We start from the raw sequence: 72,089 nt of genomic DNA on the forward strand, positions 1-72,089 counted from the left end.
CTGAAATGTCTCTTCGAAGCTCTATGGCGAGCTGGAATGAAGGTGTACCTTGATAACACATATTTAAAGGCCACAGGCGGCTGATCAAAAACCCAAACACCTTTACAAACAGGGTTTTTCTCGGAAAACGTGTGAATGAAAAATAATCAAAACAATACAGGTGATGTAATGGCTACAGCTGGGGGAGTTGGATTCAGTGAGGGCAGATGGAGTGCTTTTATTCAGAAAAACACTGTAGGAAACTTCAGAACACTAAAATGATAATTCCTCGCTAGGTTTTATGACTTAAAGGCTTCCATTTGGAAAAAAACAAGTGTTAGAGAATGGCTCAAGGTGGCAAACTGACGCTCTTTCCACTGTTGAGATGATGCAGAGAGACATTAAGGTAGAGATCAGGTGGGGGTGACTCAGAGAAAGAGAGCGATAACTGCCTGTTTGTTATTGCCTGTTGCTTGACTGATGCAGAGTGCATTAACAGGAGTGGGTGCTGGATGACAACATCAGCATCACAGACACAAGTGGGTGGTTGGGGAATTGTGGGCATTAAAAAATGTGTGACATTCGTTAGCCAGTGGCTTAATACGTAACAAATATACTGCATTTCTGCTCTCTTCACTTGCTCTCTTCCTTGAGTGCCAAATCATAATAAGACATTTTAGAAAATTATTTTTTGCTCAAGCACTTACTTAACAGAGCTCATTGGGTGGTAGAGATTCTGGTTCTTTGTGTCTACAGGGATTAGATCAATGTGCTTTGTAAGTGTACTAGTGCTTGTGGTTTATTTAAAGAAGATTTCTTGAAAGTTTTTTTTTTTAAATAAATATGAATATATAACTCCAAAATCATTCCACAAACCAAAATCTGTATTGCATGTATCGTATGGCTGCTGTTTAATAGGAAGGTTGAAACCAAACATACTCAATGACTTACTAACCAACTAACTAACTAACAACTTGACATTATCCCTCTAGTTTTTTGTGTCTTATCCACCAAATCCAACTGTTTGGCCATTTACTATAAATTATCAACTCCTTGATTACATGTCTGTCACAGATATTGATTATTAAGCTTCCTAGTGGGCCGTCAAATGTACAAGTTTCATTCAGTGGGACTTTTGAAGATAAACAAAAAAAAAAACTGAAATAAAAAGAAATACAATTGCTAAACACACTGACACAAAATCACTGCTATGGTATTTGATAGATCCCAAACTTCGTTCCCTGAGGAACATCCCTCCATCCGAGAGAATGTTGCAGGACAATATGTTTAAATTGCTCACCAAAATTGCTTCCCCAAAAACTCGAATTAGTTTCAAAGCAGTCACAGATTTAGATTGAAGTGAAAGCAGCTCTGACAAAGCCACCAGATGACAGTCTCCCACTTTCCTTTATTGTGCTGGCGGGGAAGAGACGGCTCACTAGGTCTAAGATAATAAAATCTGATGACGCACATGCTTGGCATTGGGACACCTCAGCACATTCTCTCTAGTTTAGCCTTTCTCTTTCCATATTTGTGTTTTCCCTTGGAAGATGGAAAGAAGAGACACACTCCCTTACAATTTGACTTGTCTCTGAAAGGAGAAAGTGTATGAGCACATAACCTACTTGTGTGTGGAATAAGTGACAGACCAGTTGGATGTATGTGTGCAGAAAACAAGGTGGAGATTGTATCCCAGGGAGAGACTGTGATCGTGGTTTCATGAGTCACTCCTTTGTGCTCTGATGATGTGGTTGTAACTGTGCAGAGAACAAGCTGAGAGTCAATAATGTACTGTCATATCATCACATCCTTGTGCGGGCACTGCTGCAACCTGTGTGCTTATATGTGTTCATGTCATAGTGTGCGTTTGATAGAGAGAGTGTCTCTCACTCTCTCTATCAAACGCACACTATGACATAGGTAGAGAAAAAAAAGAAAGGATGAACCAAAAGATGAAAAAAAATGATCAACTCACCCTGCCGGCTCTTTGTTTTGGTCTTGAATAATCAGTGTTACCTCCACAAGCCTCGCTGGTGTCACTACCAGATGTGAGTGAATAACATCTGGCACTAATGTGTGTTGGTGCTGTGTTGTGTATTGACAAAAAACAAAATCAACAACAGCACCACCTTGTGTTTCCCAGGCTAGTTTTTCTGCCAGCGAGTGAGCATTGACACAAATAAGATGCATTAAATGTATTATCTGAGGCCGTCTCGTTGATTGCTGCGAGACCTTAGGGCTGCACACACTGTTACTACTCACTCACACACAGTGGTTGAGTTGGGTGGGTTTATTGACATATGATCTCAATTGAGTTCCTGTTGTGTTGTGACACACAAGCAAACCTCCGTAAGAAAAGGAAAACTGATGGAGAGAAGAACAAGAGGAAGAAAATAGTTTAGCACTTCAGGGCTGCAGCTAATGATTGTTTTTCTTGATGGTTTTTCCAATGATAAAGCAACAATTTAGTCTTCCTTTGTCAAATCAACAGATGGAAACTCAAAGATATTCCATTTACAATAATATATATATCAGAAAAAACTGTGTGTGTTTGCCATGTTGGCTTAATAATTGACTATCATGAATATTCGATTATCAAAATTGTTGTTAGACATTTTTGATTCAATTTAACTTATGAAGAAATGTATACTGTAAATGTTTTCGACAAAAGAGCACTTTTGATGTAGAGAAGAGAGAGAAATTTGAGAGAGGAGGCAAATAGGTTCATATACTTCTCATTGTCAGAATATTTGGACACAGTCTTATTGTTTTTTCCCATATGGTGCTTTGGCCACATACTGTATTGACTCATTCCTTTTTCCTCTCTGCCTGTCTGACATCTCTCTCCGCCCCTCTCTTCTCTCACAGTACTTGATGTTTGGCAGGTGCTGTGTCTCATGTGCAGCTCTGCAATTGGAAATATTTTCTCTTAATTCAATAAACAGCTGCTGAAAAGTGGAAAAGTACCATCTCTATCATTTTTCTTTGAGTTAGGCATAAGAAAAATCTAAATTAAGCAGTGTAATGCAAAGGTAAGCAGATAACAATGTGTCAAATGTCAATGTGAAAACAATGTGGAAGGGGTCACTCTAAAAAGCCTGCAGATAATTATCAACCGGAGCTTTGTAGTGAGTTTCAGCTCATTGTTTAGCTGTCCAAAAACGTAACTGTTTTGATACAGTGTTAATGCTCTCATGGAGTTGTTTCGTACAAAAAAACAAACAGTGTACACTACCTGCTCAGCACCAAACAGCAGAACGACACAGTTAGCGACTAGCTGGTGACCATAGTAGAGCATCTGTTAGCTAAATGGCCAAATGTTTCCCTCAGGAGCTTGTAGACACCAAAAACAGATTTAGAAGAGGTTGCATATTGAAATTACATTCTCCAGACTCAACCTGATTAACAATGTCATGAAGCGGCTGGATGTGTAAATAAGCTGTTTGCTAAGAAGTTCAACATATCATCTTGAAAGGTTATGGTAACAACGTGTTCTGCTGCCCCCAAGTGGCCCAAAAAAAACCCAGATATTGCATTTTAAATTTACATTCATGTAGAAAAAAACTATGAATCTCACTCTTCACGGTTCACTAGCTTTTGATGCTGAAGCCAAGAAAAATTAGCTCAAACTCAGCCTTTAAGCCACTTTTTCAGAAACCTAACTTTGTCACATAACTTTTTTCTTAGTTCTCATTGTCTTGTGTCGAAAGCCAGCAAGTTTTATCTTTCTCTCACTGATCAGTGCAAACTTTTCTCTTACTTTACAGATATTGGCTGCATTACCCAGAGTTCTTGAGAAACGCAGGGTCTTGCAAATTTCCCCGCTGCGGGACTAATAAAGGATTATCTTATCTTATCTTATCTTATCTTGTGTTTCAGCAGACGTAGCTCAGGGGACATGTGATACAGCTGTGCCCTGGAAAAGACATCCTGCTCAAACTTTGTCAGCACACACTACTGCTTACATAATGATAAAGTTAATGGATGACATAAACAGGCACTCATACTGAAGCTCATATTCTGTTATTAAATCTTTCAAAAAAAGAAGAAGGACGTGAAGAGAGAGCTCTTGTTAACAGGCAGACGTGTTTGTTTGGTCCAACTTCATGTTTTTCTCTTTTTTAGTGTGGCTGCAGCTTTTCTCGCTAACAAGGATATTCATACTGTGACCCTGGGCATGACGCCAATGGAAATAAGGATGTCCAGTACATGGACATTCCACAAATATGAAGACACTGAACTTTATAATAGAAATATTTTAGTTTTGAACAGGAAACCAGATTTTTTAAACTGGAAAGCAGCAAACATGCCACAAGTTTTAAATAACAAAATTCAAGGGAAGGCCAGATAGAGGAATACCACCCAGTAACAGTTCAGTGTAGCATAGCTTGTTTTCAGTCAGTGTCTCTCTACTGTCACAACAAACCCAGGGAACCTACAGCAAAGACTTGTTCAGATCACTAAATGATAACTGCAGGAGAGTTGGGTTAAATATATGAATAATCTCAATTTCAGGTTTTGGCATTGCATCCTGGCATATCAATTTGATTAATATACTGTGAATGCTGTGCACCACTTCACGTATTAGAAAAGATTGACATGAATGTAGAAACAGCCTCAGGTCTACTAAGGGAACATTTACATGTATGTAAATGGCTATAGAGGATCAAAGTTGAGTTGTGTGTAAGCAACTACTTGCTTTATTTCAGGCTTTTCCTCTCTCTGGTCTCTTCCGTGAAGTCTTCCCCCAAGAGAAAAGTTTTCACGAGGAGGATGACCTACTTTGAGTTCTGTTCTTGATAAATAATAAAACTCTCTTTACTCTTACTGTAATGGTTTACTCCACGGCATGTGCTATGATTTTTGCTATTTGTTCTTGAAATAAGCAGGAAGACGTCCTTATTCACTATAACAGTCAGCTTCATTCAGAAGATGCAGTACCTCTGAGAAGAAATCACAGCTTTGGGTTAGAAATCTTAACTTAGATTAGATGGATACATTTTAAGTTAAAGCTGAATACTTTGAGATTTTAAAGGCATATATCAACATTTTTCTTTCATGTGGAGAGTGAATGAGAAGGTCAATATCAGTCTTCATTCTAGGTGTTAAAGGAATAGCTTACCATTTTGGGAAATGCTTGTTCACTGTCTTGCAGAGAGTTGGATTATAAAATTGATAACACACTCACATCCGAAAACTAAATATGATAAATAAATAAAGATGAAGGAGGCTGTTAGCTTAGCTTAGCATTAAGACTGGCTCTATTGTAAAACCACTTCCCATGGCTGCTAAGATAATTCCTGCTGAGCATGCTCTTTAATAATTCTGACCTTATTTCCCACCTTGTTTCCTTCCTTTCACAAAAGAGCACTTAATTGATAAGAAAGAAATAGGATGTGCATCTTATTATGTAAAACCAAGTTACACTGCATCCGTCAGTTATCAAACAGATTGAATTTGCAGTTGAAATGGGTATTCAAGCAGGGGAATCTCATTGTAGCCAAACCATATATGCATTTGAAATAAAGAGATTCCATCATCCCTTTCACTGACATCATCCTAACCAGGCTGCATGACATCATCCACTTGGTATGTAAACCCCCCACTCCTCGAGGATTTTTTTTTTCTCGTGTGCAGAATCTGATTAATTATTTATGAGTGGCTTCCCTGTTTGATGTTGGGAGACACTGTGGGGACGGGAAGCTGTTTGTTAGATGATGTCAATTCATGATGTGTTTTGCTTTTGCAGTGTAAAAAGCTTAACTCATCTAATGATGACACAGTAGTTTGACCATATTGGCTCTGTTACCATAACTTCATCATATTTGAACTGTCATGTTGGATGTAAAAGCTCTTATCATTAAAGACATTTATAAAAAATAAATAAACATGTTCCCTAAATTAAATTCAACAAATATTAAGTGTTTATATGGATGTGATGACATTTTCTGAAACCTACAAAAAGGGTATTTGAATAGTCTGGGAATGATAACTGACATGGTAACACATAACAGTATTTACCCTTTATTTGTATCCTGGGGTCATTGACCAGATGGGGAGATCAATCATTGATACTTTTAAGATTTTGATTAATGATTTACTTGTTTATTTATCTTTTGCACCACACAAACATCTTCACATGACATAGAGTCATGTCATTCCTGCACACAGGTTGGGATGATGTCATTGGAGGAAATGATGTCATCTTATTTTAAATGCATTCTGGTGGTGAGGCTGCTGCAGGGTGTGGTGGGTGTGTGTGAGGGTTGTGTTGCCCCTGCACATGATCTCTTTCAGATCACAATCTGATCAGTGAACCTTTGCTTTTACCTGATTTGTATATCATGAGTAGCAGTCTTTGGATCCCATATGACACTGACACTAGCTGACAATAACATGACTATAATTGGCTAAAGTAACAAATTGCTGTTTGACAGCAGAACAAATGATATATCTTTCATCTGCTGTCTTCTTTACCAATGTTCTCTGCTCCTCTGGAGAGTTTTGGATGTGTGTGAAACCAGATGCTTCAAATCCCACTCACTGCAGCATTCAATGACAGAGCAATACCGGGCTGCTCTAAATAATGAACAAAATCCATCTCCATAAAGATCAGTGGGCTATGAGAGTAGTAAAGATCCTCCATCATGACGCAGATCAAGGAAATCCATTTGCAAAAGAACCTCTTCCTCTATACATGCCCAAATGTATGCAAGCACACAATGACGCATCCCTTCTACGTCATAAAGTTTAACACTGACTGCAGGCAGTTTCTCACTCCGTCGCTCACACACACACTCAGAAACACACACACAAAACCTGTACTACTATACTTGTGAGGTCCATGTATTGCATTATGCCCTGCAAGCGTACCCTAACTTGAAACATAACTGCTCAATGCCTAATAAACTCTGGTCATAAGTCTAACCTTGGCATCCTAACGGCTTTGTGTTCAGCTCTGTTGGCACCCATCAAAAAGGTCCTAGGTTCAAATCTGCAGACCAGCTGTGTCCTATGGTGAGTTTGTATGTGTTCTGTCTGGGTTTTCCTGCAGATGGTCGGGTCTTCTATTGCAGTCCAAAAGGCATGCAGGTTAGATGAATATGAAACTCTGAATTGCCCATACGAGTGCCATTGTGTGTCTTTATACATTAGGCCTGTTATGGACTGGCATACCTATCGAGAGTCCCCCTGCTTCTCAGCCACTGTGCATAGTAATTAGATGGATGGATACTTCCAAACTTGAGCCTGAATTTAAGTCTAGCCCTAAAATAAGTGGTTACCCATGTGGGAGTGGAGTTTTGTCCCCACAATGTAGTGATTACATACTCAATAGTACTACAGTGCTGCACTTGTGAGGAAATTGTACTGAGTGCATTCATTGCCTGAGGGATTACCTGGGACTAGTCATAATCTCCCCTAAAAACTCTGAACTTTAAACTCTGAAAATTCACCAAACATTTATCAATCTCATTATTTATCACCTATCACAGTGCGTATTTGTGCAGACCCGAGTTCTGTGTACACAAACTCAGACAGCTTTTGACAAAAACAAGACGCCAGATATGTCGGGAACATTCATTGAACCTTTTTGTATTGATTGTTAGAGAAGAAAAACTGTGAAAAATAGTGGGACAGTGGTAAACAAGCATTTGTAAATGTAGTGATTTTCCCTTATATATAAATGTGCTTTGGTCAAATTTGGTTCTGCAATCATTAGTTATAAAAGTAAATATATATAATACCGTATTTGGACAGTTCGAGCATTGAATTTGTTATATTTTTGGTAATTTTTACTCTTAGGGAATCTATATATAATTGTAGTTGAAAGTGTAAATCTGTGCAATCATTATCATGAATTCAATGCAGTTTGCACCATTAATTAATATTAAACCGGTGGGAAACACTGATAAGCTTTAAGCACAATGAGCAGCTGTGTTTTCCATTGACATTAGCCATCTAAAATGCAATGTTCTCTGTTCCTGTAGGACTGTATGCTCAGCATCTACAAATAAAATCTAACACCTGGAAGACAAAATTTGAGAAATATTTGGTCACCAGGCATCATTACTGTAATAAGGACATTTTGTATTTTCAACTGGTGTGCTGTGGGAGTTAAGCGTTTTGGAAATGTATCAACATGACACACAAATGTCAGGCCACATCTTCAGGACAACATCATTCACTATTCACTCTTCTATGGGGAGTTCCCTGTATAGTTAATAGTGCAACAGACATACTTTCCATTCAAATACTGGATCGACTGAAATGTGTGTTTGCATTTGGAAAAGTAGGTTGACTTAGTGGTTTGGCCAGGGATTCATGTCTGGATGGAGATATCTTTTTTTTCCAGGACCAAAACAGTGAGCTCTTTGGAGCATTTAAAAAAAACAAGACAGAAGTAGAGTTTCAGCAGAAGCCGGCATGAGATGCACCTCTGTTTGCTCCATTTCACTCCAATCTGTTGAGTCTGTTTCATACGAATACAAGACATGTTTGACTGACATGATGTGGAACATCTGTGATGCTGAAGTGTAGTCTGTGGTATCCAGGGGAAGCCATAGATGTGGGTGAGCTTAAAGCATTAAGTATCACGTTGTACCTCTTGTTACCAGTAGACTGCTTATCATCACATACAGCTGATGGCAAATCCCAATACTATGGTAGACTGAAAGATAAGTAGACTTTTTTTTATTATTAATCTCCAACACGTGATTTACCCTTTAGGAACATGTATTATTAAAAAATACCCAATGTCAAATCTTCAAGTACCATTGGCAATTTTAGAGCGTGCCTGTCTGTAAGATTACCTTTTCTAGCTCTGTCTTATGCCATAGGAATGATAAACACCTATAAAAATGAAGGACATATTGATCTGTTTAGAGACAAAGTCTGAAATGTGGTGACATGCAGACTAACTTAAAAAAAGCCCAACATATAATATATATTTATGCTGCTTCATAATCATGAATCAAGAGGTTATGTTCCACAGAAAAATTTGGCATGTGTTCATATCAACATTTTTGGCTGCTCCAGTGATGACAGAACAAGCGTGGGATGTTGTAGAGATACCAGTGTGCATGCATCCACTCGCCCAGTGTTTGCTGGGATAGGCTATGTGACCCTGCACGAGCAATAGTGGAGATGAATGAATGAATGAATGGATAAACTTAACCTTAAATCTAAATCTTTAATACAATTGTATGAAAAGGATTTTCTGTCCCCACAAGAGAGTTCTCACTATGTGATGAATACATAGTACATAAACAAAACAATACAGAAAATGTATTCAAAAAAAAAATCAAGGAATAAATAAGTGAGTAAAAAGTAAACAGAAAAGCTTTGGAATGAAAGTTTTAACCTGATCAAAGGGTTGTTCCAACAAATGCTGCTACTGTGTAGGCCTACTACGTCATTTTAAGTGTTAGGATTACCGGAGGTGTTCCTGAACACATCACAGTGGGCAGGACGCAATGTGTGTGTAGAAGCCTCTCCCTCCTCCTCCTCCTCCTCCTCCTCCTCTCAGTGTCAGTGCTGTCTACGGTCCAGGCTTGTTCAGACTCTTTTCTTTACGCCCGGAGGTTCAGTCTGTAGCTACGTCAAGGAAACAGCAGCAGCGTGTGTGAGAGAGAAAAGCGATTCAGTTTGTGGAAAGCTTCATCACTGTTGTTATTTTTGTTGTTGTTGTTGTTGTTGTTGGTCTCAGACTCAATCATGGACAGCGGACTCTGACTGACACGCACAGATCTTCCTCACCGGGGATTTAAACTCACCTGGATGAACTCTGAGTCGGACCAAAGACAACCAGGACACAAAACCAGAATAAACTGCCAGGAGCAATGTAAGATCACAGTTTCATTACTAGCCTACTAATTCTCACTTTCTACACATATGAGGTGTTTGTGGTCGGGCTACCATCCGCTATTGTGACCTTTTAAACTTTTCCATCTGTCTTCACACAGATGTGGCAAATTACTCACCATCTTCTGTCAAACTGTTTCACTTCTAATATTGACTTTGTGGTTTTTTTTAGGCTCCACTAAGGATGCACTTTACATACATACATAGATAGATAGATAGATAGATAGATAGATAGATAGATAGATAGATAGATAGATAGATAGATCTAGTTCTTGATTCAATTTTTATCTTAATTGAAAAACTCGTCAGGAATAGAAAAGCCACTTTAAATGGATATTTGTCCCGAAACAGAGAAGAGAAACACTTACTAATATAATATGCTGCTGCTGGTGCTGCAAGATTGGGGAAAACAAGCCCTGGCGCGTCTGATTTGCAGAGCAGCTTGATAAGGGCTGGGGGTGAGTCAGACCCGTATAAACAGTTGGCCAGAGCTGAGGGGCAGAGCTTCCTTTTGTGCTTGTGAAAAATAGTTTCAGGTGTTTTATCTTGATCCAAGCCTGATTGTTTCCAAATAAATAAAGGAAGCAGCAGCAAAGAGAGCACTACTGGACATCAGCAGTGAGAACTCAAGTGCTTTTTAATAGTACAGCAAATGTTGCAATAAGTTACTTTAAAAACAAAATAACAAGGTATTAATTCATTTAATGATACAGGCTGCTCATATGTTATTGAATGTTTGGCTGCTGTCCCAAATTATTATAATAATGATAATATAAAAGAACGTGTCTGGTCCTCTTACAAGATGTCTTGAGCATGGACTTCATCCGTCCCTTTCCTCTGCCGTCTTGTTCATTCATCTCACCTCACTTCTTTGGAGCAACCAGTGGCTTACTCAGGGCACTTTATTACAGTAAGTTCTGTATTTGTTTATGAATATAAATACGTTGCGTCATGATTATTATTGTGCACCAGCAAAAAAATAAAGTGTATCTGGTAATCCAACAGTTGACTCTTTGAAATGTTAAATTGTAACTAAACCACATTGTTATGATCAGACAGTGAATGTAAAAGTGTAAATATAAAAAAAAGTTTGAGTCATACTTGCTATTGGCTTTGACATTTTGATGGTCCTCACTAAGCTTGGGTGACAAGATGATAAATACTATGGCATGACATGAATTTGATACTGTTTATACTGTGACATCTATCCAATTAATATCTCTGAGTAGATCTAACCTGTGTAGGCGGTGGAGCAAATCACTTATTTTATTCCTGGCAATCTTGGATTTTTTAATTATTTTTTTGGCATCAATGTGAAAATGTAACATGATTTGTCAAGAATTGAATTTATGGAAATTTATACATTCCTATCTGATTATTTTATCTATGAACAGTTTCTCTATAAGTTGATATCATGATATATAATCACATATTACTCATTGTCCTTCCCAAATTTTCCCTCAGTTGATCATAGAGGCTTATCTTATATTAATAAAGCACTGGTTTGGATAGCGCTCAGACTAAATGTTTTTTTGGGCTAATAAAGGATTCAGGATGCTGCTTCTTTCCATTGAACATAATATTTTTTTCAAATGCAGGAGGGTTTGTTTTGAACACCTGATGGTGATGGCAGGTGTGTGCTGCACACACAAATGTTTAAAAACATGAGATCCTATTTTTTCCCAATGTCTCTCATCATGCTGATGAAGCTGCTTAGCATGCCACGATTAATTGATTCAGTGCGCCTCGTATTTGTTTATTTGGATTGCACAACCTCTGTTCCACTCTGTTATGTGTGCTAGATACACACACCAGACTGTACTCACTTCTAAAAATTTACAAGATTAAGTACACATTTACAGATAGATTGGCAATTGATCACCTTATACACTAAACACAAACTCCCTGGCACAAACACGGCGTCAAAGCGCTGTTTTTCACAGCATGCTGTGCTGGTCTTGGTCTAGCATATCAATGATTTAATAGATTTTCTCACTGGCTTGTTTGAAGTTACACTGTATTCATTTTTTGCCTTGCCGCTCACATTTTGCTTCACGAGGAGCAGGGGAGAGCTTTATAATGAGGAGCAGTGTCAATCAACATAAAACAAAACATGAATTAATTAGAGGAGCAATTTCTGAGAAGAAATAGTTACACTTCCATTGGGGAAATTTGTCTAGAAAGATCGGAAGGGTGGAAGAGAAAATTGATAAAACATAGCAGCATCGTGTTGTCCAACTGTTTTGTTGTCATTCTAAGGTTGTGTGATGATGACCTGAGAATAAAGTCCTTCCTTCTGCTTTGTGCTAGAATATGCTTTCTACATGAGTAAAAAGCAGCTCTGGAGTATTTTATCAGTGAAGGTTTCTCAATTCAGACCTCTGATTAGTCATTTTTGCTTGTTTTCCATTTCTTTTACAGCCACTAGTCTCTACCTGCCATTATCCGCCCAGTAGTGACCCCCAGTGTGTTTGCACATTCCCAGTCACCTGATTCCCATTCACTAATTTTCTTCCCTGCATATATACTAGCCTTCTCAATCTTTAACCAGATCATCTAATACACAACCCAGTCTCAACAGCCTGTTGCCTGATGCCAAACTCTGTCTTAGCCTTCTTACCAAGTACACTATTGACTACTTTTTTAACTGTTTTGAAGGATTTCATGGAAACAAATGAATGAGTAAATCACTTATTGGAGTTTTAAATTGAATGTTGGAGCAGCTAATAACAGCACAGACAGATGAAAACATGGCAAAGCGTCTTTTGTAAGTTATCTGGAAATCCTTATAACAAAAACAGATTGGTAGAGAAAGACAGGGATCGTCACACAATGAACGATAAAACCTCCTGAAAAAAAGAGATGTAGCCTAATGTGTTGTATCTAATCGATATCCACTTGTCTGTAATTAATAGTGTTAAATAACATCCAGTTTAAGATCGATCCAAATCAGCCCATTTGGTGTCAATGAAAGGGTAAAGGAGCCTGTTTGACAAGAAGTTTTGGATGAAAAAGGTACCAGACGTGACTTTACTGGGACAGTACTGTGTACCAGTAGAGACACAGCACACACCTTTTTCCCTGATGAGTCATTACATCTGTGGAGAAGTCGGTCCACCAGTTCTTCAACTGTTCGTTGCACTGGGTTGTTCAAAGTTGCGCTCATACACCTCCCACTGCTCTTTCATACTGGTTCTGTTGAAATCAGATTTTATCATCGTAATCCATTATTCTTGTTTATTAAGGCAAGGCCTGTTTTTAAGTATTTTATGTCATGCATAACCTGTAGAGATTACTGAAGAAAAAAATTTAAGATATTGGTATACCTTTCCGAAACACTGAAACCTTTAGTACCTCATTTACCCCTGCTTCATGTTGATTCAACAACCCTAAATCAACCTCTACTATCCTAGATACCTCTCTCGCTCAATTCATGTCTTCATCTGTGTCTCTTTTCTCTCTCATCTTGCTACTTTTTTTGTTTTTACATTGCAAAATCAAGGTTTTTCCTTCTCTCTGTCCATCCTTTAATTACTTGTCCCCTCTCTGTATCTCTACAGGGTTCGGTCTGTAATGTTGACAGTCTTGATGCATATCCTCCTGCTTTCTCATGGTGAGTTAAACCTCCAACTCAACAGTTGTGAACACTCAGTTTGTAGGGCCAGTAGTACCAGTTTCTTTTTTTTTGAATATTCATGTACAGCCTTTTCACATTTCCAGTTACCAGATTAATTTACCTCAGAAAGGTTCAGCTCAAAAACAGTTATGGAAGGATATAATGAAGAATACTATAGGTTATTACGTTATTCATGCAACTCCCTAATGGTTTTGCCAAGGGGGGCCTTGGATATATTTGAATCCCTAACTAAAATCTAAAGCAGTGTGCTTGCCACATCAGTGTGAGGAGGTAATGTTTGGTTTCAGGCTTTGGTACTGGCAGAGATTCTGACAATTTAATTATAGATGTAATTCTGGATGTTAATAATGTGTACGAGGAGATTGGCATTCTTAGATGGAGCTGGTTTAAATCCTGAAATCCCTATTGCTTTTATCCAATTATTGGTGGTAATTTCAGATTAATTTCCACTTGTAGCTGACATTTCTGTTCAAGTAGTACTCAGGTAACACTGGTCACGATGTTTAAGTCTAGATAATCTCCAGATACAACACAGGACGCAGCAGCCTCATACCAGTGTTGACACAGTATTCTTATTTCCCGTGTGGAGCTCATGTGCTGTCAAAATGAAAACCACCGTACAGTCTTCTTTGACAGTAGAGTATGTTATTCTCTACCAGTCCTCAAACCTACGTACTGAGTTTCACCTGAGCTATGTCACTATGACATCAGGTGGTGAACACTAACAAGGTCTTTGTGCTTCTCTCATGACTCTGTTTTGCATTTGCAAGACACAAACACAGGTTGTCCTTAAAACTGTTCTGGCTGATGCAGTATGTCTGGAAAAGAGGTTATATTGCACAATTTTTGGGGGAACATAAAAAAATAAAACACTATAAAAGTGTTACAAAACAGCTTTCACCCAAACCTAACCTTATTTCCTTCCTCACCAATACTGCCTGTTCATCGCTTTATTTAATGAAATCTTATGAATGAGTTATGTTTGATCAATGACTTTTTATTATAACAATGGAAATGGAGAGCCTTAATATTGCAACATTGGCTAGTAAAGATCAGGTGCAGTAATGTCTACATGAGCAGAGAATTTAGTTGCTCTCCTTTGTTTGTTGCAATCAGAGCTTCTCTGTGATTTATTTATATGCAATACATTGCTTAGTACAAATTTAAATCATAACCTGTATATTACAATCTCAAAATATTTTTATTTGCAAAAAGAAACAATTCAGACTCAACCTTTTTTGCCTATATATATATATATATATATATATATATATATATATATATATATAGATAGATAGATAGATAGATAGATAGATAGATAGATACAATGCAGTAGCCAGTCGTTTCATTGAGAAATAAAAAAAAAAAAAAAACAACACATATTGTAATTTGACTTGTCTGATGCAGAAAATAAAATACAAACTTAGAATATGGATAAGACTCTGAATATTAATGTGGTTTCTATCCATGTGTCGCACCTGAGTTAACGTTCTTGCCCCTCTGTGAGCAGGTGCTCAGTGTTCGGAGCCTGAGGAGGGAGCCTCTCTCCATTCTGGTGCCCTGGACCTCCCATGGCAGGATGAGCTGTGCTGTGACTCACCTTCAACCCGACGCACTGCGGAGGGAGACGACACACACGCTCCGGGGACAAACTGCTCTGAATCACACCACCAACACTACCCACTCTGCAGCTTCAGGGGCTCGTCAACTGAATCACACCCTCATAAGTCCTCTGGCGGTAAGAGTTCATTCAACACTGGTATCCAAAATGTTTCTTAATAAAGAAAATGTTTATTTCAGGCTAGTCGGTTGCTCCTGTCCCTGTTGAAAGAGTCAGTGCACATGAAGTCATGTATTTCACACCATGTCTATATTTTCAGATGTTGACATCAAACATGAGCCCATTAATATCAGACGTTGCTAACCAGGTTTTGGAGTGGCATATATAATCATCAGGCTTCCTAACAACCATTCGATAATGGGTTTTCTCTAACTGCAGCAATGCGGCTGTGAAATACCACTGAGGCTCCTATCATTTTTTCACTTCGTGAGCCGTAACATCCGGCAATTATCTTGACTTACATGCAGTGTGGTGCCTCCAGTGTTTTACTCAAGGGCTGTGTTCCCTTACATCAGTGGTACATGTCTCTAAAAAGACAATTATTGAAGTGGCATTAATTTGTTTTTAATAGTAAACATTGAGGTTGCAGGTTAGTGAGGCCAACTTGTACCAAAGTCACAAAACCTTTTGCTTTTAGACTCAAAGATCTTTTTGTTGAGATAATCTGTAATGAAGAATGCAAATGCTTCCCATAAGAAAAAAAAAAAGTGCTCTATGGGGTCATTCATAGACATGCAGCGCTTTTAATGATATTCAAACCATTTTAATTCACAAGAAACCTCTCAAACTAATATAGTAGGATTTTGAAGTCTAATATACTGAAGCTGGTGCTTTCTACAATTAAAGTATCCAGCAGCGTCATTGTTAGAGAGCCTCATGATTCTTCCTGTAGTGTCATCACTTGGCATTAATATAGATGCCTGTAAAGCTCACCCGGACAGGCTCATTACCCTTTAACGGCTTTTCAGCTGGCATCCCTCCTCCCATCAGGGTGAGTGACCATGTGAGTCTTGTGCTGTCAAGTCACAAGATAGTCTGGCTCACAAGGATTCACATTTATCAGAACAACAGAAACAAACCAGCCGTTTCTTACTTTTTTCTACACTACAACACTGTTTTCTAGCAAGAAGAGAGAATACGCAGGTCATTGAGTTTAAAGAGCAAGTGTGTGGGACCAGTTCAAGTGAATCATAATTATAAAATGCTCTCTTGGTATTTTCAGTGTGGGGGGGAAGGTTAGGCAATATTGAGACATGAGGTAGGGTCAGAGGATTTGTTTGGCATGCACAGTGTTGTTTTCATCAATCTTTGAGGCGCTGAGATTCATTCATATCACTGGTGATTAGCACAGACCTTTCAGCATTAAGTCTTTGCAGTTATGATTTGTAGCCAAAGACCTAAGCTGTGCCTCCTGACTGCTCTTGAGAGTCTGAAAGGGTGATTCAGCTCCGAGGTCACTAGTCGTTTTGTTCTTTCCCGTCTTCTTGTTAGTCATACCTATTTTATTCCAAAAAAATAAAAATTGTTGCTTTCAGCATCAAAAATACCTTCAAGATGCGTGTGGGTTTGCAGCAGGCAGAGATTGAACAAAAAAAAGACCTCTTGAGTACACCATGTGGCCAGGACCAGTTCTGTTGTAGATAATTAGTCTAACATGCAAAAATGTCTAACATAAATAATAAACTTTCCCCTTTATATACAGAAATATTTACACCTTTTTTGTGAACTTAATTACCTGAAATCCTAAAGACTTTTTCCCCAACCTGACTAAGTTCCCGCATGCAGCTTTCATATTTCACTCTTCTCAGAATACGAAGCTAGGCCGTTTTCTGAGAATCCTTCATTTGAAGGTCACAGTCCGCTGATGTAAATGACACGGGGAGCTGACGCTGATCTTGCTACTAACATGTAATGATTTCCTCTCAGGCACCTGTTCGGGCATACTGTGCAGAATTGATGAAAACTGGGAAAATTTAACATGTGACCTTCAGCCTCTCTTTCCACCATCAACAACGTCAGAATCTGGTCTCATGGCAGTCAGTCTACAGCGCCTAGTGTGAGTATTAAGTCAAGAGCTGTATATCTTGTAACGGGTGGTGTGTGGACCTAAGTGCAGTACGACCAGGAGACAGAGTAAAGCTCAGGAGCTTTATTCAAAGCAGAACAAACAGCAGACAGACAGGCAGGAGATAACTCACGGGGTATATTCCACTCTAGTGAGTGCTGATCCGGCAGACAAAAACCAAAAGGAGCGAAGGCTAATCTCGTGGTCGGGGACAGAAGGCTGAGTCGGTTAACCGGGGCAGAGGCAAGGTAGGAATACCGTGGTCTGGGACAGAAGGCTGAGTCAGTTACCGGGGCAGAGGCAAGGCGGAGAAGTCCAAACAAGCGGGGTCGGCAACGTGAAATCAGTCCGGGGAATAATGCTGGAAGGTCTGGCATAATGTGGAGAACGATCTGGCAGTGAGCGTGTGTGAGACTGGGGTTTAAATACTGCAGGGTGTAGGTGCAGCAGAGTGAGCAGGTGAGAGTGATTGTGCTGATGAGGTGGGTGTGGCAGACAGGTGCACTGCATGAGGCTGATTAGGTGAGTGAGGGAGAGTGTGGTGAGAGAGAGGGGGCTGGGCTGTGAGCTGAGAGAAATAGTGCAGGAAGAGTGAACAGGCGTGACTGTGACACATCTGTTAACTTGGAATAGCAGAGGGGAAAGCTGGAGGGCAAGGTGATATTTCAATCATGTAACACAATCTACATGAGAAGATAAAGTTGCCCAGTTGTAATGGAATTATAGTGTATAGTTTGTTCAAAGACTTCTCGTCCATGCTAATGAGATAATGTCATATCATTTTGGACATTCATTGATATTTAGCTTTGATCACATATTTTAAATTATTATTATAATTATTTATACTTTGCATTGAGATAACAGAGCAACTCAAGTATGTTTCTATTTATTTCTCAGGTCACAGAAAGACGACACAGAGGTATATGACGGAAATTCTGCACCTGATAATCCCGTTGTCTGTGCAGCGAAGGATTCCTTCATGTGTTCAATCGCTCTTGGTGCTGCAACAAACTTTGTCACCATGGTAACCATCAGCATATCCGACGCCATTGCTCCGCCTGTTCTCCTCAGGATTCCTGACCGACCTGGTATGAAAAGGATTTGTTTGTCTCATGCTTTGGTTTCTATTTCTTCACTCTTCAGTTGTATCTTTTTCCATCCTGTCGAGGTTACACTGTCATTAGTAAAACCTTAATTATTGAAATTTGCTTTTTCTGCTCTTGAAATTTAACTGCCATATTTCTTTCTATAAAAATGCAATGTTTGAATGAAGTATCATGATTTTAGATAGCTTTTATAACATTGTTGAATTGAAGTTAAAATAGTTTGAGTTGTTTGCTTGTATGCCCAGATTCTTAGCTTATCTGCATATGAATGGATACAGGAGATAAGCCAATAATATACAGATGATTAATGGGTATTTGGAGCCTGAGTTATGACTAAAAAAAAATATCAATTGTATGGCTGCAACTGGTGATTATTTGCATTATTTCTTTATAAGAAGAAAATTGTGAAAATCACAATTCCTTAGAGCCCTTGGTGATGTCATCAAATGTTGTGTTTGGTCTTTCCAATAGTCCAAAACCCAAAATATTGCATTGACATAAATGAAAGACCAAGAGAAGTTGCAAATTCTCAATCTAAATTATTTATCACGTATCAAAATAGCCAATAATTGTTTCAGCTTGAATTCTTTTTTGAGCCAATATTCGTTTACAGTTTGGCAAATTTATCATGCTTAATTAGTTTTTAACAGTTCTTGTTTTCTCCGTAACCATGGAAACAATCAATCGCTGAACACCGTGTATTTATATTAGGTTATGACTGTAAACTTTTCAGTTGGATGGCACCTGATAACATAACGTCATTCTTTTCTTTTTTAAAGAGAGTATCTTGTTTCTCATCAGGTTGCATGTTGAAATTAGCCCTTCCTAAGAAAAAGTAGCAGTAGCATTCCGTAGAATAAATTGTTGAGCTATTACTCATAATGTTGAGTAATCACTTTCTCCCTGTAGACATCTGTATGTGTCATAATTGAGACGGTCTCACTTTAGTGAATAAAAGTAAATATAAGTCACACCTCTGAAATCCTCCTGAAATGGTAATTCAGTCTTAATATTAAAGTCAATATACAGCACGGATGAATCATGGGATATTCAAAATTCCAAGCTACATGGTTTCATTAAAAATCCACTTACTGGCATTTAGGTGTGTAAGAGATATATATATATTTAAGACCAAAAGATGAAGTGAAACTAAAGCAAGCAGATAATATTTTGTCAATCATTTTCATTAACTCAAGATGTGATTTATTCATTAATTTAATATTGATAATCCTGGCTTGAGGACAAGATTATTGATCTTTGTTGCATGAAGATAAGAGCAATTACAGCAAATGGAATCTTTAGATATACAGTGCTGTTATGTCATATTAACAAGTGACCTTAAAGCTGCACAGTGGAGCTTTAAATCTCTTCCAGATGCAAACTCAGATATTGTAATTGTATGAGCCATATGGCAAAAATATTCCTCTAATTTTATTTGCAGTTATCGTAATGATCCTTTGGATTTAGCAACCGTTGATACAATGTGAATTGATATTAAACCAGGATCAAAGTGGAAATTTGATTAACGGTATTTACTGCTGTGACTGTACAAATGTGCTTCTGTTTTAGAGATCTGCTCTTTTTCTACAGTGAAACCGAGTCCTCCAGCCAACCTGTCACATGTTCAGACCATTGAGGCTGAACTGATTTTACACTGGGACGACCCGTCAGACTCTGATATTGGTCCGCTGAGATATGAAGTCCGACACTCTCCCAACGTTGCTCATCCAGCATGGCAGGTAACACGAAGCATTGATATAATATCACATCAGTTGTGATACCATGTAAGAGTTTGCTACTGCACCCATTGGGAGTCATGTGATCTAAAAACATTTGTACCATCTCATGATAATGAACCTTTTATATAGGATTAGTAAAGTGTAATTAATTGCTTTATTGATTGTTACTTAACACTTAGAACATTTGGGTTTACAGGTGTTGTTGTTGTTGTTGTTATACTGTTATACTAATCCAATAATAAATGCTGTTGGCTGTTGTCATTAATAAAAGGTACATTTTAACACATCAAGTGGTCCAAATAAATGGACCATGATCCATGTAAGTGGTCAAACGGTCAAATTACCTTTTTTTTTTTTTACAACCCATCAACGCAAAAGTTGTTTTTATTAAAGGCTAATGGTTAATTTATAAAGCATCTAAATCCACTAGTTACAATTTATTAACACTTGACCCCTTGAAAAACACTGATGCCTTGGTGATGAGCTTCATGCTTTCATTTGGTTTAAAACAGGAAATATTAAGTGCAGATTGCAAAGAAAGTTTACGCACCAGCTGCTAAATATGCTTCAAACGGAGAAGCTAAAATATGCTGTCAGGTGTTAAAGAACTTAAAAGTACATTGATTGTGATGATTCAATAGAGAAACTTACACAAGTTAGTCTTAACCTTGAGTGAGTCACACATACACTTACTGTATTTGCTTTTCACTGCAGCAGTGCTGCTTTTTTCGCAGCACAAATTTCCACTGACAAGACATTATGTTTACTTAGTGCGACTTGCTCACAGTCACTTGCCATTTTAATAGCCTCATACAGTGTACCTAAGATTCAACAGTGCACTCAGTGCTCAGCAGGGGATCAGAAACTCCATGATACATTCAGGGGTCTGATTTTAGACCTTTTTTTGAAATATTGTACCCCTTAATCATGGTTCTCATCACTCAACGTTAACACGGCCAACTATCCTGGAATCAGTTTGCTGCGTGTGTGTGTATGTGTGTGCTTGTGTGTTTGTTGAATCCCTCTCTGCTGTGTCCAGGTGGTGTCTGCACCTGCAGAGCCTAGGTTATCTCTGGAGCTGAAGCCCAGACTGAACTACACCATCCAGGTTCGCTCCTCCGGCCTGGACGAGCCTCCAGTGTGGAGCGACTGGAGTGAACCTCACCACATCTACCTGGACAGTAAGAAGCGTTACCTGTTTGTATAGTGACAGAAAATCATTGAGTAATGCTAAATACATACAACCTGATATTATTTTTACTCACACCGTTTGTTCAAGCTGGTATGCTTTTGCAGCTGTTTTCCACTCTAATGTAACCAGAGTTCAATGACTCCCTGGGGATTCTTGGAAAAACAGCATAGCCTTTATTTAAATGAGCAGAAACAAACTGACAGAGCAGTTATGTTTTATGGCTCAATAGATGGCTACTTCAGTCACTCGACTGGGTTGTTCTCCTTGGGCAGAAGGGAGTTTTGTGACTGCATCTTGATGGTATCGCGGTAACAAAATCTGCCCACAGACAAACAGACATAAACACCTGGCAAAGTAATCAAAACTGCTTCTTTGGTATTTCCTGCCATGATGACAAACACAAAGACTTACAAAGTGAAAATAATACCAGCCATAATGTGACGCAGACGATAAAAACTCACTGGTGCTGTTCTGAAACTTGATAGTGGTAGGTGTTTTTTGTTGTTTCACAGCTACAGCAGCAGCTGAACTGAACTGAGAGGTAATTTGGGTATTTAATGGCTTGAGTGAGATTACAGAAATTTCACCCTTTTGCAACAAATTTGGCCAGCCAACATTTTAAACCTTTGCTGATGGCTGCTATTCAACACTCATCACTGTGGTAGATTAACCTCAATTATCTCTCCGGTGGATTTATGTCAATGCTGGACTATTAAAACTAGTCTGGCTCCTTAGCTATTAATGAAGAAGTCATTCCAGTAAGGGTCAACGTCAATGGACTCAGAGCCAGAGGCCGTTCTCAAGGCTAGTGACCAGCTACAAACCGTAAAGTATTACATAAATAAAGGAACAAGTCACAAGCACTAAATCTGTTCCAAGAGCTAAACTTGAAACTGAAACTGAGATGTGAGAAATGAGACTGAGATTTGTTTGTGTGACCTCTGAATGATCCTTTTAATCAGAGACTGTAAAAAGCTCTTGTTTGCTGGTTGTTAGTGTTTGTTCTGGAACATAAGACTGCTCATTAAAATGTGAACCTGAGGGCTTTAAACAACACAAGTCCAGTATTTGGCTGTGCTTTGTTTTGTCATTAGACATCTGTGTGCATACCTGTGTCTAACTTTTTTGTGTACACATGCATGTGTATGTCTCATGATTACACTGTCTGTGTGTCATGGTGTTAAAAGTCTGTGAGACTCAGCAACTCTGAGTCATATCACCGAAACAAAAAAATTAAAAAGTTTTGTTTCTATGTGTATCAGCAGTAAAATACATTTGAACAATGATGAGTCATAAGACATGACTTTTTTCAATTAATTTGAAATTTTTCTTTTGTTGAGCTCTTTACCTATTATGCTTATGAGTCATTTTTCTTTTGTTGAGCTCTTTACCTATTATGCTTAGGAGTCATTTTTCTTTTGACTCCACGCAGATGTTTTGGTTGGCTGCAAACTGAAGGATTTCAAAATCCCTGAAAAAGTTTTTGGTCTTTTGTAAAAAAAGTCTACATGGAAACTGTTGGTGAATGGGATTGAGTTAGATGTTTGTTCAGCTGATGGTCATTGTTCCATTCTCCTTTGTTACTTTTGACATTTTTGTTTTATATTTAAAAACAAAACAAATTGTGCAATACTGAGATCTCTAAAGAACATTATAAAAGGTGCAATTTCATAAGGGAGCTTTTGGAAATAAAAAATACATATCTATATGTATATGTATATGTATATATATATATATATATATATATATGTGTGTGTGTGTGTGTGTGTATATATATATATATATAAATCATGTTTGTGTGTGTGTCTGCAGCTGTGAGCTACATCCCTGAGAAAGTGGTGGCGCGTCCAGGGGAGAACGTAACGGTGTATTGTGTGTTCAACGACCACAGCATCAATGCCAGCACGGCTATGTGGATGCTCAACTTCCAACAGCGGCTTCATCGCAGTCAGTACCACCCAGTCAACCAGTGGGTAAGAAAATAATATATGTTCTCCCTCCAGAGCTTTTTTGTGTTTCTGGGAACATTTCCAAAAAGTTTTAATGACTTCCTTGTGTATTTTTAGGAAAGTACAGTTTATGTAAATAACTTAATAGATCTGGCTTTTCCTTTCACAAACCAGGTCAGCCAGATTACAGTACGTCCTTCCGAGACTCGAATGTATGATCTTCTGCAGTGCACTCAGGAGTGGACCATCCCATACAGCCAGATTTACGTAGAAGGTGAGCATTGTTTCATCAGCAAAGCTAAATATTACAGACAGAAATCATTTATTAACACATGGATGGGCTTTTTCTGCAGTGAAAATGTTAAACTTCAACATTTCACCTCTGATGTTTTAAAGTTCCCCGAGGTCCCTTTTTGACTCAGTTTTCCATCCCAGTGAACAAGACAGAAAAGACTTGGCAACATGTGACAGCACATAATGTGAACCAAAATCATCTCAGAGCACAGAGGCTAGTTCTGGTGAAGTTTTTTTTTTTAACCTAAACAAGAGCGTTTCTCCATGCGTGTTTCAGGAGCCTCAATTAATATAAGCTGTGTAACCAACGGTGATATCGATGCTATGGACTGCAGCTGGAAGAACACACAGTGGACTAAACCCCAATTCAGATCCAGGTAAAGCAGCAATTTATGTTTGAAAGTAGCCGCCTCATTTTAGTGTTGTCCCTTTGGATGTTTGTGCAATCTGTGGCATTGTTAATGAAACCTAAAGCTCTGTGCTGAAAAACTGGAAGTAACTGAACACAGTGTACCAGGCAGAACATTTAGTGAACACACCCTAGATATTGTTGTGTGAAGTGATACCAGGAAGTGTATTTCATCATGACTTCAGACCTCACAGCCATAGAAACCCCTGCACTCAAAAACACTAGAACAATGAGGACTGACTGAATGATGGAGTTTGTTTCATAACTCCCTTGAGGAGCATTGCTACATACTTCCTACTTTCCCTGCCTCTAATTCTCCATCCTGATATAGAAATACACCACTGTGTATTTAGATGTGTGAGATTTTTTGCAATTTAGAAGTGTCAGGATATTCGATATTTTAAATTTAAGTTGAGTAATTCCATTTTTTTTACAATTTACATATTAATTTCATAGTTTTAGAAGATGGCGGCAAGAAACATGAGCAGTCAGACGATCGTACAGCTTTTACACAAATCCCCAAACTCATTTTGCAGTGAAAATGAAAGTTAATCCCCAAACTGTCTTCATCACACATTACAGATCAACTTCCTAGCTAACTTTGACCACACTGGCTGTAGTTGTGCGAGAAATGACTAGGGAGTTATGTGAACCACAGATAACACTGTTCGACAGTTTTCAGCTGACTTCAAAGAATACACAGGAAGACACAGAAACTTTGCTGCCCGTTTTGATATCCATCCATCCATCAATTTTCTTCAACTGCTCATCCTGGTCAGGGTTGCGGGGGGGACATTGGGCGAAGGCAGGGTACACCCTGGACAGCTCGCCAGACTATCACAGTGCTCGTTTTGATGTTTTGTATAAATAAGCTTCATTATTATTAATCACACAAGATATAATTTTGTATTTAACCTTCATTGCACAACATGTGACTAAAAGCCAACAATCTAGCGTTAAATATTAAATATGATGGCATGCATTGTGCGGTGATCGGCGGTGATCGATACCGCGCAGGACTGGCTCATCTCGAAAGAGCCTATTACTTTAGGCCCCACAGATGCCTCGTCTTACCTTATTTCAGCAAAAGTTGCCTTATTTTGGTGACTACAGCTTTATCACAAGCAATACAAATAATGTTCAAAACTCCAAAAAATAAGAATCATCAGCTCTTATCAGAAACTGGAATTATCCTTTATTTTATCCCACTTCAGGGTCTGACATTGTATTATTGGCATTCAAGCTGTGTTGATCAGATTGTATAAAAGGGAAAAGAAAAGGCCTTCTGGAATAACGTGACTTCATTTATTGTTTATGCCAGGTGGGCTGACCTACCATGTGATGTGATGGAGGAGAGGGAAAGAGCGGGGGAGAAAGTGGGGAAGATGGGGCCCACTTGCCTGCCGGTTCAATCCAGGCTGAAAACCTGCACCATCCAGCCTCTGAGGATGAACTGCTACAAGCTGTGGCTGGAGGTGCCGTCCCGGCTGGGCCCCATCAGGACTAAACCCATCTACCTGACGCCCATAGATCATGGTGAGCAAGATGGATTCATGTGTGGAACATATCACAACTAAACAGAAACAATTATTACTGTAGGTATAATTTTTCATTTGTTTTCAAGATAAAATAGAATATATAAATCACTAAAGTATATGAATTTCCTCCGGTTTAATTGAGAAATTCTGAAAAATCTGGAATATTTTATTTGTATGAATCAAACTGCAGTTTTTGAGACAATATTATTAGTATTGTATTAAACTTTAAAAGAAATCAATCACAGGAAAAAGTTGTAACGTTAGTAGAGAACCTTAAATATAATGGTTAAAGTAGTGATTGCTGTTGATCACAGAAGAAAAGGTGTAAATGTCATGACACATGATTGTTGTTTAGCAATATTTGTCAGTTTTTTTTTTTATTACTCTATCTATGATCATGTATGAGACAAACTCACACTCTTCCTCCATGTTATTTCCCCTGCAGTTAAACCCCACACGCCCACTAATGTGAAGGCAGTGAGCCGAAGCACTGGGGCACTGATGGTCACGTGGGAGCCTCCGTCTCTGCCAGCTGAGGGGCTTCAGTGTCAGATTCGGTACCACTCGCCCTCCGCTGTAAGAGTCCAGCCGGAGTGGAAGGTGAGATGCTGTGTTGGATTGTTTACCAACCACAGGCTTTGATTAAAAGTTTGGCTAAGTGGCACTATGGACGGCATTTCACTAATCTTTATGGAAAAACAATTATTGTGGGAGGTAAATAGACGATGCCTTCCAGTACATTGCAAACTGGATGATTATCACAGAGAACTCTCCAACTCATTTCTGGTCATTCACTATTGTTTTATTTTTGAAGCATCCGGAGGTCCAGGACTCAGCTGGTTAATAGTTGAATATCTCCTTAAATGATACAGGATACTTTGACATGACCTCAAATGGTCAGTTTTACATGATCTGATACCAACTAGTATGAAACCATATTCCTGTTTTCTGATTGAAAAATTATTTTAAATGTTGGACACATTCTAATATCAATATGATGAGAAAGATGAGGAAATACGTTTCTCTGTTTGTTTGGATAAAATTGATAGATGGATGAAACAAATGGTTACTCCACAGGTCAGATATTCTCCATTTCCTTTATCTAAAATGAGCTCAAAATAAGATGTCATGCCCTCAGATTCAGAAACCAGTGTGGATTTCGTGGATGGAGGTTGCAGTATCGGACATGTGCCGGGTGTATGTGGTACAAGTACGCTGCATGCACACCAACGGCACCGGCTATTGGAGCGAATGGAGCGATTCCGTTTACTCGACGCCTCAGAACAGCAGAGGTACAGTACAACACCATTATTTTCAACCCAAAAATGTAAAGAACATTAACCTTAAGAGATGAATGCTACAGCTAGATGCCTGATGTAGTAGTGACCTTCTACATCCCTTCTGACCATCTGATTTTAGCTCTAATGAAAAGCGACCCATACGATACTCATTATACCATATCCTCCACCACTAAAACACAGTGATGTAAGAGCTCATGTGATGTAATTGTTGGTCTCCCCGTCAGCTCCTGAGCATGGCCCTGACTTCTGGAGAGTCCTCCAAGATGATCCATACAGGAACCAGACTAATGTAACTCTGCTATTTGAGGTACACAAACTGAAAAATATAAACATTGTCAGGCTTGTCATGAAGACATAACTAAATATGATAGAAATGTTTTCCTTTCCTGCTTTTTTTTGTGCAGCATCTCCAAATATCAGGGCGCTCTTACTGCGTAGATGGATTTATAGTCCAGTACCAGGCGTCCAGTAGCTCTGTGATCAGGGAGCAGATCGAGCTGGCGTCGTCCCACAGCTTTCAGTGGGACCAAGAGCTCCAAACTGTGACAGTGGAGGCCTACAATAATCTGGGGAGCTCCACTAACAACATCAACATGACGCTGGAGAGACAACCCAAACGTGAGTGAGCTGGTATTCTCAGCGACTTCTTTTGCTCTTTTTGTTCCCACATGCTCAGAATTACATTATTTTTACAGGACAATTCAATAAAAATACTACAAAGACACAGTATTACAGCTCTTGTTATGTTGCTGTGGACAGTGGCCCACGAACATAAAAAGTAGTAATTTCAGTTGAATCTTTGAATGAGAGTATTCCTGTTCCAACATGATCTGTCACTTAATTCAGTCAACAAAAAACATGATTTATGACATTTATCAAGCAAAAATGCAAAACATTCATTGGTTTTATCTTTACAAATGTGACTCTTTGCTGCTTCTCTTTTTTGGAGATTGTTTTGGACAATTTAGGTGAATTTGTTCAAAATTTCCCCCAAGACATTATTCAATTCAACCTTTCACTTTTCTGCATATTTTATCGACTAAATAACTAATTTGGTTAAATATCAGGATTAATTGATCGTGAGAATAATAATGAGCTGCAACCCTAGATTCAAACAGTTGCCTTTTCTTAAATTTCATTTAACCTTTATTCAAGCAGGGAAACCTAATATCACTTCTTCAAAGTGTCATGGCTGAGAGAGGCAGCTAAAGCAGTGAGTTACAAACAAACGAAAGAGAGAGATAACACAAAAAAGCTCCAAATCAAAATTAAATATGAATGTGATTTAAAAAAATCAAGAGTTTCTGATACAATCATGTAAAAGACATATACAGCCAGAAGAAAGAGCAGACAGTTTAATTATATTTCTGTAACATGTTGTTCTGTTCCAGTAAAGATTTAAAAACTGTAGCGGAGATCAAAAAGTTTTTCTTATTGCATTGTAAAAAACTTTGCTGGGTACAAAAGCGAGGGTGAGACCAGAAAGATTCATGGTCGGTGTTATACTTACAGACACAGGTGCACATGAACTCGAAAGAAAAGAACAAGGTGCTTTCCATTAATGTTTTTCTTTCTTTACAAATAATGCAAAAGATGGCACCACACAAAAAGGGGAACATGAATGTTTTTTAGTCTTTCAGTTCCTCTCGGAAATATACTTCTCAAAGAATATCACTTTCGCTGCCTTTTTTGAGGTTGTTGTGCTGAGGAAATGTACGCCAAAGCTGGGAACTCAATCAGCTATCCATTAGGGCATGCTATTTGAAGCATGGGTCTCATGAAAACACTGATTGAGGCAAAGCTGCCATTAGCTTTAGTGTAGTAAACATTTTTAGCAGCGCTCTAACTCAGGTGTTTTTAAAATGGCAGTTCTCTGTTAAAAACAGTGGTGTTTATGTCTGACAGTTGTGTGCCTCTTTCCCATTACTCATAATTCAGGGTATTTTCATGAAACTACTTTGCAGAATCAAAATGGGTTTTCCATTTCTGCCATTAGTTTTACAGAGAAAGTATGTAATACATTTCCCCATACGCATTTTGAGAGCATGTTTTCATTGTTATTAGAAGCTAAACTAAAGCAAAACAACTGACGTTGACAATTAAGGACATACGGTGGCTTATGAATCACATAATCAGCAAACCATTAAGTGACGTCTTGAATGGAAGCATCTGCATTTGTTAGGTTTCTTTTCTGTTTTATTCAGGTGTTTCTTTCATCATCAGTCTGTATATGAAAAAACATGCAATTAACAATATTTTTATATCAACAATGTATTAACTCTTTAACATTTACTATGTTTAAGATGTCGCTTGTAGTGACCTACATTTAATTGTCGTCCGACCCTACAGTCTTTAAGCTCAATGTTTTCAGCACCACTACTTTACTAATTTAATTCACTTTTGCTTCTCCTCTGTTTTTTTTTGATCGGCTGTAGCACACAGCTGATTTCTGCCAAAAAACCTTTGTGCATTACCACTGCCCCCAACTGGGCACAAAATTACTGCAGGTTTAAAAGTGACATAAGCCAAAACATTGTTCAGTTGTGGTCCTCATAGCATACAAACCCGCCAGAAAATCATGAATAAATTACACATGAATGTCGATACTTCCTTAAAACACCAAATAAAGGGGTTTTTTTTGGTGCAGAATGGTGTTTCATCCCTCCAGTAGAGTTACAGTCTTAGAGAGTACATTTTATTTTGAGTTCCCTTTGTCATGCAAGTGTAACAGAACTTGAACCACAAGACAGAAGTCCCCTGAAAGAATTGTATTCACTCTTTTTGTTCTCTCCTCTCCAGGCCGCTCTGTGCGTTCTTTCAGTGTGTTGGTTATCAACAGCACCTGTGTGTCTCTGTCCTGGAGTCTGTTGGACAACAGCTCTGTCCCTCTGTTCATGGTGGTCCAGTGGGCTCCACAGAGGCAACAGGACTCTGATCATCACAAGAGCCGGAGTGGGGAAACATGGGCCAGACTGCCCTACACAGACCGCCCCATCTATCTGAGAGGTGAGGGGATCTCTGCTGTGTCTCTTCTTTTTATTGATTTATTGCTCAGTGTAACTGTTTACAGTGTGTGTTACTATATAAGAGCGAGTAAACTCAGCCATGTCCTTTCAATGCATCATTTCAGGTGATTTATTAGGCTCTGAGCAGTCTGGCTTCTACTTGTACCCAGTGTTTGCTGATGGAGAGGGGGAGCCAATGTACGCTATGGGTATGCACCAGTTTTCCGGCTGTTATAACAGCATAATATTCAACATTAAAGATTTAAAGATGACACAATGCCAGCACTTTTGTTGAGTTGTTAGTTATAGGTCTGATGTGTATTTTTCCTTCAGTTTCAACCACCAGAGGGGACCCTGCAGCCTACATGCTGTTGATGATCATCTCCTTCCTCGCCATTGTCCTGTTTGTCACCCTGATCCTCTCCCAAAACCAGTAAGAGACAACTGTTTTGTGAAAAGACAATTCTCCGAAGACACATTTACAGCAATTAAAATGAAGATTGATGTTCAGTCACAAAACTTGCTGTACACAAAAAAATACCATGTAAAAGCTGTGATATTAAGTTTGGAGTGTTTTAATGCGGCAATATCAATCAAATCTTACTAAAGACACTTGACATGCAGTAGGTCACAAGGTTGTAATTACACTTGATGTCAGCTAAATGGAGATGTGGGGAGGGAGGGAGGGGAAAAAGCCTTAAGCCAGAGAGATTGAAGCTAAATATCTTTATCTTTGGAATTTTTTTCCAGGATGAAAAAGTTTGTGTGGAAGGATGTGCCCAACCCAAACAAGTGCTCCTGGGCCAAAGGACTAGACCTCAAAAAGGTAAAAATGAATATGAAACTAAAGCAATTTTATTCTTAAACAATGACTCATGTCATGAACATGTTAACATGCATCACTTTGGGAAATACGGTAATTCTCTTTCTCGCAAGATTGAGAACATAAACATGATACATATGATACTACAGCCAGCAGCAGGTTAGCTTAGCCTAGCATAACAACTGGAAACCGTAAACTTTGCTTCCTCACTGTGGCAGTAAGACTCAAGGAAGTTGCCTTTCATGGCCAAGAAAGAGTCCAGCACACAACACCATGTAAAACCAGAACTTGTTTATACACTTAGTGTTTTTTTAAATGGATAAAAAAGATAACGGGACAACACAAAGTAACGTGTTAGTTTAACTTTGGAATTGCTGGTGGGCTTATCTACATCTGTCTGCTATTGTATGAGTAGTTTGCTATGCTACCCCATCAGAAAATATGCAGTTCACTGCCCTACTTAGCTACTTCTCATCATAATTGCAATCTCTGCGATTTCTTTTCTTGCTCATATGTTTTTATATTTTGAAAACTAACGCTTTAAATATGTTTTTGCACATCTTTCTAGGCTGAAACCTTTGACCACTTGTTCCGACCTCAAGAAGGCCTGTCAGCCTGGCCGCTGCTCCTGCCGTCTGAGAATATTTCCAAAGTCGCCATAGTTGACAGTACCGATCTCTCAGCTCTGACCACAGCTTTAGTCCAAGCCCCACTTGTGTCCCTAACACCCGACCCAGCCACTGTCTTATCTCTCTCGCTTCCTCCAGGGTTTGACTCGGAGGTCAACCAATTCCAGGCCATGGAGAAGGAGGGGCTTATAGGTGGAGCTCCTTCTTTAGCTCCCAGTCTGGATGCTTTAGTCAGTTCAAGACCAAGAGTAGATCAGTTACAGCTAGACGATCTCCCAGCAGACCAGCCCCCAGGCCTCAATGACAGCTCTGCTCAGTCTTCAGTCACATATGCCACTGTGCTGCTCTGTGATCTGAAGCAGGAGCAGCAGCCCATTCATCTCCACTACAAGGATGGCAGCGGCAGCAGCTCCAGCGACGAGGGCAATTTCTCTGCCAACAACTCTGACATCTCTGGATCTTTCCCCGGTGGCCTGTGGGAGCTGGACAGCTGCCGAGGTGGAGAGACGGACGACCCGCGGCGCTCCTGCTCCTACAACTCTGTGGAGGAGCTTTCTGAAACGTCAGAGCAAGAAGATGAAGAAGAAGAGGAGGTGAGAGAGGAGAAAGACTTGTACTATCTTGGAATGGACTATCCAGCAGAGGATGAGGAAAGCGAGGAAGATGAGGGGCTGAGAGAAGAAGAGACAAATATCAAGCTGCTTAAAAATGTAGTTTTGAACAGAGAGGACTGTTCCGTGGAGTCGCACCCTTTGCTCGTCCCTGAGGGCTCGAGCGTGCTGCTGTCAGTTTCAACGCAAGACTTTTCTCCTCTTTACCTGCCTCAGTTCAGAACTACTCTGTATACGAGGCAACTCAAAGCTCAACCACAAGAGGCAAACCCCAGCTGTGACTCTCGCACAGATTGCATATAAATGAAAATGTGCGTCTTTAAATCACTCATGTCATTGAAAGTGCCATGATTCAGCATTTACCAAAGCAGATTTGCACATGTTCCTTTAGACACAGTGAGGTGAAATGTAAATAAAATACATGACCAATGTGTGATTGCAAATTGATGTTCATCAATGCTGCTATTATGTGTTGTGGGAGAAGAGGTCAGGATTGCACAATCCTCATTTATAGACACTTATTTTTTTGAAAGCCAGATTCAACTGTGCCACAATGGTCCTCTGCACTCGGTAAGTGATGCAGAAGCACCTGCTGAGAAATCTGAACCATTTAAATGGAGTTTAGGCAAGTGGAGCAATGCACAGTCCTCACAGAGAGCAGCATGCAGACTGTACAAGCAGTGCATTGGTAAGGAGGGGAGTAATAGAGGTGGTAGTCATCTTGTGGCATAAAACATAAACATGCATACAAACAGCATATGGGATATATGGTCATACATTTGATGCAATTTAAAAAAAGATGTGAGAATGCTTTGTGTGCCTACATTCACTCATCTGGTGCCACTGTAATGTAGAAAACGAATTTAATTCTAGAAGAATAGATAGGGAGAGAGAAAAGGCTCATAATCTGCACAGTTTTGGCTCATCAAAGCACATTGAACTGTGAAGGTAAGGCAAACCTTGGATGTCACATCAAAGCTATCAGTGTGAATATTTATAATGCAGGTTAATGATGCAAACAGATGTAGTCTGTGTGTGATGGAGGTGATTATTGAACACAGAATTTACTGCATTTTTAATCAGCCTGCGCAACAACATCTGCATGCACTAACCCACCCACCAACCCAAAGAATGTCTTTTTGTAGTTTGTGTTGTAATGTTTTTGAAACTTTGTTACAGTTTGTTAGAAATGTGACATCATTTTCTTTTTCTGTGTTTGGCCATTAAAATAAACACTGGCTTTCTGGTGAAAAAAAAAAAGACAAAAGAATGTATCTTTGAAACAAGAAGAAGACAGAATTTAATGTATTGAAAATATTGCTTGACAGAAATTGTATATTGAGATATTCCGTCTATTTTTCATTGTGAAAATAAAGTGTTTATTGTGAAGTTTGTCTGTTTTGTGTAACAGGTATTGACATGATCAGTGAACTGTGCAAACATGTGCAAAAGTGGAAACGTCAGGCACTCAGCTTTAGAGGAGCATTGATATTCAGAGTTCTCATAAAAGCCTTTGATTGGCTTACAGACGGTAGCTTTAAAGCAAACACTGCCAGTTTCAACCTTGACAGCTCTTCATTCAAATGAAGAGACAATGCCTGGTCTGACTCTTTTAGAACTTTCTAATTGGGTAATTGTGACAACAGGTGGGAGATAACGAGTGTCATTCAGGGATTACTGACCAAGGATCTCACAGTCCCAAACAAGTGACAAGTGAAACTCCAAGAGACAAACACGGTTATTGACTCAAATAAAAGACAAAATAAAAAAAGGTCAAACATTAAAAATGAATGTGTTACTCATGTCATTTCTTTAATTTATGCCTTAATACACTGCTGAATCAAGTTTGAAAACTGCCCTCTTTGGAGTGTTGCGCTATACCAGTATTGACAATAACTGTGATATAAATATATATTAAATACATAATAAATATTGATATTATGTCCAGAAATAATAGACAAATTAAATGTATTAATAAATAATTAATATTGTGTAAATAATCCAGCATCTCTTTAATCATTATATATATATTGTTATGGTTACAGACTCTGTATTCACCTCCCTACAACCATATTTTGAGTGTAATTAATTTCCCAAAAGAGGCTAAACGCAGAATAAACTAATTTAAAGATAAATTTGACTACTTTTTCTATAGATTTCGCGATAATATTATTATCGTGCATTCTTTTGGCCAAGATAATGATATAGGGCAAATCTGATATCGACACAGCCCTATAGGCCCCCACCTAATAGATGGTTTGACTGAGTCCAAACTCTTAATTCCTTGTAAACAATAATTGCTGTTTGTTGCTTTGCTTGTGCTTTTTTTGATGTCAACATGTTGCTTTTTTATGTATATTTGGAAAAATATAAAAAAACATGTATTGCAATAAAAAAATAGTTTATCTTTTATTTGATTCAATAAACATGTTAAATCCTATTTGATTTGGTTCTTGGAGTTTTCACTTGTTTGGCTTCGGTAATCTTGGGTAAGTAATCACTGAATGACACTCTCACCTGTTGTCCCAATTACCTAATTAGGACACACCCCTAAAAACGAAAGCACAAAAAGGATCAGACCAAGGTGCTGTCTCTTCGTTTGAAACTCTGATGAAGACATGTCAAGGTTGAAAACAGTCTTTCACATTGAGTGCCTGAAGTTTCCTCCTTTGCATGGTAGTAGAGGTGAATGTTTTTTCTGTACAAAGCATGTGTTTGCTGGGTGCATTTCAAGATTTACCCACTGAGAACATCATGATCTTTTTTGATCTGGCTCCTTAAAGTTGTGACACTCCATAAACTGGCAAGGCGTGACAATCCATAGCATAAAGCTTAATGGATAAATCAAAGAAACCACAACATGTTGATTTTACATAATTTCAGAATGTTAGCTTAAATCTGTACATACTAATATAGCATCATTACTAGTTCTTTATATGTTTTGCATTATGTAGTGGATGAATATTCTTCATCATACAACCTTAGAAAAGAAATAAATCAAAAGTAGAATAAGAAGATACTCTCACAAAAGCATGTGTATTCATCCGATGTGCAAATCACTCCTAAACAGCAGTGATATTCTGTCACCTTGTGGCTGCAAGAAGAAAATACATCAGTATGACATCATGGTACTTTAAATGGAAAAATGAAGATGGGAAAACATTTTATACTGCCAACTACTCAATGCCAATAGAGTTCACTATAACTGATGTTAAAACTAAACCATATGCACATACATAGTTCACACAGTAGTTAAACCATGTGAAGTGTTATAAAAGGCAACTCTTATGTTGTGTAATTGCACATATAAAAATCACATCTTCCTCCATTTATTTATAGTCACAGAGGTTTGATTATCTGACAAACTGAAGACATCACTTAAATGTAACAATTATGCATTATAAGGAGTTATAAATAACAAACCAAAAAAAGTAGATGTTCATACTTCTGTATATTGTAGAACTGATTCCCAGTGCAGTTGTATGTGGGCTTTATATTCGATTGATTGTGTTTATACATGATTTTAATTTCTACTTTACTTATATTGCAGTGGTAATTGTTATAAATGAGAAAATATGTCATTATGTGGTAGATATTCTCTATTTCCGTTATAGTAATTAGTGAACAGCAAATTAGTGATTTTCTTGATTTCAAACGATATTTCCTTCAGTTGTTGAATCAACTTTGTTGAGCAGATCTTAAGGGAACTCGATTGTCCACCCACACTTACTGCTGTTTAGCAGCTGTTCACCCCAACATGTACTTGCTTTGAATTAACAATCACAACAAACTGAACCGTTGCTAATAAAAAAAATGCAAGTGAAAGAGCAACATGCCCATGTGCTTCAGATGACATTATAAGATGACATTAAAAAAGTGTTGAATGATATCTATCTATGATCATTCAATATGTTCATCGGATGTGTTTGCATTTTGCAGCCACAGGGAGACAGAAAAGCACCACTTATGGAGCTCAGTGTGATATTGAGGGAGATGCAGGCCTAAAAGCCCTCTGTGCTGGGTCTCTTGTATTTGCCATAGAAGGACATGATGGTGCAGAGAGCTGCTGGCTTTACCAAAGAGAGTATTGAACGCCCAGAGGTGTGAAGCTATGCTAGGGTTAGATAGAGAGATAGAAACACGATAAGTCATGAATGGTTATGAATACAGTTTGGGGTTTCATGATAATATACTCTGTGCCGAGAGGTCTTCTGTAAGGGGATAATGAATTCAAGGATCCCAACCTGAAAGCCATCACACAGGTGTTTCAAATTAAGATGCAGATAGTTAAATCCCACTCATTATCAAAAAGACCCCAAAACAAAGAAAAGGGTCCAGAGTGATGCTATGTCTAGTCTAGCCTGCTTCCTGGTCTGCAAACTTGGCAGCTTAACACGGGGTCTTGCGATAAGACGACTTGCAGGAGAAATGCTGCACATGTGAAAGTTCTTTGTTGCTCTGCTGATCTCTCAGCTGTGACAAATTAGCATCACCAAGGAAAGATTGAGCTTCAATCGAACTTTTTGCCAGTGAGGTGGCGTAAACAAATCAAGTATCTGAGAAATGCAGTAATCTTGTTCTTAAGATGGAGCTTTTGTTCATTAGTGGGGAATGACTGACTGGTGAAAGATTATGCATATTAATTTAAATGTTCCCTTTGAAGACTGTGTAAGTTGCTGGATATTACTGGTACAAATTATTTTGTACTTTGCCATGAGATTTATACTGTAGAAGCCTCAAATGCCAAAAAGTGAAAAACACAACTGTAAAATCTTCACACGAAACTATATTTCACAAGATAATATTTCGTAGTGGTCATATGTGATGTTATCTTTAGTAAAAACTGGTTTTGAAATCTTAAACAATCCATATTAGGCTGTGAAACAGCTCAAACATGCTGACACAACATATCTATACAAATGCTGATAAAAAGAAACATGTATACTGGCTTCATACATAAATGTATGCATGGCCATAAACATTATAATTTAATTACATTTAATTGTAGATATTTTTTCCTTCTATCTCGTCCCTATCTCTCCCTGGATCCATTCATCTGGAAATGGTAGCACAAACACTTCCACAGAAAGGTTCCTTAAATTCCAAGAGATATCTGTCTGGTGTTGCAACTTTCAACAAAAACAAACCTACATTTCCTGACTGATTTATCTTTGAGCTGGATGCTTTTCTCATCTGGAAGCTGTTGAATCACCTCTGGAGGAGGGGAAAACTACTGTGGAGGCAAAGAGGAGAGCATTTCAGAGAACCACAGTAGTCTTCAGATAACGTGAAAAACAGATTAGGCCCTATCTAAAGCCAGCGTTTAGTTTGTCTGTTCTGGGCTAATGTGGATACATGGAGGACTACGTGTAGAGGACCCACTACCTATCTAGATATAAAAGGCTGTTTCTTAGGATAACACAACAATTCTTAGTTTCAGGTGATTATACACTAAAGAAAACATTATGAATATCATATTCAATGTCGCCTAATAAATCCCCCTACACAGTAAAATCGGCAGTGTCAATTTAACACTTAAAGAGTCAATTTTAACACTAAGTCAGTGAACATATGGTCCTTATCTACAGAGTGTTAAAGTTACACTGAACATAGTGTTAACATTTCAGAGTCAATTCAACTCTTTTAAGAGTTAATATTTTACACTACGTTACACTGAGAAGTGTAACTCAAATTTAACACTATGGTGTAAATAACACTTGTAGTGTTATTAACATTTGACACTTTGACACTAAGTGTTAATCAAAACTAACTCTTATTAAGTTACTCTACATGGGTGTTAGACCTACTTGACACTTAGTGTTGATTACGAAATAACTCCAAATAGAGTGTTGATTTTTAACTGACTCTTGCCAGTGATAAATTATTTACTCCTGTATTTACCTTTTAGTGTTATTCTTACCTAACACCTTATGTACAGAATAACAATAATAAGAGTTTTGCAGTTACTATGTCCAGCTAACACAGTTTACCCAGTAAAACTCAAAATGTTTGCAGGGGAAAAACAACAAACACCATTATATCCATGTCTTAATAACAATTTATTAAAAATAATAACAATATCAATTTTTTACAAGGTTTTGAGATGCAAGTGTAACTCCCATTCAGAACATCACAGTGCCATCACAGTGAGGAGTCAGTCAGACCTTTCGTCCGGTTGTATTCCTTGACAATGCGGTCTCCACCAGGTTTCTTGGCCAACGCAGATTGAACCAACTGTAAAATGAGAGTAAACGACAGGAAAATATTCACAAAAAATTAAATGATTGACCGTAGATACACAGGATTATTTCTTTTTTTAAAGGGGGCAGTCCCTAAAGGAAGCTCACAACAAACATTTTATCAATCTACCTGTTTGGCATCTTGATCTTCCTTCTGCCTTTTTCTGCAAGGACTGTAATCCTCACCTAGGATGACTGTATCATCAGAGCCGCAGGATATGAGTTCAAGGGTGACCGAATCTTCAGGACCGTAGCCTGAAAGGTCCAGCGATGCATTGGTTACGACATCAATCAATGGACTGCCTGATGAACTTGCTCCTTGGGGATCTATGTGTAGTTCCGGAGAAAGAGGGAAGGGAGAAAACACCTACAATTTGTTGGTTTTTCAAAACCTTAAAGTGTAACTAAGTCTTAGTCAACAATCCATGAACTATGCTGAAAGAAATGGTTATCAAGATTGTACAATTTTACCAATGTCAAATCTGATAGTAAAAACACCAGCGTTGGGCTGCTGTGCTACTTCTTCAAAGACGTCTGCATCCACCTCTGTTCCCGTCTCATCATATACTCTGATCCCTTCAGTGACAGGTGGGATGGAGAACTTCATGAAAGCTTAAGAGAAAAAATACATATGAGATAACAAGAATAAGTAAGGGTATAAACCCAGACTCTGATATATGTGATATATTTTGACTTTGCCACTAAATGTAGCTCGACAGAAAGTGAGACACTGTGGCACAATGAGGTGCATCCTCAAAAGTTAAGAACTGACACATCTACTTTCCTTTTGTTTTTACAATGGCATATGAATGATAACCTACCAGCATCAAAAATTCATCCAAGCTCGGTTCGCTGATCTTGACATATTTCTGTTCGTTATAGATTCTTGTTTTAATCAACATGATGGTGTCTGTAAAACGACAAAATTAAAACGTATTATAATCTGTTACACAAAATACTTTGACAGTAACATCAGCTCCTGTTGGCATATAGTAGATTGGAAAACCATATTGTACCATTCGGGCTTTAAAAATCCCAATCAGCATTTGCCCAATTCCAAAGTAACTGGACTGTGTGGAGCCCCTATGGCATGCAGGCAGAAATCATTTTGACATGTGTGTAAACAAAGACCTCTGTTTGTATTAATTTATCGAAATGTTACCTACCATCACTGAACCATAGCACGGAATGGGGAAATCTGAAAAACAAAGTAGAGAAATTCCATGTACTTAAAAGGAATAAAGGTAAAACAATGTTTGTTAGCTTATATCCGGGAATGATACAATTTTACAAAATACTGTGTCACAACAAGACAGTGAGATTAGATAAGTGGCCAAATCAATGACTTATCTTTCTGATAATATCAGATCAGATTGCTCAATTAGGCTCATTAGGATACAATGCTGTGATGTTTCATCATTAGTTGTCTATTAAATAAAGGTGAAACATTCCATCAGCCTTGTCCACATAAACAATAGTATTTTGTCCTTTTTTCTCCTGTGCATATTTTGGTTTCTACTTTTCCGTCTCTCTTCATCAGGCTACATGATTGTGACACAGTTTGCATGCCATTAGCTTGCATATTTACATTAGGCAGAGAGCAGAAGCAATAGTCGTAGTTTTGAAGCATAATATACTGTGTCTATACTGTTAAATGCATAAGCAGTAACACAACTTACTCCTCTCTGTCAACAGGCTTCTGTCATCATGCCTTCACCCCACTGTGCTCTGTTAATTCATCTGTAAATATGACCTACTAGCTGGTGCTAGTGATGATAAAATGCACAAATGTGACGCGAAGCGTCAGAATGTGACGCTATTAGAACATTACGCTTTATGTTACTGACGTGCTTCACTTATCAATACAACAGGCTTTATTCATTTAGGAAACCTTACCAATCAAAAACAGTTAGGTTGTTCTGGATACTTTATCTAAAGTCAGTAAATTTTAATGTCATCTATGGACATTCACATATTCCTTCACATTGACAGTAACATTACGTTATCTTTATGTTACTGAGAAAAATGATGCTTCTGCTGAAATGTCAAAATGTTTTCAAAGTTTTAACACTGAGTCATTCGATAAGCTTCTGCCAAACCATTTGAAGGAGAAGGAGAATGAGACAGCAATGTAAGAGTACTCTAAAGTACTCTGTACTCTAAAGTACAGAGTACTTTCAAGAGTACACTAGTCTTGTAACAGTGAACATTTTCATCAACACTGTGCGGAGTTTTACTCTTGCTGTTGTTGTAATAACACTGAAATAGTCAATGTACTTTTACACTGTCTATTTTACACTAACAATTTTAACTCTGAATATTTTCACCAACACTGGGGGATATATTGGTTGGAATTACTCTTGCTGTTGTTGTTATAACTCTGAAAGAGTCAATACACTTTGACAATGCATATTTAACACTGGGGAATTGACTGTGTAAGTCCTACACACTGGTCCTATAAACGGCTACATCTTGCAATAACACGGGTGTGGTACTTTAATAGAGATCAAGGTGGTACCAGCAGCTCAGGCGGGGTTTTCACTGGTCAGCTATGGTTATCCATCATAGTAAGAAAACATCCATCAGTCCTAAAATAGAGTAAAAATAAGTTAAGAGTATAATTTACCTAAATCCTCTCCACTCTTCCAAAACACAATGGTAAGAATAAGTGAATTTGGGTAAACCAAACCAGATGTTCTGAAATCACTCAGTGGGATGAAAATATATAAAAGTCAGCATGTTTCACATCCACTAGCACTCCATAAGGTTTAGGCTGTTTATGAGAAACTACTTTTATTATGCTACATAGTGACATTATTGCATTCACTGCTGAATTTTGCATACAACTGTTTCATCTACCCTGCCTCCAGCAGACTAACAAACTGATCCAAAAGAAAAATAATTCTGGCTCTTACTATCAACCCTGTTAATGTGAATCAGGAGAAAGATTTACCAGCTTGACATTGTAAATCCTTAATTGATCGCCTGGCATTAATTTGGGCAGCAATCGTGAAGGGCTTTAGCTACTGATGTTTATCCACGTTGGCTTTGAAGGCCTTAACATCTGGGGTAAAGGTCAGATGGTGGCAAGTTTACTGCAAAACCCTACTGCCGCAAAGGAAATGGGGAAAATCTGCCTTCAGTAGTTTAGAGCTGCATGAGCCCGCTGCATTTGGCTGTGCTAACCTCTTTTAGTAAACAGAGAGTAAGAAAAGAGACACTTGGTTTGGTTGCCAGGCATCACAGCACGCTGGAAGTTGGATATATTTGGGTTCTCTGGGAATGTAAAGCCTCTCTTTCCCTGTAATCTGTAATCCTAGCTCAACAGTTGTAGGGAAAAAACGATGTCACCAACATTCATAAGGAGTGGGAGAGACAGAGAGAAAGAGAGGAAACACAGAGCAAAGAATGACAAAATATGAGAGAAGCCACAGTGGAAACCTAGTGGAAAAAATGTATGAGGTAAAAGTATCTGGAGCAGCAGGTGGAACAGAGCAGAGACATGTAGACAGAAGCTGTGCTGGCCATTTGGAAGCTCTCTTGGGGCCCTTTTCATGCTGGAGGCCTCTGAGAGGATTTGGGAAGACATGCATATTACTCTCTCACCCCATTTCTGTCAGACAGGGTTGCCGGAGCCCCGGCGTCGGCCATCAGACCTCTGGAGCTTGTCCAGAAAGCTGCAGCACGTCTGGTGTTCAATCGCCCCAAGTTCTCCCACACAACTTCCCTTCTCCGTTCTCTACACTGGCTCCCTGTAAGAGCTCGCATCCAGTTTAAGACTCTGGTGCTAGCCTACAGGGCAGTGAAAGGAACAGCTCCTTCCTATCTCCAGGCCATGGTCAAGCCCTACACCCCCGCCCGACCACTTCGCTCTGCTGCCTCGGGGCGATTGGTTGCCCCGTCGCTCAGAGGTCCCTGCGGCCGATCCACCCGGTCACAGCTTCTTTCTGTCCTGGCCCCTCAGTGGTGGAATGAACTCCCCACTGACGTCAGGACAGCAGAGTCGCTGCCCATCTTTAGGCGCAGGCTGAAAACTCACCTCTTCAAGAAGTGCTACCCTGAGCCTTCCTCGTAGCACTTATTGCATTCGTATTAGTTGTTGCACTTACTGTATTCGTATCAGTTCGCTGCACTTATTGAATTCGTATTCGTTTACTGCACTTATCCTATTCGTAGTAGTTTGTAGCACTTATTATATTCATATTAGTCTGTTGCAATTATTGTTTTCGTAGTAATTTGTTTCTGCACTATACTTTTGCTCTGGTTTATGCTTTAAGATGCTTGTTTAAGAAAGGAGATGCACTTATGACTTCTGGTGACTAGTAGTTCTCTTGAATACCTATGTTGAATACACTTCCTGTAAGTCGCTTTGGATAAAAGCATCTGCTAAATGACTGTAATGTAATGTAATGTAATTGTAAATATACAAGCTTTTTGATGCCTGTTGCATGATTGGTAACCTCAGACACCTGGAAATGTTTCATTTCAGAGCAAGGAGTTTCTACTGATGTGTCTCCATCAATAAATAGTAAGGAGCTCTTCATATTATAAATCAGGTAACGGAGACAAGAAAACATGAGTATGATTTCTAAGATTTGGTCTACCTTGGTGTTTGTGTATGATCTGTTTGAACTCTTCTCCAATATGCGATGCTTTATTTAACAAGCATTTATACTTTGATGCCCGCACCAGGGTGGTGTATAGCTCATCATAGTACATAAGTAAATCATGTTTTCTGTTACTTTGCACCTGCCAAAAGTTGTTTGTTATTGCATCCTAGAGGAGCGCTAACTAATGTATGTATTACTAAGTATGGAGAATTAAGATCAACACATCCATCCATAAATTGAAACTACCCTGAACTTGCCTCTATCTTTTAGGGAGCAGCGTCTCTACATATCCCCCAGTCTGATGTATATATTTTAATTTCCTATATGTTTGTTCATCCAACAGAAGTTGAATTAGTTGTTAAACATCTGTAAACCCAAGTGAGCTTCTACAGTACATTCAGCAAAGTCTAAATGTCTGGTTGATGTCTCGGTCCCCTCTCACAAACACACCCAAATAATAATCTTAGTGACGTTAAGCAGGACTATATTCTGCAGTTATGTTCAGCCCACTGATAAAATACCACCATATTACCTCATACAACCTTTCTGCATTGTTGTTTCCTGTTGTTTGGAGACAGAACATTGGGTCACTTGAACTTGATGGTGACAAACAAACTTCCACAAAGCTCATCATCGTCGATTGTGTCTCATTATTCTACTTGTTTGCAGGAGGGAAAGAGAACCATTAGCCCACATATTTATAGGGCACGTACTGACTTTCAACCAAAACCATTAACCCAATCATCTGCATGGCAAAACCCATTTGTCCACTTGTTTGTGGGAGAAAACGTGAGATGCACATGAGTCTTTGAAAGGGACCTGGGGCAGCCTTTTCCGTAAGTGGGTCGGATGAACGAAATGCCTCCAGATCAGTAAGTACTTGTGTCACAAAGCATGCTTGTCTCTGTCTAACAGGGTGAAAGAGGTTCAGCTGAATGGCCCCCTTTCACTCTGACACTCAATTAAGGCCTAATTGGTTTGAGGTCCACAACAGGCATGCGGCATGGCGACACCCCAGGCTTCTGTGCACTTGTTCCCTATTCTCTGACTGGAAATATTCCTTTGATCTTTGAACAACCAAAGTAGATTTTAAGCCAATGGGTTGAGACAATTACTTGGATATATTTACAGTTCATTTGACCCACAGATGAAGTAGGAGTGTTACAGAGGTCAGAGTGGTATTCAGTGAAGTGCAGATATGGATTTATATGGGATTGTCTCTGAAATATTTTTTTGATAAGCTGTGTCAGCAGTACAGAAGAGCATTTCTGTATGGTGTGTTAGCTCCTTTAATGCATTACTGGCAAGCTCCTATCACTGCTCTCCAGGGACCCATTCAGCCATGTATTGTTTACCCCTTGAACTACATGCTGTACTTCAGATACATTTTAGATCTTTAAGCGTACTAAAACTGCTTCCTCAATAAAAACATAAAATGAGGGATTCAGTGATTAATTACAAAAAGGAGCCTTGCATTTAAGACATTTATTGAATCAGGACAAACAACTGTTCGGTCAATGCAAACCTTCATCAGAGGTTTTAGGATTACACTTTTGATGTGTCCAAAATAACTCACATATTAACTATTTAGTGCACTTTACTTACTGTCTGTCATTTACTTGGCATTTTGCTCTGAAGTGAATGAAAATGAAGGCGTATACACAACGTTTTTCTTCCAAAATATATGTGACACAGTACACTAGGGGAAAATGATGATCTACAAGTGTCCAAAATCTTACGGTATAGATCACTATCAGGTGATCTATCTTAGAGTTAACTACTTAGTAAATTGAATCGCTTTTCTAGTCTTCCTATCACTCAAAGTGCTGTAACACTACATGTGTACCAATGCATACACTGATGACAGGGAATACCATGCTAATCTTTCATCAATTTGCAATTTGCTGGGAAGTGTCTTTCTCAAGGATACCTCGACATGGACTAGCGGAGCCGGGGATCAAACCGCCCATCCTCTGATTGAAGGATGAACCCGCTCTACCACTTAGTCACAGTCGCCCGGTGTCTGTTAAATTGGAACAGGGAATTGGGGTGTTTTAGATACAGCCCATTTATCACTTACAGGTCCTGCACACTCAATTGAATATAATACTCGTAACTATCTTGTCATTAGTGTGTAATCCCCTTAAAATAAGAATTGATGTGTTTTTGTTGGCTGAGAATGAGCACTTCATATCTACAAAGGAGCAGGTCCTCTTCACGGAGTCTGCCATGTTGCACCGTCATGTTTCTCGATTACCCGAAGGCCACTGTTCTCCTACAGCTTGAGGGACGGTTTAGCACCCGGCGGCTCATGTTACTTTAAGATGGAAATGATCAACATCTCTGACTAAAGGAAACCTAAAAAGATATTACACCATTAAAAATGAGTCTTTCTTGGGTGAAAAAACAATCTAAAACAAACTTTCTTTCTGTGAGGTATAACAAGCAGAACACCAACTCATTCAGGAGTTCTTATTTTTTCAATCCCCCCTTCCAAATGCATTCGTATTGCTTCCATAAAATCTCATCCTGTGTGCTTATTTTCATACTTTAATTGATTGCAATCCAGCAACCCATTATGTTTGCTGAATCTCTCCCCAAGACATACAATAACAATAAAAAGACATACAAATAATAACCTGCAGTTTAGATTTTTCTCTAAAAGTTTTAAAAAACATTTTTGCCTTTATTTTAATAGCAGTGGAGTTTAGATATTACAGGAATTGAGAGAAGAGACCACAAGGACACACCACTTATTGATTATATTATTATAAAATAACACACTTTCGAAAATGTACGTGTCAGCTTCTTTATCACATTTTGTGATGAGGTTTGGTATTTACTACCTAAGTGTATCTCAGATTGAAAAATATTTATAAAAGCACATTTTAAGATACTAATATTAAAATTAATATAACAAATACCAAGGTAAGTGCAGCTCAGAAAAGTCTAATTATACAATTTTTTTTCCCTATGCAACTATTCTACTCTAACTAAACCCCTTAATACTGCACTCTAGAAAAGGGTATGTTTGATCTGACAATACAAGAACCTCAATGTAATAACAACAGCTCTAGTGGAATAAGAATGAGTCTAAGAGCCTTGACTCTTCAGTTAGGGATTACATGATCAATAGTCCATCCAGTCCTCAAACAAACTGGATGTGATATAACCTTGGGTTGAACTGCCTTTCCCATATTTGTTATTTTAATTGGCTGCATCTTGTTTCACTGTAATTTTACTGCCTAGACATCTGACACTAGTGACTGCTAATAAATGTGTTTACATCTTTCAAATAGTTAGCAGTGAACACAAAATGGCCTCCATGACAACAACTTGTATGCTGCAACCGGGGAATCCTGTTGAGAAACTGAAAAACACACAAACGCACATGCAAACGCTAACACAAAACAGATGGCTCCGTTTTTAACCATGTTATGAGTTACTTCACTGCAAAATGTTTGTGTAGCCATTGAAAACTCCCAACAAACCATTCCCAAAAACCCTGGCCTCTGCTGACCTTGACCCATGCTAGAGCACGTCACTCGGTGGGAACACCACGGTCTAGTTCTGCCCCTTTGTTTATTTCCCTCAGAGTCCCATAGAGCCCGGGGACCTCTGGAGTAAAAAAACAAGACAGTAGCAACCCACTCGTGTCACATTCCTCCGTCTGGGAACGTCCTAACAATCTGTCACATGATCTGAGTAGTCGTTTATGTGAGGGGGAGGAAGCGCCGATGGGATTAAAAAAATGAAACTAAAGAATGAGAGGGTAGCACAGAGAAAAGATTTCACTTTCTTGACCTGCAATTAGCAAAAATGGAAAAGAAAAACTCTGTTGTTGTGTAAATATTATGATGGTGCATAAATCGGTAAATTAAGTTATGATGGTCAGGTTATTTTTTTAGGAAATTTCTTCTTTATTTTTGTACATTTAAAAGTAGCCAAAACTTGGTTATTGCAGGTTTGATATTCATTTTATTATAATACAAAGTATTGAGGACAGACACAAGACAGGTTGGTTGTTCAAATGTTCTTTGTTGACAGAAACTTAGAGGAGACAAACATTTGGATTTGTCGTACCAATATAATATTCTGTACCACTTTCTCTTTAACCCCCCATACTCAATTGCATTCTTCACATCCTAGCTGTGGTTGTGTCAGATTTTCCTCAAGTCCGCTGAGGCCTGGCATCCCTGGATCGATGCTCACAAATCCACATCAAATTTTATTTCATCTGCTTCAATAAGGTTCAACTTTGTGAGCTCATACTCTCCCTTCTTTTGGCAAGGCTTCTTTATCCACTCAATACTTAACCATAAAATGAAAACTAGAATGTGAATCACTCTATAACAGCTCACCTTCTCCCAATAATACGAGAAATTACAATCCTCTGCCTTGTTTGTGTTTTGTATTTCAAAATCTTCTGTCATTGTTTCAATGAATCAGTTTGATTCTAGCCTATGAATATTTTTTTACACATTCATTCCTGATATTCTTTATTTGTCCTCTCTGTGGGGACTTTCTGTCAAAAGATAAAACCCGAAGATAAATATGTCCTGATCCGTGGTTTCCTCCCACACCACACTGAGGCTGAGGGGAAGAGGGCCGGTGGTCTTTTCCCTTCAAATGTTGAAGACTAACTATTTTGAATGGTTTCTGTCATGACATTGAGGGGTACTTGAAGAGATTAGTGGTACTGTGTGGCTGCAGTCTGTTGCTCATTATAACCATTATCCTAACCTTATTGGATGGCTGACAGAACCATGAAGGTCTGAAGAAGCAGATGTGTTTTCACAGGATCTGCACAAAGTGTTTAAGTGTTTATTGTGTGTGTACATCAAGAGTTCACATGCATCTTTCTTGTGCTGTGGTGTAATTGATACCATCACTACTCACTGAATATTGATTATAAACTGACAGCAACAAGAAACATCTTTCACATTATTTTACTTGTCTAGAAATGTATTTTAAATCGTTCTCCTGCTTGCTTTTTTTCACTTGCTTCCAGTCTGTGCTAAGCTAAATTGGCTGCTGGCTCAAGCTATATATTGACTGTATAGATATGAGAATGGTAACAAGCTTCAAATCTAACTCTCAGCAAGAAAGAAAAAAAGCACATTTCCCAACATGTCAAATTATTCCTTTGTCCATGTTTCTCCGTCATCCTTCAGAGTGATCATCCTGCTGTGTCCTCCACCCTGTCTTGTAAGCAGGAAACCTTCCCACTGTTTCACTGTGCTTTTACAGCCTGCCCACATTGTTTACGTGCACTCCATACACTTACCACCCACTGTGAGAAAAAACACGATGAAGTGGAAAAAAAAATACCAAGTCAGTCAGAATTGAATGCAGGTTGAAGCAGTTGTATTTGCATAATCAGTCGATAAACTGCCAGTTAAAATGTGCTGCTCTACGATCTCGCTGAGCATCAACGGGTCTCATGGCTCCTTGTGGTTGTTGGTTGTAAAATGAAAGTCTGCTGTTACAGGCGTCTAACAACAGCTGCAAACACTTAGCCTGCTTCAATTAGCAGAGCTGTGCATTACCAGACAAAACCATTGTCTCCTGGATAGTGAAAATCAATAGCTGACACTGACACCAGCATTGAAACCCAGCAATTCATCTTCTCAGCAGAGCTGCACATTGTCAGCACTGCTTTAGTTTCTCTAGAGGCTGAGGGGACCATTGCATGGACTGTTTTACTTATGAGAGAAGTGGTTATGTGCAAATCGACTTGCATTTGTCAATAGAATAAAAATGTATGTAGATGTTTTCAGCATCATTGGTGCAAAGAGAAGATGCCTGTCATGTTTCTGCACTGCATCACATGTCAATCAATCAGAGTGGATGGATGTTTCCCATTTCACTCAACTGTAGCCTACATCAGTGTTTAGAGCAACACATATCAAAGCTCTCATCCAGGTTGTGAGTGTCTGTTACCATTCAATATTTAAACGGTTGCACCAACTGAGCTCCGAGATGACAGAAACAATATAATCTGCAGACAGAGGTCGGGGTGAATTTGGAATGAGGAAAGCGGATGGACACCGACAATTTGCACTCCTCACTAATCAACATTTCAGACTTGACAGCTTGGTGTCCTGGCTTTCACCCACCCACAGGGCATCATCACACCGGCCCTTTCACCACTAACATCTCTTTCTCACCCGCACAACCCGCCATCATCACCTCAATCTGTTAACCCGACAAGCTTATGTTCAGATCTGCAGACTGCATCACATCCCCGCCACCCTCCCCTCGTTTATAATACCAGCCCATTCAGAATTTAGACGGACAAAGGGGTCGAGAGGTTGTTGTTAGATTACACAAGGCTGATACTATTTTACCCCCATTAGAGTAGATCACTTGCAATACTGCTGAGCTGTTACCAGAACGGTGGGGGCCATGAATAATACTGGATTAATTCATGAGCACACACTGAAACCACACATGGGATGATGTCAGCTGATTTGAGAAGCCCTTTACAATCAAATACCACAGTGGGGATAAACCCTTTTGATCTGTGACCCAAAGATGTGAGCATGTCAGGTGGTGCGATGACCCATTGCCTGTGTGAATGCACAAGATGGATACCATAACCAACTTAAACATATTTATCATAATTATCATGTGTTTGATACTTGCTTTCTTGCCATGAGAAGGTTGACACCACTCTTGTATTTGTATGAAGCTACAGGCAGCATCTGGGTAGTGAAGCTTAAAATGAATACTGTAAACGGGGAAACAGTAATTCGATCTGATGTGTAACCCTGACGGTCAAGTAAAACCTGTAACAAAATATTAGGGGAATCTGCGGTTGATTTGCACTCTCATAATTTGTTAAGATATTTTACAGACTTTGAAATACACTATTTGAAATAGTGGAATTAAACCCAAATGAAACTCGCAAATTACTATGCTTCCAATATTATATAATATATTACTTATTTCTCAAGCACAATCGAAAAACTCACAAAATTAGATCACCTATGAGAACAGTCATTTCTATACTAAAATAATGTATTAAAGTAAATACTGGGACACTCTCCTATTTTTTAAAGAAGCATTTCGATGAGCAGATATAAACCTTCCTTAAACAGTGGCCTAAAAGCTTCAAAGGAGCTTAATTGTTAAAGTGATAATGACAACTTTTAATGTCTGTAAGTGTTGATGTAGCCTACATGTATATGGGGTAAATCTATTCAATTCAACTCCCCACACCTTCTTGCAGTTTCCTGCCGGAAGGATAGTGATGCTCTCTCTACGTTCATCAGACAGCACACTATACTGTCGTTGTTTTGGGAAATGGCCATTGAGTGCTTTGAGTGCTAATGTATCTGCATCGATAAACTTTTGTGGGAGGGCTGGGCCAAGTATTGATTATAAATCTACCTACGGTTCACTGAAGGCACTCAGAATAGTTTACATTAAGAGGTCAGCAGAGTAAAACAGCTTCTGATCAAGAGAAGGTGGGGAGGTTTTGAGTTTCTCTTTTGCTTTTGCTTTTTTATCGGGGGGAAATAATTGATACAGTTTGTATAAGGGAATAAAAAAACAAGCAAAAACATTTAAAATATCTTTAATCATTGGATAAGCTCATATAATTTACATAATGCATAATATAATCTTCCACGTTAATGAACATAATTAGTTATTTGTAGGACATTTCCACTTTACAAAGAAAAAAAAACATTTTTCTCAGGACACAGTACACAACAAAATAAATAAAATGCACTATGGAAATAAAAGATGTTCCACTCACTCAAGCAATATATTGATTGGACTGATCCAACAAACTGCAGTCGGTCACTCTGGCTTTTATCTTTCAATCCTCTAAGCTTTGTGTTGCCTAAGTAAAGTTTTGGACCCGGTTCAGAGCCCAGTGTGCACTCAGTGGGGCTTATTTCAATTCACTTCCATTTCTTTGAGCAGTTAGGGATGTGAACAGAACACACACAGAGGGATAAATACAAGTCAAGGAAAGGAAATACTGAATGGTGTCTCTTTGAAAAGCTGTCAGTTACCGAGAGACCCACGTCAGTCCTGGGAGAAATTTTGCCTGTGCGTGTTTGTGTATGTATAAGAGGAAGGAAGAAAACAGCGGGAGACCGGGAGTTGAAGCTTCCTTTTCACTGCATGCTGTGTGCATCGTCGCTAAGCTCACTGTTTATCCCTCGATTCTGCCTCCATGGAAACAAAACAAGTCTGTCTTTTACTGCAGCTTCTCAAAAAAGTCCAAAACTTGCAAGAAAAGGGCTCTCGACAGCATTACAGGTGCCTAATGGAAAGAGTGGCATAGTTGTGTGCTAATGCAGATCAGAGCAGTGGGGAATGTGGGAAGAAAGAAGCAAAATTACTTTGTAGTGATTTATTGTGCATATTGTTGTGCTGCAATGAATTTGAAAAACTTTCCCTAACTTGCTGAATTTTTAACTTGGATTGCTTGTGAAAAAATATATTTCTCTTTGTCAGGAACAGGCTAATCAAAACTTTTTATACATAGAAAAGCTGAAATGGTAAAATCAACAGGGTTGAGATCTTAAAGATTGCACTCTGCACCTGTACAAGAAAGTATATGATTAACTTTGGACAATTTTTTTTTTTTTGCGAAAATTAAAACAGAGCACTCTAAGGTGATAAGAAATCTAATATTTATTTCATTTAGTTATTCATTTAACTGGGAAAGCATTGCTGAGATTAAAAATATTCTCAATAGATTTAGAAAAAATTGGCTTAAAAATGTTCAAGGGATGAAGTCATACTTTTTGTGGCAGCCAGACTAATTCATATTTAAGCCTGTCATACATTAGTCATACAAGCCATATAAGCCTGTATGACTAATGCATTGGAAATTAAATATCGTTGCTGATGTTTAGCAGTAATTTGTTCATAAGTGGTAAAATGGCATTGTTCATGTTAAATAAATCATACCCGGACATACAAAGTTTGTTCATATTAATGGCTTTCAATTGATCTATAAGATATCAGAAAATTAAACATCATTCTTATTATTCAGAGCTACATGTTAAAATGCATCACCAGCCATCTCACCTCTTTCATTTCACCTGCTATCAGTACTGCCACTAGCGCCACAGTGAACATTGTTTTATGTTTCCACTAGAGCTGAAGCCTGCTCGCTCTCATTGTCATGGCAACCTTGTGGATATCCACTCTTCTATGTAATCTTGCTGTTTGTCCTGCTGCCCAGAATAGCTGGAGGGTGCCTGGCACCTGAAGCCAAGGCAAACACACCATGCATTGGGAATCTGATCAATCCTGAACATCATAAAAGGATAGTTCAGGGTTGTGTTTACCTCCATACCCTTTTAAAAATACTGGAAACTAAAACGGAACTGAAAGATATCTTCCACCAGCTTGCAATTTAGTAACACTTCCATTCCTATCCATGTACACACACAGCAGCTTTTATCCATCTTTCAAAAACAATCTAGCCACAAGTGATTTTTTTACAGCACCTGGACTGTCAGCACTCATTAGATCTCTGCCAGTGAGTGATTTTAAACATATCTTAATTTTAAGCTGGATATGCCCACTGATAACACATGACATCTTGGGCTACAGTGTATAGCTTCAGAGAGACACACTATAGCTTGATGTAATATGTTTTACGGGTTTGTACTCGGCACTAAAATGTATTTTCTTTCCCCCATATGGCTCTGCAAATTTGGAAAGAAAACCACAAACTAGAAAAGCAGACAGTCCTTTTGGCATGCCATGTTGCTTTACAGCCAACACATATGTTAAAAAGGGAAGGTGGTTTCAAATGACTTCATGTCTGTGGCTGGATGATATATCATGGAAATAGGTGTCCAAGGGTAGATACATGCTATTCTTTTGGTATTAAAATACATTCAGAGGGAAAGAATACTATTTTTTAAATGTTGAAACTTAACCAAGACGTCAGGGTCCAGTTTGAGCACAGTTTTCCTTTCCTGTCTCCATGAACAGCCTACAGTCGCTGTTTCTGTGGTGCCGGCTTTATGGTGCTGTCTCAAAGCGAGAGGCCATTGTGTGTGCATGATGTGTGTGTTGGCACAGACCGAGCATTTCCATCAGACCAGTGTGGTGGAAAGTAGAATGAAAAGAAAGGCAGGAGGAAGAAGAGGAGGGAGGAAACACTTCATTGGCTCAAACAAATGGAAGTGCTGAGTTTAACATCTTAATGTAGCTGCCTATAAAGATTTCTTGACAGTGAGCTCTTGCAGAAAGTGGATTTATTTATTTTACTAAAAGTCAAAATGGTTTAACAACAAGCATTGTATTTGAATGCAAGTAGTTCAGTCTTTAGGTGAAAGAGCCAAATCAGGGCAACAATTGAGTTCAATTAACCCCTCTCCAAATAGGCATGACAGACCTTCCAAGATTTGGATTGTTCCAAATGTTGAAGTGTAAAAGGGTAAGGGCTGGATTAAATGTGTGATTAATCCATTGTTATCATTTATGGCTAACTAGTTTAGGACCTACAGTAGGCCTACACTTCAAAGGCAATGAGTTTGCATATCATTAGGCTAGTTGTTGTGGAGTAACTATGTTAAAAAGCCCTGTTCACGACTAGATCATCCACTGTATTTCAGACTTTACTTGTTTCCTTATGGTACGTACTAATAAGCTCAACAATACAATGCAAGAACAATGCTGCTCTTTTATTTCCCTGTCTTCTTCTGCACATGGATCTACTGGTGAGGATGCTAACACTTTGCCTGCAACATGCAGCATTAGCCTCAGTCTCATTCTAGCACATATCATATATGTAGTCTGCCACATTACAATTACTAACTGCATGTATGCAAGAAGAAAAAGCTTGACAGGCATGGCAACATAAACTAAGGGGCGTTCGGCATAGAAAACAGTAATTTGAGTTTTTAAAAAAAAAGTTTAAATAAATATATTTTTTACAGTGCATGAAATGTATGAAAAATGATGTCCAGGACTTTTAGGATGCAAAGGGCTGTGTTGGGTCTCAAACCTTTTATTTGTGTTGTACTGACTGAAATGTGGCTGTACTAAAGGTATAGAAAATGCCAATAGTTTTTGGTATATAATCTTCACTGTATTGAAAAGTGTATCGCTCTACAGCATTAACATGACTAACTGCAGATTGGTAGGAGATGTAGTAACACCGTGATGAATGAGCTGAAAACACTTTAAAACCTTTGGGACTTGTCTTATACAAACCTGACAGCCCAGCTGCTCTTAGGCAGGCAGTCGGCATATGTCTCCCTCTCCATCTTTCTCACACACACACACACACACACACACACACACACACACACACACACACACACACACACACACACACACACACACACACACACACACACACACACACACACACACACACACACATACACTTATGTTCTCCCTGTCAGTAGTTTTGGAAACTCCTGGAGATCAGACAATAATATAAGATTTGCTGAGAAGAGGATGATTATGTAAGCCACTAGAAAGGCTTGCAGAAGTATTGCTTTTCTTCTCTGATTGTTTTAGGTCTTTCACACATTTCTCATGATTTACCAATAAAGCTCTCAGCACAGGGCATGCAATATCCACCCAGCCAATACATTTACCAGTCAACACTCACACAGACTGGTTGGTCTAGCCATTGAACATGATGCAAGCAGGCCAGGAGGAGGCAAAAAGAATACAAATAAAATCAGTAAAAAACTCAGATTATCATAACAGCAGTGCAATCGTCCAAGAAGGAAAAGTACAGGCATATGTAGTTAAGGTTTACACCAATCAGGCACAACATCTGCTTAGAAAAACGTACGCAGGTTACCATAACGGTTAAAAGAAGAAGAAAAAATATTCAGCCATATTCAATATTTGCCTACAAACCACTCACGACTAGTACCTGATGCAGAGAGTAGCTGTATTGCGATTCAGTGAATATACAATATTGCAGAAGGTTGGTTAAGCACTGAAGGTATTAAGCTCCACATAGACACAAATGCTAACAGCGGGTACATAATTTCTCAATGAGGGAAACTTTTACTAACCTCATCTTGTATTTTAATATCCGCTAGTTTTTGTCCAGGCTAGCTACGAGTTTGGGGAGAAACACATTCACATATTTAGCAAAAGCTGTTTTATATTCATGTTTTGTTAATATTTTATCAATTAATACTGTCTAAAACCATCAAGAGTTCAGTTATATTTTCTAGGACAAAGAGTTTATACCATAAATTCAATTTGTGACTCAAACATAATGGGTTGATAGCAGAATACTTTGGTCTTCCACTAACGTAAATCCAATACAACCTGCTCAATCAGTGCTGTTAGTAGTGGAGTTAAAGGCCCACTGCAGGACATATAAAGTAATTAAGAATATCCCAGAGAAATATTCTTTGAGGGGCTTATAAATCTTTGTCGTGCCCCTGAGTTTGGATTAGAGATCTGGTGTTAGTTGAAGTATTGTAGCTTCTGGGTATTATTCTTCTGGATGAATAGGTCAAATCATATTTCAAATCTTATTATTAACATTGCTTGATGTACCATGTCAAGCAATCCGAAATCATGTTTCAGCTCTCAGATCGTCTTACTGTGCTTTAGAAAATAAAATAAATTGGGGAACAGAAAGAGAGACCCTGAGAACAACATGACACAGGATTTTTAAATAGAATTTCTAAAGTTTGTGTGCGGCAACCGTAATATGGTTAATTAATATGGTCAACATCCTGAAATGTGCATCCAGCTTAATACTGACATCAATGATTTATCGAAAGATCACAGGAGGAAACTACATGACAAAAAAGTGATTCTTTGTCATTCAAACCCAGTGTCTTTCAACAAGGAAAGCCTCACTTTGTGCATTTTACAACAGCAGTTCAACCTTTTTCTTTTTCTTTCCATCAGTGATCTGGTCTTTGATGTGACAGAGGGAGTGTTCAATAGTGGCTTTAGTCTCCTCTGTTATTACCTTTCCTACAAAAACGTCACATCTTCTTGCGACTGCACCCACCGCCAGTGTGCGTCGTACTCTAGATGCATTTTGCCGTTCATTTTGCAAGTGTCCAAGTCAATCCTTCCGTTTTTGTAAGGTTTGAGTTTTGGGCTCTGGCCGGTTCCTACTTTCTCGTTAGTGCTGAGGCGGGATGGGCTGCCTGTTTGTGTGATCGGTTTCTCCAGGACACCGTTAGCCTTAACAACTTGTGCCTTTGTCCAGATCGGAGAGTCTTGCTCAGGGCCCTCAGACTTTCCCTGGAGAGAGCTGACAGGAACAGCTGGTTTCCCAGTTCCTGTCCCAGCATCCCCTGTAACAGCAGTAACCCCAGTCCCCCCCTTCCCCTTTATCCCATTCCTAACCCCAGTTCCATTTTCATTTGGTTCAGCCCGAATCCCACTCCCAGCCCCAGAAGTAGGCTTCACCCCTACCCCAGCTCCAACCCCAGCAGCTGTGACAGTGGCCCCGGGGCCTCCCCCTGTCCGGCCCCCAGCAGTAGCCTCTGAGACCAGCGGCTTGGTGGAGCAGATGACAGACTCCGAGCTGGAGGGGCAGTACTCATCCATGTCATCCGCCAGGGTGTCCAGGTAGCTGCCGATGGAGATGTTATCCAGCTTTTCGTTGGGGTCTTGCAGGCTGCTCCAGGAGCCTCTCCAGGAGGTGTCGGGGCCCTCGCCCAGGCTGTACTGGCTGCTGGTTAGGCTGCTGCAGCGGCTTGTCAGCGTGCTGCGCTCCTCCAGCAGCCATTTCACCGCCTCGATGCCTTCATGGACCGCCAGCAACTGCTGCAAGATCTTCACGTCCACCGAGCGCAAGTGAAGCTGCGGAGAAATAAAAAGAGCGTTATGGATGATGTTACAAAGTTTATAACTATTTTAATTAAGTTAATGTTTTGATAGTTTGCGATAGGAAAAAAAAAGTGATAGATGAGAACCAGACAAACTATAAACCTGGGGAACCACAATGGCTCTGCAGATATTTATTTAAGCATTCAGCCTTGGCTCCACAGGCAAGCGCAAACACCATTATAATGCTATTAAACCTTTGCAGATTACCATAATTGGAGGTACAGTATACCAGAAGCGGGTACGCAGCAACCACTGAGGAAACAAACAAGGTAAACGTAGGGCTAAAATCTTAGAGATGGAAATAAAAGAAAACAGAAAGAGATACACGGTGGAGAAGTCTTGTATTTAACAGTTTAAAAGGGAAACTCATCGGGAGAAATTGTTGAGAGATGGAAATTTGATACAGTGGAAAGTATGACACATTTGAAAAATAAAATCATGAAAAAATGGTGCAAAACTACTGATTTATTTAGTTATGATGTCATTTGGTATAATAAATAAAGTAATGATTAATCAGAAAAAAAAGCCACTGGTCTTCTGATGGGCCGTGTGTGTGTGTGTGTGTGTGTGTGTGTGTGTGTGTGTGTGTGTGTGTGTGTGTGTGTGTGTGTGTGTGTGTGTGTGTGTGTGTGTGTGTGTGTGTGTGTGTGTGTGTGTGTGTTTGAAAAAGCTAAACGATGAATAAGAGGAATAAGACGGCTGCGGTCATGGAAAATTCCTCCCCAGAATACATTAGCAGAGGTCTGTGGTGAAGTGCAGTTCCAAGAGGTGATATATGGCACCGACTTTCAAAGCTATCCACCCCTCTCTGCAGATAACTAGTCACTCTCAAAGCTTAAGCTTTTCGTTTTTCAGTGTCTCAGTTTCCGCCACCTAATATTCTTTTTCTTTATTACTTTCTTCTGTCTCTCACTGTGGCCATTAAGATTGTCTCTGTTTCTTTCTTTCACAAGGTAGCTGTAGCTTGGTTTTCTGGAGTCATATCTTAAAATTAAGTTTATAAACAGCATTTATTACCAAATCAGTTTGTGTCTTGTGTTTCACATATTATGGATACTTTCAGATAGCTTTTATACAAGATTGTTGTTTATTACTAAATTATGTTTTACCATTGATTAAGTTTTTGGATTCTTTACGTAACTAAAAGTACATGCACCACCCTGTAAAAATGCTCAAGAGAAAGTATATTGCTGTCAGACAAACATATTGGAGCAAAAGTACAAAGTTTTCTGGTAAAGTAAAAGTACTTAAAAGGTTTTCCTGAAATATAGTACTTGAGAAAATGTACTTAGTTACATTCCACCACTGTGTTTTACTAACCAGGGCCATACAAAACACACATTATTATGCAACGCTGTATGAAATATACTGTATTTAGCAGTGGGCCCAGTCAAAACAATCACAGTAAATGGGCGGCTGTGGCGTAGTGGAGAGCAAGGTAGTTCTCCAATCAGAGGGTCGGTGGTTCGAGACCAGGCAGTCGATGTGTCCTTGGGCAAGACACTTAACCCCAAGTTGCTCCTGAAGGCTTGCCATCGGTGTGGACTGGATGTTGCATGAATGTTAGTTAGAGTCTGATGGTGGCACCTTGCATGGTAGCCTGTCATCAGTGTGTGAATGGGTAAATGATATGTAATATACTACTGATTGTAAGTCGCTTTGGATAAAAGCGTCTGCTAAATGACTGTAATGTAATGTAATGTAGTAAAGAACAAGCTGTAAAGCATAACTGTAGATGATTCTAATAGATCATTTTATAGTAATATGTGCATATATCTGGTCAAAGACATGCACTTTTAGCAGTTCTGTAGCAGTGTTAGGTAGACGTGCCTTAAAAGACCTTTGTTCTCTGACCTTTAGGAGTCTTTGTACACCTCTGGACAGGAAAGCATTGATTCTTTCAACCTGCCAACTTTATTTATCTCTTGGTCTTGCATAATGTTTGCATCATTGGTTATGCCTCCAATAAGCGTCACGGATCATTGTAGATTTAGTCTGTATGTTTTTTTTCTGTCATGATCCTGAGAACAAAAAACAAAGTGTGTTTAAAAGCCGAGGATTCTACCATCAACAACGAAAACTGTGTATGTACAGAAAATAATACTTCTCATATATCATCACTATGTGAAGCAGATGGCTGACCTTTGTTTAAACCATTCACCACTCAGAACAGTGACTTCTGGCTGTGTAGGGTAAAACTACTTTAGCATGTAGTCGTCTCTTACCCTTATCCTTCTCAGTATCAGGCTCAGTGGTCATACTGTAGATGGGTGATATAGATCAGTGTTTGCCAAACTAAGGATTGGAGGCCCCTCGATAAAACTAACAGATCACATGATGATAAGAAAATCTTTTGTGTCTTTTTGTGTGAAATATTAAATATGTTCACCACTTCAGACTTCTAAAAATCCTTCAAATTATACATCAGAGAAGGAAAAATGCATCTTTGGTCAAATTTCAATAACCCATGGCTTTGTAACATATGTTTACATCATTAGGTCAAACACTGTTACTTAGTCTGATGGCCTTGAAACCTTTAAATGGGTTGTTTATGTGACTAGTGAGGACACTGACTCACCCGACCTAAACCATAACCACTAAATGTCAAACTCCAACCCTTAAAAAAACATTTACCAAAGCATGACTTTAATTTGACCCATAAACAAGTCTTAATCCAAAAATACATGCAAGGTTAAGCTTGTGGGGACCAGCTTTTGTTCTACACAGGACTAAAAAACAACTCTTTACACCTCAACAACCCATGCTAGCACTTACTGCCATCTCAATTTAGCTCTCTGAACATGCTCTTAGCTGCTTATTGGGGATCAGCTTTTTAGGCTTCTTTGAGTTTGAAGAAAAATAATGAAATTAAATGAGCTGTGTGATCAATGCAGTTCATATCTGCTGATGCCAAAGTTACACTGCTGGCTATATTACAACTGGCAGAAACAGCTCTGACATCATGAAGGACAAATAAATAGTGAGAGAAACATAGAAGATTAATGTATGCGTATCTCTATCTGCTTATTCATCCACCTTTTCTGTACTTGAAACACAAATAAAAGCACACATTGCAGGGAGGAGTGCCAGACAAAGAAGATCAACAACCACAGCTTTCTGTATGTGTTTGTGGCTGTAAACTGGCTGGCGTCCCGGGGCACAGTCAGACATTTTGGGTGGGGTTCAGGTTTGAGGTTTGAGGGTTGTTTCAGCTGGCAGGGAGTGAGCGCCTAATGAGGATGGCAGTAAAAGTAGCTCCATGCCTGTCAGCGCTGAGGTGGCACAACGCTAACATGCTGAGCGCTCCACCAGTCTGTGCTCACTCTGCTGCTGGGCTGTCCGACAATATAGACAAATCCATGGTTGCTCTCACACTTCAGATTGTCATTCTTTAGTGGTAAGGCTGTGTTTTACTTTATATTCTATTCAGCAAAAGACAGCGATTAATGTGTGTCATAACAAAATCAAATGAACTTGAATCCACAATAACATGTAGACTCCTAAATTTGCCAGTTTACATCCATTTTAAAACACTGATTAATACCTGTCTGTGAAATACATGCCAGCAGTGTGTATTCTGACTGTACTGTTATATTTAATCCATAAATAAACATGGATGCAAAATTAAATGATAATATAGGTAAAGCTGAGTCGTTTATTTAATTAATCAGACAGCTTTTAAACAGAACTAATTTTATAATGTATTAATTATTTCAGTTGTAAAAGTTCCTTTTATTATATAAAGCGTTGATAGTGGTCTTATATACAGCAATGCGTTCTTCTATCTTTCTCTTTATCTGTGGGTTATCAAAACAGAAATTAACATTGTGAAATACATAACAGTATAACATTGTGTTACTACATATGCGCCAAGTGTGTCATACATTTTGTATTATGCTGCTTTTCCAGCAGGAAATGCTTTAATTTTTATCATACTTCTCAGATTGATAACAACCTCTTATAAGACAATGAAGTCTGGGGCCAAAAGGGTTTTATGTAAAACCATTCAGGATGAGAGCAGGGAGTTGGTTAGACACGTCAGTGTTAGCCTTGAGGACTGAAACACACATTAAAACATGTTGTGCCTTCAGTATAAAGCCGAACAGATTTCACTTTTCCTGCTCAGGCGTGAGGCCAAGCACATCCCGGCTGATCCCTAGGATTCTGGAAAGCTCATTTTCCTGCCTTTGCAGATGACACTGCCCTTGTTGGTCTACTTAACCAAGGCAATGAACTGTCCTGTAAAAGATACTTTGAATGTTAAATGTTTTAAAATTAAATGTTTGGAAGACCAAAGAGTTAATTATTAATTTCAGATGAAAGAATGAGGAGAACTCCCCAGTGATAATAAAGGGTCAGCAGATAGAAATTGTCCAGTTATCTAAATATCTTAGTGTCTACCAGGACAGTAATGGTCAAAAAGGCTGGCTCACTGATTGGCCTTTCCCCAGACTCACCTGAGATCATTGTAGAATAGAGAACAATGGCCAAATTACCAATAGTTCTCTATTTTGAAGGCTATCCATTACACTGTGGTTTTAACAGACTCAGAAGCTCATTCAGTGAGCGACTAAGGATGCCTCATTGTTTTACTGAATGACTCAGACGGTCTTTTGTTCCAGCAGCAGTACGATTTTTTTAGAATTATTTTTAGATGTACCATCTTTCAGCTGATATTTATGTCTTAAATAGCTCTTTATGGAGTTATTTATTTGTTGTACTTGGTATTTGTTGTGAACTGTGAATGTAATGTCTATATTGTTTGTTGTCTGTATGATTTGATTTTGTGGCAAATGAGTTCCCCCATACGGGATTAATAAAGCGTATCATCTAATCTGATTTTTGTCAAACAATATTCAGCATCATTTTTTGCTTAATCTGCTAATGAGTGACACGTCACTTGTTTGAGGATTTTACTTAAATCAAATAACGTTCTGTAATCTGCCTTATTCTGAACCGTTGTTTTTACGACACCATCTTTTTCTGCAAAATTCATTAAGTAAAACAAAGCAGAATAACATTACCATAGAAATTAATTTATTATAAGATAAATATGATTACACAAGTATATCAGAATAAATATTGTATACATTTAAGTTAAAAAAGGGTATTTGCTTATTTAACTTTTGTTTTACTTATAATTAATACTTTTCGGGATTTTGATCATTGGTCAGTCAAAATAAATAACTTTGGGATGTGGCGACGAACATTTTCCATTATTGCTGACATTAAATAGACTCAACAATCTATTAATTTCATCCCGCATTGCACAAAAGATTAACCAAAATAAAAAACAAATAGTTGTTGTCCTCATATGTGTGCACAAGCATGTATTAGGAGCTCAGTTTCAAGAAAAACACTCAGCACTGAATTCAAACTTCAACAGGAGAAGATGGCTGATGGTAACACTTCAGTAATCTCCTCTACATGAGGGAATTTAAGCTAAGGTGTGTTTAAGTCTCTGAATTTGATTTACCTCTTTGAAACTAGAAAATACTAGTGAGACCCTTTATGTGCAACTACTCCCAAAAACATCAGACAAACCTCCAACAGCTTCACACTGAGAACACTGTTGGAAAGTTTTCTTTGGACACTTTATTGGACTTTTTCCTGTCAAAAGTTGGATTTTGTGGCAGAGCAAATTGTGGTGCAGTGTTCTGGATCAGTTGGTTGAAACACACATTGCAAAATGATGACACATTTTAGATAAGAAAGTATTATGTAATTTTTAGCCTTCATCATGTATTTGTTTCTAATTCACAAGCATGACACCACATGCTCCATCATATTTGCTGTTTTGCTGTTCAATTGTGCCAGAAGTTATGAAATGCCACTTTTGTTCCAAGATTTTTCTTTGTCAACATACCTTTTTTTAAATAAAACAAGGCCTGTAACTAACTCCTTATCTTAAAGGATTAAAATGACATACATTAGTTGTTATTTTTGTACTTTTGGCCATCATTCATTTTAATCTTTGATAATACTGTTTTTGGCTTGTTTACAACCACTCTTGACTGACCACTCGTGTTCCTTGCCATCTGTTTTCATTGCAATGAACTCATCAGTTATTTTGGTGAATGCAAAGTTATCATAACCATAAATGGCATTAAAATGAAACCCAACTTGTAATAAAACTGAATTTTTCCTAAAGCTATATTTTAGATTTTATGGTGGAACGATTTTCCCTCATCAATATGCAAAATGAAGCAGCAAGGTCAATCTAATCAGATCATCCTCTCTTTTAGGGAAATGTGTACAGTAAGAATGCATTTTCATGTATCATGTATTGAAAGGATTGAGTGTCTAAAGACAGACATTCAGTCATGACACAGTGCACTGTGATAACGTATGCACAGCTGATGCCTGATCTGTGACGCAAACTCTCCCATGTGGGCGAATACAGCTTCCAAATGTCAGGCAGCTATATAACAGACTGCTGAATCACTGCCAGCAGGGACAGCACAAACACACACACTCGTTCTCACGTACACCAGCAAAATATAACCCCCCCCTCTCTGTCACGTCCCCTGGTGTCACTGTCTGACGTTTCACCTTCCTAATTCAACTCTGCAGACAAGCAGCGTCCTTGCAGAATCCCTACAGTCTCAATAGACAGAAGGTCGGCCCTGTCTCCCCGTTAACCTTCAACTGCTCCATCTGTCTGAGTTCACCTCTGAATGCTCCATTAAATATCCCCCCTCCATGTTTTTTCTCTCAATTTCCCTTTTTTGGTTCTGTATTTGACTGATCAAAGCATTGTTTCACCTGTTTTATTTCCCTGTGTATGGTCTTTGTCTCACTATTTTGTTCTGTTTCTCCTTTACAGACTATATAATCCCGTTTTTGGACCAAATGAAAATACATGTGTTACAAAATGTAAATTACTCCTGGAAAGTATTCTAAAGCAATATCGTTTTTCCCATACTTTTTCAGCACTGGGGTTTCAATAGCTAGTCAAAATACTTTCTGCATAGTAGCTTTAAGATCATATCCTATCTAATTAGTTTTCCTTCAATATCTGCTTGTAGTACAGCATTATCAAACTTTTGGTGGTTATTGTTAGACACTTGCAGCACTTGGTTAAGATTATGGAAATATCATCATCTTGGTTTATTACCGAAAAAGTCAAAAGGTCACTTGAGGCACGAGATCCTACCTGTTAACTTTAACACGATCATTCCCAAACCTTGACCTAATTGCTTTTGTTACCTAAACCTAATCCCACTACAGGACTCAGGATAGGAAACCCTAGTCAAAATGTCACAGTCCTGCATTTTTACACTCCCACTAACCACTCCAAACCACTTGCATGCAGTTAGAAAACATGTCGCTTCCTTTACTTGAACAAAAACATTTCTTGCGAAAATAATGCAGCAGCAATTCAATTTCCTATTAACATATTTAGGAAAACAAATGTGTAGTATATACACCTATGAGAACATAACTTCTCATAGGCAGGGTTGAAAACAAAATAGCTAGGGTGAATAAAGGAGCTCAAGTCATTTAGCAATAATTGAATTAGACAGAGTCTTTGAGAAGACAGCCAGTAGCCAGATAGAGAAAGAAGACTGAGATTAAATAGACTAGATAGATTTTGATTCCCTACAGCTCATCTCTGCACTAAAACCTAACTTTGCAATGCCATCCGTCTGTCCAGAGGTGGAAGAAAGAGATAGAGAGCAACAGGGAAAAGCTACAGAGAGAAAAAACAGACATGGTGAAAGAAGAAGCGAGACATACCTCGAGCAATAACACAAAATTGACTCTGTATGTCTCCCTTTGATAGCTGATTATGTCTGAAATACACAAAGCATATAGTATACTAAGGGCCTTAACTGTGTGTGTTTGTGTATGTGTGTGTGTAAGTGTGTGTGTGTGTGTGTGTGTGTGTGTGTGTGTGTGTGTGTGTGTGTGTGTGTGTGTGTGTGTGTGTGTGTGTGTGTGTGTGTGTGTGTGTGTGTGTGTGTGTGTGTGTGGGTGGCTGATGGCCTGTCTTGTGTGGTTTTAAAGGAGTGTCTGTGTATCCAGTAAATCTGTTTAGATCAGAGGAGAGTGTGTCTTCCATTAGACAGCTGCAGACTAATGCACAAGACAGGAGCTTTAAAAATGCTCTCACACAGATGTAAATCAACACTTAAATCCTTAGTAACAACATTTATTTGACTTCAGCTCACAGTGCTGTAAAATGCTCACTGATGTTGGCAGACAGCCTTAAGCCAGATATCAGACAACTGAGAAGATCAGACCAAAAGCCATCTCTAATGAAGTACACTCTCTATACGTCTCTATGTTTGATCTTTTCCTTCTCTGACATTAGAACATTGGTCAAAGCGCCAGAACATTAGTTGATGAATCAATTAGTTGAATGACAGAAAACCAATCAGCAACAATTCAACAATTTAATGTTTAATGTGTAATCTCCTACGTACAACTGCCATTACAACAACATCTGGTCCCAGCTTCTGAAACACAAGGATTTGCTGCTTTGTCCTATATCATGTATAAATTGAGTACCTTTTAGATTTTGGACAGTTGGTGAACCAAAATAAGCATTTATTTTCTGACATTATATAGACTAAACTATGAACTGAAAACTTCTTAATTGGTGATGAAAATAATCAGTCTAGTAAGCAAAGACAAATATTTGGTTTCATGACAGACCATCTTTTTAAACGACAAATGCCCCCCAAAAAGCACCACACAAATACTCCATAGCACTGCTAGTGGGCAAAACTCTATCCTCCACAGGGCATTATTACGTAAGCTAGACATGCAAAGAGAGAGACATTGAACGGAAACTGCCTTATTTGTTATAAAAATAGTAACTCTGGGCGATGAATGTTATTTTGTTGTGTGAAGTTTACATAAAAGTTAAAGACAGTGTGATTGTTCCAGTCTAACCTACATCAAAAAGAGTAGACTGATTAACAAGAAGCAGAGCCACATTTCATTAATGATGGTGACATAGTGACAACATGGCCCACACACACACACAAAGATACACACACATCCTTGATCTAACAGCAGACAGATGCTGCAACCCACCATCACCATGCTGCGCGTTTACTGATACAGTAGAGTAACAGATGACTGTGACAACATAGACCCACTCACAAATACATTAAAAGTGAAAAAAAGAAGCGGGTATAGCCTACTACTTAACATGCTGTGTGTGTGTGTGTGTGTGTGTGTGTGTGTGTGTGTGTGTGTGTGTGTGTGTGTGTGTGTGTGTGTGTGTGTGTGTGTGTGTGTGTGTGTGTGTGTGTGTGTGGATGTGGGCGTTATAATCAGTATGAAAGAAAGTGTTCACTATAAGAAAACAGTGAGGATAAAAACCAAAATCCAGATCAAGTGTGCGTGCACGGGTGTGTGCATGTTTAAGCTTTTCCATTTAGCATTACACGGCAGACACTCTGCACATGCGTTACAGCACATCTTACTAAGCAGATTTCTGATGAAAGTGCAATGCTCAGAAACCTTTTTCTGCACTCCCATTACACAACACCACTCTCAGAGATGAATGAAGCAACCACAAACACACACACACACACACACACACACACACACACACACACACACAAACACATGCACACACACACACACACACACACACACACACACACACACACACACACACACACACACACACACACACAGAGTAGAAGCAACCCTCCCCTCCAAGAAGAGGCTTTTAATCACTTCTCTCCCAGTCCTCCTCTCTTTTGCAGAAGACCTGATTAATGGCTAAAACTGTTAACAAATCAGTCTTACACTCTGCTCTCAACAGATTTATAGAAACCCTCTGGATGCTTAGTGAATCAGAACTGGGAACTTTGGTCAACTATACACTTTGGAACTGGCTGACATTGGTGTCTGGAGGTTACAACAGTTTCTCAATTTCTCTTCAACATTGCTATGTTAATAGCCTAATAATTGTCATCATTCCCTATGAATGAATAGTTGATGGAAAACATGGAGACTAAATATCAGCTTGTATTTGGTTTCAGACCCAACTGGGAGGTCTGATGTCACTGAAAGGATCCAAACTGACGCCATCAATATCGTATTGATATATAGTAATTCTTCTGACGTGGTACATCATTTATTTAGCTTTTACATGTTGAGCTGTTAAATGTTCCTGCATGCCATCATGATGCAAGCAGTGGTGGATAAGGGATTTGTGATGTGAATCTAATGGCTCAACCTCAACCTCTACTCGCATGGATGTTGATCCTTGAAAATTGAATTAATTATCTATTGCAAACAGGTTTTATGCATGGCTGAAGGGGGGAATTGGTATGGAGAAGATGCGACAAAAGGCTGCGATAAAAACATCCAACAACTGAAAAGTAAAGAATAAAAAAAGCAGGTGACATGAGTTAAATGCTATATTAGGCATATTAGGGCCTGGGTCCAGACCTTTGATTCCCCCCCCCCTTCCACCAAGTTTGAGTTGTCTATCAAATCTAGGTCGGGAATAATCAATATATTGCCATGATGCAAAGTAACAAATTTATATGATTTTTTTCCTTCACATTTAAGTTTGATACAATGTTGCTTTAATATGCTGAAAAAAATGTGGTAATGTATTATATTATTGTAATATATTACATTAATTATAATATTGTGCAATATTGTATCATATATGACATGTGACATGCAGTATGTATCCTAATTTGTCCATGCTGGTTTAATGCAAATTGGGAGCATTTTATGCCTCTCAACGGCTCTCAACAGGGCGATGGCTGAGCTGGCCTCTCGCAGCTAACGGTCCTTACAGCGCTCCAGTAAAAAACAACAGCAAAAGTGCTGACAGGGCTAACTGTGTATTTCAGTTACCAGAGGGGGAACTGGAGGAAGGGTGTTATGCTTTTGCTATGATGCCGTCGGTCAAGACAGTGCTATCAGCCGTAACAGTTGTATGAGCACTGAGCGGCAGCCCTTAGATAGCCAGTGGGACACACTCACATGCTCTTACATACACTAACGTGCACTAAAAGCATGAGCGGCCAGCTTGGCTATGTTAACAAAGCACAGAGAATCTCTGATTACAGCACACATAGAGGGAAAGCGACTTCATTCTCGCTTCAGGTAGACATAACGCCACTATATTTTTACTTCGCAAAATTCTTGTTTGCTGCTATATTATATTAATAATTATTATAATGTTTCCTTAGGAAATTTTCAGTTACAGTTGGGCAATAACTATTTCCTTTTAAGGTCTCTTTTGACCTTTAAAGAACATCTTGGCTGCCTGCAAGCATCATGAAGCTGGCGTTGCCTCAACTCTGGACTGAAATAAGTTTACATTTCTGACATGTCCCAAAACTGTTAATGTGTTTTGTAGAAACTCTTTAAGGAGACAGCTTGCTTTGTTTGGGTAGTTTGATGGTGGTGGTGCAATGTGTCATAACTACAGGAATGTATGACATACATGATCACACAATGGGGAAACAATAACAGTAGAGTGGTGCATTATTACAGACCGAGGATGGGTCCAACGTATAAAGTTTGATTGCAGTTCAGAAACTTCTACATGTAATAGTCATTAAATATGTTAAAAAACAAAATCAGTTAATCCCATATCAAATAAATTAATCTAAAATATATTTCAGAGGGATAATGTACCAACATATCCTTCAAATGACAAATATCCCTGTTGCATCTCATACAGTAACATCAGATATATCTTATTGCAGATGTATTGAGTATTTGTGTATTGGCTGATGAGTCTAACAAGAAAATGCAGTTCTTAAATGACAAACTAGATTTGAGGGAATTTAAAGAATGAGCAGGGTCCCCATTGTCCACTAGAGAGCACTGAGATGTTGATTTTTCAACTAAAAAATGCTAAAATATAAAATAATAAGTAAATAAAGATATTTCTTATTCAAATAATTCAACATGGTGTTTTATTATAATGTATACCGATAAACTGATTTACTGATAAATGTTTGATATTCACAAGACCAGTGGAGCAGAGTTGGCTCAAATTCTAAGTCACTATGATATCTCAGTACGGTGTGGACTTCTTTAAATGACACAATAGACTGTATAGAAGAAGGAATGCCACATCCTTGAAAACAGGAGTCTGCCACACGTTCAACAGCCTGTCACCACTCACGTACACACAACACACACACACACACACACACACACACACACACACACACACACACACACACACACAGTCGACAGCAGCACTCTTACCATCTCCATCTTCAATTTCCTGATCTTTTCATCCAAACTCTTCTTTCCAGTCTCTTTACTGGTGTCGTGCGCGGTGGTCAGCTTGGCGTCTCCCCGGAGAGAGGACGCCTCATCCCGCATCCACCTGAGCAAACCCTCGGGGGTCTTCCGTCCGATTTTCACCTCTATGTCTTTCAGATCTGGGATGGTCTCGATGGCAGTGCCTTCCTCCATCGTATTCGCGTTTCTAAAGCAAAAAGATCCGCACGATTTCGTCCTTTTCGTTTCTTGGAAATTGTTGCCTGCCCAAGCTGCGAGAGTCACTTCCTATAGGATTGTATGGCATCCTCTGCGACTCCAGCTGAGTTAGACTGCGCCAGGAGAGAAAAAACAACTCCCCGACAGCATCAGCAAACTAATTATGAAATGTTCTCAAGTGTGAATAATGTTTAGAGAGATTGCTAATTAAACAGCATTGCCATTTAAGCCCGTATATCTAAAGAAACCTGTGACCGCCAATTTAAAGCAGATTTAAAAAAAAAAAATAATAATCTTATTTTCGATTTATTTCCCGTGTCTGGTTGTTTGGTTCATCCACAGCGCTGGATACACCCTTATCTCCGGAGTCCAGTGTGTGCGGGTATGTGTCTGGTTGGAGATCCTACGTTGGGCTACATTGCGCAGATTCCACCTGCATGATGACAGCGACCAGCAGCCGCAGAGTGGGAGAGGAGAGGACATCCCAGACTGCAAAGTCAACTGCAATGACATCATAGAGCTTCCGGTGGGACTGTCAAAGTAAAACACGTATGAAGGAACACGTTGGAGTAATTTGGACTACCAAAATAAAAATCCACTTCACCACTTAAAGTGAAAAGTTTACTTAATTACTTTTACAGTGGTAGAATGTCACTGAGAACATTTACAATGCCTAAATGTCCTGTATTCAAAGTTTTACTTAAGTTAAATAACTTGCATGTGTGTGTGTGTGTGTGTGTGTGTGTGTGTGTGTGTGTGTGTGTGTGTGTGTGTGTGTGTGTGTGTGTGTGCGTGTGCGTGTATGCACATTAAAATAAATGTGTATCTTGCGTGCCAAGTTACAGATAGTGCTGCCTTGGCACAAAGAAACAAAACATTTGATTTAGTTGCAATATTGTCTTTGGTATGTGATGCTTTATTGCTTCTTTCACAGATGAGAACAAGCAACAGACAATGAGCTGATTTACTGATAAAGTAACATCTGATAGAGATGGTTAACTATGTTGGTAGATCCCCCAAAGAGTTGTTACAATCAATATTTTGTGGACCCATATGCAAACACAGACAAATAGTGTACCAGGGTTAATGAAGGGACAAAAGGTAATGTGGTTGGTGTGAGGTTGAGGAGTAGCAGCAGAGGGAGAGGGTAGCAGAGCAATGACTGATGGCAGGACTGAACTGAACTGATCATGGCAGTCTGATGAGGGTGAGAGAGTGGCTGGTGCAATAGCTCAATGGTAAAAATGCGTATTTGCATACACTTACTTGGCCAATAAAGCTGACTGTTTTTTAAACTGATATAGTTTTGATTAATATGTGTCAAATTATGCACTGTCATCGTCTTTCGATAGAACAAACTACGTAGGCTAAACTAACACTCATGGCTGCACTGTTTGACCTGTGATAGTTACGGTATTTTTGACACAGTGGAAAATTGTTTTGAAAAATATTCTGAAGAAATCACATTACATCGGCTTTCTAGCGTACATGAAATAATTTGGTGTTAATAAACTGTGATTACAGTGGCCTAATTGGATCCAATTAGCTCAAATTAATTAATAATAGCCTACCATCAAACCTTAGTATTGGCCAACATTCGTCTGATTGAAGAACATTACTTTAGATGGGGTAAAGTCTCTGTGGAGTGGTATATCACATTATATCAATTCAGCTACACACACTCACACCCTCTGGCTCTCCATGACAACTTTCTGCCAGCCTACAAAGACTTAGTCCAGAAAAAAATTTCCTTGATAGGCGTTGATCTCCTCATGTCGATCCATGAGTACTGTGGCTGCCATAATACATCAGGTTAAAAGCACTCAGTTCTGTATCGGGGGGGGGGGGGGCTGATGTATTATATTGACAAATACGGGGCAATGGAGTTTAAATGTCAGTTAGAAAATTCAAATAGATGTGTGGGAATTTTTCCCCATGAAATTTTCCTCACGCCTTAAGAGGGAAAGCATTTTAAAATGTGCTATCACGTATGTATCTGGAGATGGTTTTATCCATAAGTGCCAAGTCTTTTAACATCCCATTTTTTAAGCATGATGGAATAGATAAAAAGGAATAATATCGGTCATCAATACGCATAGGGAGAGAACAAAGAGACATTCAGTGTGGTGTAATTTGCAGTCAGAGAAGGCGTCTGGAGAGCTGAAGAGTTGCTTTTCACTGCAAACACTCACTCAGGCTGCCAGAGAGAAGCTGACTAAGAATGGAAATGCAGTCATAGTCAACAGTAATGGGGCGGCTTAGAAAGGCAGCGGTCTTTCAGCTATACGCTTTAATTACATGTACAAGTTTGTCTCATGGGAATAGAGAAAAAGGGGGAGTCCACGATAAAAATAGGGGTGGACATCTGCATTGAATAACAATAATTTAAAAGCAGGATTCAGGATCAAAAGTGGAAAAGTGTTGATTCACACTTTTGGATATGGCAGGAGAGCTGCTGAGCTGGATACCAGAGTGAGGCTTCAGTTTGAGATGGAGAGTAAAACCTAATACATACTTAATCATTAAATCCCTCCATTCTTAATAAGGCTTTGGACCACACACAATAGTGAAGGTATATCAAATGCATTAATAACATAGTAGAGCTCAGTTCAGAGAGAAGGTATAAAGTCTGGATTAATCAGGCTTTCCTGTGATCCCATGATCCTTTTGTATTCAGTGTCACATCTCGTGAGGGGCCCCAAATTTCCTGACTATGCTCCTGTCAATGTAAATGTAACTTCTCTGAAGAGAAGGATTTCAGAGATCTTTGAAGCTGCCAGGTTGCCTCTTTGCTCATGCTCACACTATTCCCAATATTCCAGGCAGCCTTTCCATGCTCATCCCCTAATGTCTGTATATTGTTGTTCAACAGTTATACACTGTCCTTTGGGCCAGAAATGAAGACCGACACCAAAACAGTTAAGTAGGTTAACAAGGGGTTAGTTGGAACCTTTACCAGTAAATGGGACACATATAGTAATCCCCTTTAGAGTACTGCTAAAGCCAAACAGATTATTAGGGGTTAACATCTCCCCCATAATACCTTTGTATTGTCACTTTGTTTCTGGGATGTAAACTATATCATCTAAACTGAAGCCTTTATGAGCAAAATGCTGTTTAAATTCTGTCTTTGGCTCGGATGGTGCACAGCTACACAAACAGGCATCTGTAATCATTATGTTACCATGCAATCAGCCTGGTATCCACGATGGCCACCAT

At 38.8% G+C, this 72,089-nt stretch overlaps 2 protein-coding genes across 5 annotated transcripts; one reads left to right on the forward strand and one right to left on the reverse strand.

Moving 5' to 3' along the window:
* The first annotated feature begins 9,514 nt into the window (after positions 1-9,514).
* lepr (leptin receptor) lies at positions 9,515-33,150 on the forward strand. Of its 4 annotated transcripts, none has more exons than XM_054602427.1 (20): positions 9,515-9,820; positions 13,401-13,453; positions 14,988-15,215; positions 17,025-17,154; positions 18,061-18,251; positions 19,860-20,008; positions 21,048-21,189; positions 23,013-23,173; positions 23,324-23,423; positions 23,721-23,820; positions 25,174-25,388; positions 25,836-25,990; positions 26,529-26,682; positions 26,916-26,998; positions 27,096-27,309; positions 29,491-29,697; positions 29,822-29,905; positions 30,030-30,129; positions 30,447-30,522; positions 31,088-33,150. In XM_054602427.1, coding segments are annotated over exons 1-20 (3,519 nt in total). In that variant the 5' UTR covers positions 9,515-9,818; the 3' UTR covers positions 32,063-33,150. The 4 variants fall into 4 exon arrangements, with proteins under 4 accessions (XP_054458402.1, XP_054458403.1, XP_054458405.1 ...); XM_054602428.1 differs by lacking the exon at positions 9,515-9,820 and adding an exon at positions 11,465-11,473; XM_054602430.1 differs by lacking the exons at positions 9,515-9,820; positions 13,401-13,453; positions 17,025-17,154 and having other exon boundaries at positions 15,132-15,215; positions 31,088-33,147.
* Positions 33,151-55,556: 22,406 nt separating this feature from the next.
* lurap1 (leucine rich adaptor protein 1) lies at positions 55,557-68,846 on the reverse strand. The gene is made up of 3 exons (XM_054602945.1): positions 68,634-68,846; positions 56,085-56,396; positions 55,557-55,919 (listed from the first exon to the last, which is right to left on the reverse strand). The coding sequence occupies exons 1-3, from the start codon at positions 68,844-68,846 to the stop codon at positions 55,557-55,559; spliced, it is 888 nt and encodes a 295-aa protein (XP_054458920.1).
* Positions 68,847-72,089: the final 3,243 nt, after the last annotated feature.

Source organism: Anoplopoma fimbria, chromosome 8, assembly GCF_027596085.1.
Source record: "Anoplopoma fimbria isolate UVic2021 breed Golden Eagle Sablefish chromosome 8, Afim_UVic_2022, whole genome shotgun sequence".
In the NCBI taxonomy this organism is placed as follows: domain Eukaryota; kingdom Metazoa; phylum Chordata; class Actinopteri; order Perciformes; family Anoplopomatidae; genus Anoplopoma; species Anoplopoma fimbria.

Bases quoted from the DNA above. Each gene is read 5' to 3' on its own strand.
- lepr (XM_054602427.1), top strand. The intron at 17,155-18,060 runs GTGAGTATTAAG...TTTATTTCTCAG, and splicing joins GTCAGTCTACAGCGCCTAGT to GTCACAGAAAGACGACACAG. The intron at 23,821-25,173 runs GTAAAGCAGCAA...TGTTTATGCCAG, and splicing joins AAACCCCAATTCAGATCCAG to GTGGGCTGACCTACCATGTG.
- lurap1 (XM_054602945.1), bottom strand. From the start codon at position 68,846: ATGGAGGAAGGCACTGCCATCGAGACCATCCCAGATCTGAAAGACATA. The intron at 56,397-68,633 runs GTAAGAGTGCTG...ATTTCTCCGCAG, and splicing joins GGAAATTGAAGATGGAGATG to CTTCACTTGCGCTCGGTGGA. The intron at 55,920-56,084 runs GTCTCAGAGGCT...AATGGGATAAAG, and splicing joins TCTGCTCCACCAAGCCGCTG to GGGAAGGGGGGGACTGGGGT.